Genomic DNA, 61,244 nt, shown 5'->3' on the forward strand with positions numbered 1-61,244 from the left:
GAAGAGGCCCATTCTTATGTTCCTGGTAAAAACCATCCTTGAAAACCCTTTTTTTCGCTCTGGCACTTGCTTTTTCTGACAATCTCCTGATGATCTGTTGAAGGGGCTGGGTAGGGGTCCTAATAATTTTTTTAATTGTGTAGATGGGAAAGCTGAGAAATTATGCAGAGCACCAAACTGCCTTGCATCATTGGCAAGATGTGTCAGCCCGTGTACGTTATACACAACGTAATTACCATAAACAGATTGAAAATGCTCAACAAATGTGATCAGCAACTTTTCAGCAAAATCACAGTACTGGAGGCACAGTGAGGGGCAGTATAAAATTCTAATGGCTACATGCAGAAGCATAAAATTGTGGTATTGAACATTCGGCAGATGGTCTTTCAGTGCCACTGGACCAGTGTACAGGAGAAAAGTTCTGAACTCTGTCGCTTTCCACCTATCTACCTAAACAAGTGATAAGCCCTTTCCGTGCAAAACTCTCTGGGGAGTGTCATTGCAAAGGACACAAGAGCTGCAGAAATTAGGCCTATCTGATGAGCACCTAAACGAGTAGGAAGCGGTCCCCTCATCCAAAACCCAATCAACTTTCTTATAACCCCAAGACAAACAAGGTGCATAAAATCTAATGGAAATTGGGAGACCATACCAATTCCAACCTCTGTCAACACACTGGTCCCTTTATGGTGAAACCCATCGTCTTTATTAATAAAAGACGCATCTGTCTGTAAAGGTGAATCGACTTCAGGAAAAGTCATGCGATTTTCGGCCCACGTTCCCTCCTGTGTGCATTTTTCACAGCCATGGTATGCATTGTGGGCTTTAATGTTTTTCACGAAAGCCCGTGCACTTGCATCACAAACAAAATTAGAAATTTGAATATCTACACATTTGCCAATAACATCCACACCCTCTAATTTAAGCTTTCCATATTCATTCACAAATGTTTCCAGGAACAGATTGACATTAAGCTGGTTTTTAGACCCAAGATATAATGCAATGACAGAATGGTTGCTTTGTTTTGTCTTCCTCTACCAAGCCTAGAATGGGCCAGAACTGCTGATTGCTGCTTTTGAACAAAGGTAGTCCATCAATATTTACTTGTAAATTAATGGCCTTTGGGAGAGGGTCTATCTGGTGTAATATATGCTTAATGCCCTTCTCAACTCCAAAATAATGCATGGTGCCACCAGCAATCTGCTGGACCTCATAATTAGTTGGAGTGCCTAAAAGAGTGCGGGAATCCTTTGGGAGATAGGGATGATATTTTCTCAGGATGCCCAAGAGCCCATTTAGATGGCATTGTGGTACTTGGCTGTCTATTGCCCAACCTCTGAGCTCCTCCCCAAGACACTCTGCAGACTCAACAGATTCTTCATCACTTGTGTCAGTTTCTGTCAGAGCATATGACCAAAATTCATCAATAACGTTATCGTCAACAACATTAAACTCAATTTCAGACTCTGATTCATAGGACATGGGCCAATCAGATGCAGCATCTGACCACACATCATCAGAGGGGGCGTTTTCTGCCAGCCTTAGCGGTATATTTAAATCGTCGGCTGCGTCAGATTCAGCTTCAGCATTGACGTTAACCTCACTAAGGATATCGAAAGCCCTTCGCTTTGCCTGACGTTTAAGTGTTCTGTCTGAATAAATGTTGTTTGCAGACATAGTGTGTGTATCCCTGTAAGTATGCGGCCAAACAAATAACTAACATTTAACGTTACAGTTACAGCTGATATGCCTACGGAAGCTAATGCCCATTGTTTACCTAACGTAAAATAGCTAACGGGGGTCAGGGGTCTCAAACTACCGGCCCGCGACTTAATGTCAAAATAATAATGTAATTCGGCCCTTGAGGGTATTTTTTTTAATTGCGACAAACAACAACATTGATTAAAATAGACGATAGATCCAAGTACAGTGACAAATCCCATTCTCATCCACTGCTAGACATCCAGAGCTCCTATTCAAGCCCAAATTCGCTGTACAAAGTGTTCAGGAAATACTTATTACACGCGAGAAAGACAAGACGTGCATTTGTTTGTAATGACGCCGAAGCGATGCAGGTCATAGTTTTGCATAAATTGAAGCAGAAATAGGCCTACACCAAATGTTGAAAAAACGTTCACGTTTGATAAAGTCTTGGGTAGGCTATGTTATTCACCTATTCATTCTGATTCTGAAGGAGAATATCTGCATTTTGGAGATTTATGATCGATCGTCTATTGACAGTGGTAGTCACGGTGCGTAAGTGATGGAGGTGCGTCTTTGCGTGTATACGACGGTGTCCAGGCATAGGCTACCATGCTTATTTCGACCCTCTGCCCAATATACCTGGAGTTGGCAGTGGTAATCATGATGATAGTGTCCGTAATGGACGTGATACAGACAGCAGGGGTAGTAAAAATAGGCTCTGAAGAACGACAAAGTCACCCACGATAGGAACTGATTTGACCAGGCTACTTTATTGTAGGCCTATAATAGCGGTTTGTGGTTATACTAATAGTTTACTATTGTTGGTTTACATCTTAGGCCTACTGTTTCCTAATATGACAAACAAGAAAAGTAAACCTGCTCAAATATGTGCAACATCCAGTATACTGAAAGGTGTATAATTTGAGGTGCTTGCCATCCAGTGGCAAATTAGATGGGTAAATTTTCCTCCTTCATAAACTTTTGTTTATACTCAAAGATTTTTACATTTACAGTAGGACTTTATCTCTGACCACTTTCAAGCCTTTTGAAATTTTGATGTCAAAATCCAATGGTGTTGTTTTCTTAACCCTGCCACCTAAAAGTTTGTTTAAATAAGTTATGAGAGGAAAATATTTTTTATCTGGTGTGAAACACACACATACCTGTTTTATGCTTTTTGTTTGTTTTATCATTTGTATGAATATTTATTTTATCATTATTTTATCTATAAGCTAAGGTTGCTAGCACAGGTGTCTAAAAAAGATTTTTAAAAAGTTTTATGTACTATTAGAAATAGCCATTCTTTTTTGTATTATTCTTTAACACTGACATGGCCTCCAATCAGATGACGATGGCAGAAGTGGCCCCCAGCTCATTTGAGACCCCTGCTTTACATAGTATAACAATTGTATTTGTGTTGACGTTGTTCATTAAGCATGACCATAGACCAACATTACATATGCAAACTTAAACTTGAATAGGCTTTACCAACCTTACCCCAAATTTTAAGATTTTGATATGGTCTATTGTTAAATTGCATTTAGATACAACACAACAGACAAACTGAATCTTCCGTTCGTTGTGTTCCTTAAACGTCTGTATATAAATTCATGTAATCACAACAAATACTAAGAACATACTAAGGCTGATGCTTAGAGTCCACATCAAGGCCTAAGCATTTGTTAGCAAAGCCGTTGCTACTCTATCACAAGTCATACATGTTTCTGATATGTTGCTGATTGGATTATAAACAGCCACAGCAATGAAGAGGAATGGCTGAAGGACGAAGGAAATTGTATTTTTATTATTATTCTTATTTAATTATTTATATAATTGTGTTAAATGTTCCAAATGTAAAGCACTTTGAGCTGCATTCTGTGTATGGAAGGTGCTATACAAATAAAACTAATCATTATTATTATTATTATATGTTATTGTACGTTGGGCATACGTTGTATGGGTCAGCCAAAAATAGCCAACTGTATCAACATTGGCCCAACGTTGGGCACACGTTGTATAGGTCAGCCCAACCTAGCCAACCAAATTTAACGTTGGGCCAACGTCAGAATGCTACCTGGGTATTAAGTGAGAGTCTACGCTAAGGTTGGAAATACGTTCCTATAAGTAAGACAATACATTGATGTTTGGTGGCTAGCTGGTAGTTCTGTATTTCAAGGTTTGACAGGCTAGAAGTTTGGAATTTAATACTGCATCTAATGTTTTATTTGTTTATATTACAAAAACGGTAGGTATAGCCTATCAGTGCTTGGGTGATTGGGCGGCTTGCCGGCTAGTTCAATATTCAACACTTGCGTTCCTTCCTGTACGTTGGGTCCTTCAACAGAAAACAATAAACTCAGGCGAATTATCGAACAGCAAACAACATTCTGACCAATGAAATTCTGGAAGTGCAACGGCTAATAGACCAATCAGAATATATTTTATTTATTTTGTGACGTAATCATGCAGATCTGGTAACCCGTGCAGATCAGGTACCCACACATGCAATGTGATGCAAAGTATAGAAAGGTGATGAAATATACAGAGACAGGTCAAGAAATATAGTGCAATGTAGACAGTAGTATACAGTTGATTACAGAATGTGGTTAAGAGTAATATGAATTAAATATAAATATGTGCAGTGTATTAGCAGTTATCTCATACAATAAGTAGGATAATGTATGTAGATGTAGTAGTAACATTATAATAGTAGAAATAATAATATAGATATATGCAGTGTATTAACAGAATATAATAAAACAGAATAAATATGGATATTCAATATGACAAATATATAACAGATATGTACATAACATACAGCTATGTGCAGTGTGGAAACAGTGTCATTGTAGTACAGAAACAACATTATCAGAGTAGTAAGAATAAGTTTATGTGCAGGATGAATAGTATAAAGATCAGTAGAATAACTATGTATAAATGTAATTACAGTAGGCCTATGTACATTTGTAAATAAATAGAAAACTATGGGTGAGAGGGATAAATTAATTTTATTTAATCGTAAAAGTAAATTGCATTCAATTAAATTGCAATTAAAAATCTTTCCAGTAGGCTTTAATGTCACGCAAAAAGTACAACCAAAGCTGAGCTTGATCAACTAGAACGTCTAAAGAACCAGTACTTGAGTGTAGTTTTTTGCTGGGTCCCAGGCCATGTTGGTCTGAGGGGAAATGAGAAACCGGACAGTGCTGCTAAGCAATCCCTCAATGAAGAAGTCACAGAATGTCAAATCCCTGCCCCAGACCTTAAACCTATACTGAACTTACATCTCAGATAAGTGGCAATCTGGGATTAATGTACCAACAATAAGCAAGGAATGTGAATTTTGGCACATTTTCATGATCCATTAGGTCGTTATGGGCCACACAAAATACGGTGTTGCTAAAATTACTCCTATTGTGGCTATTAGAGACATGCGTTCATGAATATCCAGCTACATTCAATGAGTTAAGTAAAATACATTCACACACACAAAAAAAACATCACTAATGTTGTGGACATTCCTTTATTCTGAGCCTTGGCCCTGGACTCTGGACTTGTAACCGGAGGGTTGCCGGTTCGAGCCCCGACCAGTGGGCCGCGGCTGAAGTGCCCTTGAGCAAGGCACCTAACCCCTCACTGCTCCCCGAGCGCCGCCGTTGTAGCAGGCAGCTCACTGCGCCGGGATTAGTGTGTGCTTCACCTCACTGTGTGTTCACTGTGTGCTGTTTGTGTTTCACTAATTCACCGATTGGGTTAAATGCAGAGACCAAATTTCCCTCACGGGATCAAAAAAGTATATATACTTATATATATAGTCTCTCAAAACAATCCCAAACAGACATAAGGTCTTTATAGAGCAAATCCATATAGATTATTTGTCAAATAAACCAGTAAAACTGAATTAGGGGATGGAATAGATAACATTCACACTCATAGCTCATATTTTTAAAATAAATCAGTGAAAAAGTATCCTGACAAACAAGCAGCATTTTAATGCCTTAGTCATATTTCATAATTTCAATGATAGCCCAGTTTGAGAGGTGCAAGACGCGTGACATTATTTATTTTTGCAGCCAATCACTGCTGTTGTTTTATTTTATTGATTTGATTTTAGTCATAGAAGCTAAATTCGAAGGCAGGCCACAGGTAAAATCCAACGAACCGCATTCACCCATAAGGCAATAGTTGAATAGAGCTTTTGAGGTATTGCCACTGCTCCAACACTGAAAGGCACTGTTAGAATGCTTGGATCAAGCCAGGTTCAGCATAGCGTATGTCACTGTCTGCTCACGTTGGTGACCGGACCAGGGCAAGCACACTTTCGCAGTTCCCGGCGGAAATGCAGTCTAGTTATTATTCCTCTGCCATTGAAGTCTATGGCAGCCCATAGAACCGTCTGGTGAAAAGTTGTGAAATTTGGCACACTGATTAGGGACAGTCCCATGATTAATTTCACCAAGTTTCATGTCGGCACCTCGAGGGCTCTAGCACCACCAACAGGCCAAAGTTGGACGTGCGTTCACGCACGTAACTTTTGACCTGTTGACCCTCGAGGTACCGTTGGAATCCTTGGACCAAGCCGAGTTCAACGCACCCTATGACGTCATTTTCCGCCATGATGGATTTTCCGCCATATTGGATTTTAGTGAAAGTGAAACAAATTTTTCACAGGTCACAAATTTTGTCCGATCGTCACCAAACTTGACATACATGATCTTCAGACCAAGCCTAACAAAATTTGTGGTGTTTTGTCTTCGGAACTTAAACCGTTCACCTGTAATATCCAATTGAAACTTGCGGCAAAGCCGCCAAACAGCAAGTGAGCTCATATCTCAGCAACCCATTCATCTATCATAACCAAACTAAGTACATGGACTCAAGACCCAATCAGGGGGACGCTCAAGAAATTTGGTGACCTTTGACCTCTAGGGGGCGCTGTAATTAAGAAACATGCCTTTTGGCCTGTAGCTGCTGTTGTGCTTAGAATTAAAACGCACTAGTGGTGTCTGGTAATACTGTTGGAGGTCCTTAAGCCGACCCAAGCCAACTTGTGATGTCATCGTAATTGATTCAGCCGCCAATCAAAAACACGTACAAGTTTTCGCAGGTCACAAATTTCAGCGGATCCTCACCAAAATTGGCAGAGACCATCTTCAGACCATGCCTTATCAGTGCATTGCTTTCTGGAACAACTGAAATTGGTGCCGAAGCCGCCAAACAGGAAGTGAGCTCATATCTCAGCAACCCTGCCATGTATCATAACCAAAGTTACTACATAGATTCATGACCCCATTAGGAGGACGCTCAAAAAAGTTGGTGACCTTTGACCTGTAGGGGGTGCTGCAATTAGCAGTTGCCTTTTGATCTGTAGTTGCTGATGTGTTTTATCAATCTTTTATTTTTTGATGTGATACTGATGACAACATGTTCCATCCAGTTCATTCTAATGCGTCGCGTTACGGGCGGGCGGGGTGGGACGGAAGGGGGTGATTAGGTGGGGGGCTGGCTGGCGGGAATACTCAGGTTTCAGCCCTAAAAGGTTATGTTTTGATTAGGTTGGTGTTGATGCTGCCTGCTGGTTCTATATTGTCACCGTAGCTACTCCGGCCTATTCTGCTTGGCCCCCTCATTGCTGCTTGCAGCTATATTTTGTTATTGATATTCTCTCTCCATTCGTTTCAATGGGAAAATAGAACACACGCACACACACACACACACACTCTTTCTCACTTACAAGCCCCATGTCCACAGTGTTGTGTGTGTTTAGAATAAGTAAAATGAATGAATGTCTTGTGCACCATCAACATGGGGGTAAAATGATATCGTCACAAGAGGTAGCCTAGGCTAAACTTCATCTGCATCGCTAACTTCAGCTAAATATGTTACGTTGATTAGAGAGGTATTTTTTGTAAAGATCACTATTAGCGATCGCCCCTAGCGGAACTGCAACAGATTGCAGGTACAATGGAGTTAATACACGAATCCGGCGAAACTACCGGAAGTAAGCCAGTGCCATTACTGAGCTGTTGCTGGGTAGCATTGCGCCAGTGCCTCCTATTGGATTTGTTGCGTCCACTGGGATAACAGCCGGCGATTTACGACTGTCTCACTACTTCTTTTATAATGTCGAGTGGGAAAACATGTTCCGTTTTCAATTGTTCCAATAGCAGCAATAAAATTACCAGTTGGAACAAAAGAAAAATGTGAGATACACAAAATACCCCGGGTCGACTGCCCCTGTCTGGTAGCCTAATGTTACCATACGGTTTGCACAGATAGCAGTTAGCTGTACCTTACCCTTTCCTTTTGAAATGTGAAAATTAGATAAACAATGGTCACAAATGAAAAACATGAATTTGTTTATTTGATATCCATTCATTTATTTATTGTTGCCAAATGGACAGATATTGTTTATAGTTTCCTCGTTGGCTAGCCTAGCTAGCATAGTTATTGCTGACGTTAGAGCTACAGTAGTTAAGTAGATTTATTACACGGCTCTTCAGAGTGCTGCAGAAAGTTCCATTCACATGAAAGGCCCGAACGTTGGGAAGGCCCAATGTTAAATCTACATAAATCACTGGCAAAGCATTTAATCACGGCTGTCAATGGCAACGGGTTTTGTGCTTCTGATTAATGTCTTTCATATCACTACGCAAGGACTGGAACTTCATTCAAACGTGAAATAGCAGACGGTTGATCAGCTGTGTTCTAAAGAATGTTTGATTCAAGTTCAGCAGCGTGTGTTGTTGCGAACTATTTGTTTCTCAGCAAATGCCACGATGAACGGTAACAAATAGGCTAGGTTATGTAGGCTAAAGTCATATCGTGGGGAGTTTATTATTTCGTTTTGGCAAGTAGCCGTATAATAAGTCAGGGGGCCTATGTGGTTTCTGTGGGATTGAAATGTTAATTTTTGGAGAGTGGTTGGACTGTCTTTAGAGGTCATTGAACATGGAGAAAAATGATGTCTCCATTTTTTTTACCTGTTTTAACCCTATTTTTGTGAAATTGTATATTTCACTATAATTAACACCATAAATGTCGCTTAAATCACTGGCTATGTTGAATAAAGTTCACAAAACAGTTATTTTCTTATTTTCAACAGTATGATTGTATGTCAGTATTATGATTGTATGTCAAACAATTAGAGATAAGATCAATAACCAATCAGTTTCACCAAATACACATACTCCATTGCTGAAAGCTAGCAAAATCACAGAATCACAGATGAGACCTCAAACAACATTTAATTCATTTACATATACACAACATATTAGATCTCACCTCCACAATTTCCTCATCAAAATCTACAACTAGTCTACTAAACCCTATTTGTACTCACCTTCTTAAGACTGGCATTCCCTTCCTGGATAATGTTTTGCTCTAGATTATAAATAATTCTATCAGGGCATGTACCGCAGTCGTTTAAGAAATCTGTTATTAAGCCCTCCCTCAAAAAACCTAGCCTTGTATCGATACTGGTCCTCCTGGACCCCAGCGCTGCCTTTGACACCATAGACCATGACATACTACTTAGGCTTGAAAATTTGATAGGCATCAAAGACTCAGCACTCGCTTGGTTTAGATCATACCTTCCTAACCGTCAACAATTTGTACAGGTCCATAATAAACCATCTACCCAGATTATGTTAAAATATGCCTCAAGGCTCAGTACTGGGGCCCCTGTTGTGCCTCAAGGCTCAGTACTGGGGCCCCTGTTGTTTAGCAGATGATGCATAACTATACCTCTCCATAAAACCTGATGAATTAACCCCGTTAGCCAAACTTGACACATGTATAAGAGATATATAGACATGGATGACGAATAATTTCCTGCTTTCAGATAAAACAGAAGTCATGGTTTTAGGTTCTAAAAAGGAGGGATATCCTATCCACATCACAGGCTACATATAGTGATCTTCCACTGACCTCATCCACAAGTGTTAAAAACCTGGGAGTTATAATTGACCAGGACCTAGCACTAAGTAATCACATAAAACAGATCACCAAAACTTAATTTTACCATTTAAGGAACATTTCAAAGATAAGGAAGTCGTTATCCTTACCAGATGCCGAGAAATTAATGTTTTGTCATCTCGAGGATAGACTATTGCAATGCTATTATGCTGGCTGTAATAATACCTGTCTAAAGAGCATACAGCTTATTCAAAATGCAGCTGCTCACACACACAAAAAATATGAACATATTTCCCCCATCCTAGCATCTTTACACTGGCTACCTGTTAAAAGTCATTGACTTCAAAATATTACTTATAGTTCTTGGTTGGTTGCCTACATTGAAAGAGGACACCAATGAAGACGCTCTTTTGTCTGCTTCTGACAGAAGAAGCACTTATCTATGCTGCCAGCAGCTGCTGCTGAACAAGTGTACAAAGTCCCTCTACTTGATGCAGTTGCAGGTGTTGCTGCAGGTTCAGAAGATGGTCTACCACATCTTTTCTGCCTGCCTGCTTCACATGAGTCCTGCCTGCTTCACATGATTTCTAGTAGCGAATCTTGCATGCTGCAGATGCTCACTGGGGCCAAGGACACACATCATATCAACACATAGGCTATGAATCTGATTGAATTAAAGTATTGGTCATCCCCGAAATGCACCAGAATACAGGAAATCACATCAAATAAATTTTAAAAAATGTCCCCCGCAACAATTAGTGGGGGGCCCCTAAATACATCTGGGCCCAGGGGCCTGAAAGTTCATAATCCTTCCAGGCTGGTAGTGTCTCTCTTTCTCTTTCTCTCTCTTACACACACACACACACACACACACACACACACACACACACACACACCTGTCTGTTTGTCTATCTGATCCTTTACCCTTTCTTTTCTTCACACTTACATAGGCTACGGAAGGCCTTTCAGACTTCAGCTGGTACTATGTAAAAGTCTATTAAACTTGATTTAACAGAGATCTCTGCACTTTGTGCTCTGAATGGGTGTAGACAAGAACTGACAGAGCAGACTAGGCCTACACTCAAGCACACTAATAGGCATGAATTGATAGTATTGATATTGAAGTATTATTTTTTTAAGCGGACAATTTTGAGAATTTTAGGCACAATTTCTTGTTAAAGAGATCAATCATCAGCCTAAAAATGTTTTATAATGTTGTATTGTTATGTGGCCCACTTTTGCACACTACCTTGTAGAATATCTTTGCTTTTTGGCACCAAACCCTATGCTATAATACCAGCAATGTGAGGTTTATGGACAAAACACCAAATCTGACCTTTTCTGAATTTGACCTTTGATTTGGGTCCTTCAAAACCTTCAAAAAAATGGAGACATGTTTTTTTTTTACTCTTAAGAACCCCTAGAACAAGGATATAATACTCTCCAAAAATTAACATGTGAATCCTACAAGCCCCCCAAATTAGACACATACTGTAGGCCCCCCTACTATCTAAGCAATTTTCATAAATAATCTGTAAGATCGCTTGTACCTTCATCTGTGACCGGAGGCCACTGTTTAACATAATCAACCCAACAAGCCATACTGCCTGGCTGTAGCTGTCATTGAGGGTGCGTTATCACAGAGGTTTGTTTACATACCAGTAACAGCTCAGTAATGGCGTCGCCACAAGATGGCAGCCTCCACAGAACACTCGTCGGATTCGTGTAAATAGGGAGTAAACTGGCTCTCCGTAAACGGGCTCTGGTAAAGGATCCTCTTCAGGTGCTTTTTAAAAGCAATGTCAACGATCAGGAAACTGATTTACCGACTTCAAGTAGCCTAAGCTAGTGTACAAAGCCCGGAAAGCATAAACATAGGCTACTTACCTTCAAAACAGCGTCAATATTCGCATTTCAGTAGGCTAGTGTAGGCTATCCTATGTCAAAAGCTCGCGGTAGCCTACACTCCCATTCAAACAAGTGTGCAAAACTTATAAAATAGCATTTTTGAATTTAAAAATATAAATATATATAATAGATTTATAGCATTTTTTATAGTAAAAAATTTATATAAAATCAAAGAGTGAGTTTTTGGAAAAAATAAGTTTTGGTAGGGCAGTTAGATGAGTGCAGCAGATGTGTTTTGAGATGGGTGGGTCAAAAGGGAAAGGCACATAATAGATTTATAGCATTTTTGAATAGTACAAAATTAATATAAAATCAAAGAGTGAGTTTTTGGAAAAAATAAGCTTTGTGTACTATGTAGGGAAGTTAGATGAGTGCAGCAGATGTGTTTTGAGATGGGTGGGTCGAAAGGGGAAGGCACATAATAGATTTATAGCATTTTGTAATAGTAAAATTATATAAAATCAAAGATAATAGATTGAAATCTTTTATGAGCATAAAAATTTCATAAAATCAAAACATGGGTTTTTTGACAAAAGAAGCTTTGTGTAATATAGGCAGGCCTTGTTTAAACATATTAAAGTTGGTTTGACACAAACTCTACCCTTGTAGTCAGTGCTAAATAGATTTTTCGAATGTGTCGAATATCCAACATCCAATATAAAACCAACTTTACCACAGTGAAGTTTGCATCATGCTGAACGAACAGTTAGGGGCTCGTCATCACTTTTGCCGTCACGTTGTAGTTCGTTTGTAGTCCATGTGGCCTTTCATGTCCAACAGTTTTAATGTGAACTTGGAAATGTGCTGTTTTTGTCACTTGAAAGCTGCATATCTTTCTTTCACAAGCGTCTTACACTATATTTTAAGCAAATATAGTTGTTTATTTAGGATTAGTGAGGGTATGTTTTAACCTTTGTTGTGGCATCCATGTTTGTCACACATTCCGACGGCAAAGCACATGAACACTCGCTGTGGGAAAAACAAAGTAATCACAGGGGCGGTCCTTGTCATTCCCAGGTGCCATGAATGCACCATGAGTGCCCTGGTTGACACAACTGAGTTTTTGTTTATGAATTTGTCCGTTTCCTTTTTATGTTTGCTACTGGGAGGCCATTTGTGAACCACTGCTGATACCAAGTGTGACAGCGTTTGGCCCATTTTTATTGTTTGTGCTACTGTGTTATTTCTTTTTCCACAGATGGAGGCCCTCCATAGTGCTGCAGTCTCATTTCGAGTGTTGGTATATCCAATGACCCATCACTAGCCGGAGGACTTTTTATAGCTGTGGATCTCTAGTGCCAGGGCCATCAAGGTCCTTGGCCAGTGCTGTGTTTTGTGTTAACCTGTTTAGGTGTGTGTGTGTGTGTGGTCCCCTTAACCCTGTGTCACTTTCCTCTGTTTCCCAGAAGCTGAGGCCCAAGGTGGAGGTGCAGCTTCCCTTTTGGTGGCGGAATACCCTGTGTCTTTGTGTGTCGTGCCTTCTTTTCATGATTGCGCACCTGTGAGTGGGTGACCCCCTGGAGGCTTGCTGGACTCTCACTGGTAAGCCTCAGCCCTGCCTGTCCTCCTCCCCTTCCAGTGTATGCACGTCCATGTGTGTGTTGGTGTAACGTATATGTTTGTCCATCATTGTTAATAAAAGTTTGTTTTCCTTTATGGAACCATGTCTCCTGCAGTTCAGTTCACAAACCTGAGTGCCTTATTGGGTTAAGGTTACTGATGTGTGAGTTATATCTTTGGGTGCAAGTCCCATCGTGGCGTAGTCAGCAAATATACTGTACAGTGCAATCGGAAAGTATTCAGACCCTTTCAAGTTTTCCACATTTTGTTATGTTTCAGGCTCATCTTAAAATGTATTCAGTTATTTTTTTTCTCTCATCAATCTACACACAATACTCCAACAAAAAAATCAGGTGTTTGGAGTGTTTTGTCAATTTATAAAAAATAAAAGTCTGATATATTCCATTTACATAAGTATTCAGACCCTTTGTTATGACACTTGCAATTGAGCACTGGTGCATCCTACTTTTATCAATGGTCTTTAAGATGCTTCTACGACTTGATTAGAGTCCACCTGTGCCTAAATGAATTCATTGCCCAATATTAGGACAGGTAGACATCTCTTTATATATATACGTCAGAGTGAAAACCAAGCCACAAGGTCAAGATAATTGTCCGTAGACCTGTGAGACAGGGTGGTGTGAAGACACAGATCTAGGGGAAGGATACAAAAACAATTCTGCAGCATTGAAAGTGCCCAAGAGTATGGTAGCCTCAATCATTCTCAAATGTAAAAGTATGGAACAACTTCAGGGAACAGTCTTCCTAGATCTGGCCGCTCAGCCAAACTGAGTAATCCGGAACGAAGGGCCTTGGTCAGACAGGTAACCAAGGACCCAGTGGTCACTATGAATGAGATCCAGAGTTCCTTTGAGAGGATGAGAGAAGCATAAAGAAGGACAAACATCAATGCAGCACTCCACCAATTAGGCCTTTATGGTAGAGTAGAGAGATCGAAGCCATTTTTTTCCAGGAGTTTGCCAAAAAGCACCTGAACGACTCTCAGACCACGACAAGTAAAATCATTTAGTCAGATGAAACAAAGACTGAATTATTTGGCCACAATTCCCAACACTGTGTGTGGAACGAACCAGGCACTAAGCTGCACTGATGTTTGTCCTTCTTAATGCTTCTCTCATCTTACCAGAGCTCAATTGCAAGTGTCAATCGCAAAGGGTCTGAATACTTAAGTAAATGGAATATTTCAGACTTTTATTTTTTATAAATTTACAAAACACTTGATTTTTTGTGGAGTGTTGGAGCATTGTGTCTAGATTGATGAGAAAAAAAACGAATTGAACCCATTTCAAGGTAAGTCTGAAATATAACAAAGTGTGGAAAACTTGAAAGGGTCTGAATACTTTTCGGTTGCACTGTCTCTGGGCCTAATGCCCCTAACAACTATACCACTTGCCACATGTAGACACCCAGGAAAAAGTAAAATTTAGTGGAATTTATATTTAACTTATGTTTATATTTAATTTATGTTTATAGTTCTATCATTGCCTTTACAGTTCAACCATGAACATATCTGACTATGAACTCTCACATTACTATGAACTTCATGGGACTTTAAAGTTTACAGGTAATAAGTAAACATGGTTGATGACTGCAATTCAACAAAAACATAGTTAGAAACACATAAAATCTTTTCAGTTTTAAAAAATCCTCAGTGTATTACAGAATTTGAACTATGAAGGCAACCATTTGTGCACACAAACACTTAAGCTTGTCAAAGATCATGTTTTTAAAATTTTGGAAAATGTAAAAATAAGAGCATATTTGTTAGCTATTATTAAAATGTGACCTGTTAATGTATCTGTAACGTGTGACTCAAATACTAACTCAGATTTGGCAGTAATGCTACCACAGAAGATGCATCGTAGTTAGCTATGCTTTTGGGAAACACACCCCAGTATGCCAGATGACGAGATGCACCAATTGGTCTTTGGTAGGCCCAAGCTAGGATTTTATTTTGGTTACACCAACAGAATTTATACTAATTTATAAATAAGAATTTGTCATTTGCAAAGTAATTAGTTTGCACTGCAGTAACGTCACATGGACTGTAAAAACAAGTGTTTAAAGTTTGACCTCACTGATTAGGCGTAATATTTATTCCCAGTCTTCGCGAGAGGAATGCCTACGCCTAGATCACGGAACTGGTGCAACGATCAGGTTGAACTTAGAATGCAGAGTTAAGACCGACTTAGCTTAAGACCATTGGTGTAACCGACCTGTTTTCTTATGGACTCCTGTAGCAACATGAAAGGCACATTTTCTCTATCTCTTTATCTGGAGCTTTCTCTCTCCACTCTTTAACTGTGTGCAATTGCTAAAAAAAAAAAAAAAACACTTAACATAAAAAACTGGAACTTGAACTATGAATATTGATCCCAGACACCTTAGCAACCTTTTCAAGTACCTTAGCAGCATCCTAGCACTAGTCTTTCCTTCAGGAAATGCATCTCTAGCTTCATCATTATTCTTTTTATTGTCGGTTTCCTTGTTCTGTATGTGTCCCATAACATATACTTCACATCAGTAAACTGTAATAAGTTCTTTATTCCCTTCTTTTTTACCATACTGAAATTGCAAAGTAATGTGTGGACAGGTTAGGGAATTAACTTTATTATCAGTTTGTTACAATGACACCACATGACATGCTATAGAAACTTAAAAATGGCACACATTTAAGACATGAAATATTTTAAAATCAATAACTCAGGTAATCTTTATGATTTAATAAAATGAGTTCCTCTTGCTCCTTAAAGTCTCATCGTTTTTCCTTGTTAAAATGATGATTGTTTCATAAAGGTTATTGAAAACACATTTATTCTGTTCATCCTAGAAGTGTTTAAGATAGATGTGTGTGTAGATAACATAAGTCGGTAATAAGTCGGTGGAGATGTCACTAAGCTGTGTCCATGTAAGATGGAAGCTCTTCCTCTGGCAGCAAATCCTCTTTATCATCCAGAGGGGAGAGATGGGTCAGCTTGAATTTGCGGACAGACATGGAAATCAGGCCTGCCAGAAGCAATGCAGATATGACTGCTACTGTGGCCACTAGAAAGAAGGCTGTGGGATGGGGCACACACATATTAGAAAATAACACAAATCCTCATGCCATACCTGTCAACATATTCCCATTTTTCCCAGGTTTCTCCCCTATTTCAAGGTCATCTCCCAGCCCCCTCCCGTTTTGTTATTTCTCCCGGAAAACTCCCGTAATATCATTGATGCATTCAGGTTGCCAGATTGTGTATGAAATACACCCTACACATACACGATCACTTAGTTTCAATTTCAACCGTTTTGTCATAGGCTAAAACCTGGCAACCCAAAACCCAAATAAGGAAGCGGGTGCCAACTGCGCAGCCTGAGTCTCGTCGTAAGCAAGCGGGCTAGATGAATGGCCTACTCCAGAACTAGCTGTTGTGAAATTGTTGGGAATTTAATTGATTAACACATCACATAAACTGTTATTGAGTGTTGTTGATACACTGAACTTGTTCCCTCGGAACCAAATCTGACAGCAAGCAGCTTTGGAGTTTTGGAAGTAGGCTGCAGGCAGGCAGCTGGTGGATACATAACCACCAGCATGCGTAAGGTAATGGTAAGGTAAAAGCAACGACCGAAATGCAGTGTTGAAACACGTGTGTGAAACGTATTAAATATGCAAACACAGATCCGGTATAAACAATGGCTCGTTTGAAAGGTGAGACTTTAAGCTCTCAGTGGGTGCAAACCGTGTATTTCTACACACTTCTGTTTCTGAGAAAACGCAAGCTAAACAGTGGCTAGTTTTCATAAAAAAAATTTTTTCTAGAAATGGAGATATAACATCTTTCATAAAATATGAAGTGTTGCCGTGTTGCCTGTAAAGTTTCCGGGAAGTGACCAGGCGAGACTGCCACCTAGTGATAGACCCACGAAAATGGCCTGGTTTTGAGCGGACGTGCATGAGTCACTGATTCGACCCAAAGCGGCAACCGAGTTATGATAACGCACAATCTGGAAATTTTTTCATGAGTTTTCGATAGTCATATATTTCATTTCCATTCATCACAGAGTAACCAAAATCACATATAAGCAGGCGCGCGGGAACCTATTTTTGACCAGGGGTGCTGAATAACAAAAATAATGGATGTCCAATGATATCCCCCTTCCCTGGACATGTTTAGGATTTTGACTGATAAATACGTCATTTTAGAGCGGTGTGCGGGTGATAGCGAGAAGTTTTAGAAAAGTCCTGGGCAGCATGTATTCTTTCACACTACTACAACAACAAAGCCCAATTTACACATTTAGGTGTTTATTTCATTACATTTTGCCTGTATATTTCTCCTAAATTCACCAAAAGTTAGTCTTCTAACGTTTCATGCTCTACCGTGACCGTGCTACAAAACATAACATGTGTAGTACCGTTGGAAAGCTCTGTTTTTCCTGCATGATGTTGTGCTATCCAAATATGGACACTTCCTTTGTAACCGCAACCAATCGCGAAAGTTCAAAGGCGAGTCTAGGCTGAGAACGGAATCTCTTGTCTGTGTTCCAAGGCTGTTTTCTCAAATTGAGTTTCTCATTTTCCAGTAGAAACATCTCAGCCTATGTATATGTACACCAAACTTTCCAGATATACACTTAGCAGTGTTCTGAAGATATTTACAGAGGGATTTGTTAATAAATCATTCCTGGCCTGATTTATGTGACATTTTAATCAAAAATATATGGCAAAAATCGATTTTTTAAGGCTATGGACAGTATATTCTGATTTCCTAGGTAATGAAAGCAGATATCCTGAAATCCCTCTAATTTTATTTTTATCTTGTATGCAAACAAAATGAAAAAATAATTTTGTACCTGGCTTTATCAAATGTTCAGATCTATCTACCAAAAGTATATGCAAATGTGTGCATATTTAATGAGATAATGCCTAATTTGCATAATTAGACATTCAAATTTCAAAAACTTCTAATACATTTTTTGTTCATACTTGTGTAAGTAATCAACTGAGGAAGTTTCATGGTGATGTCTTATTTTTAATTTTTTCCCTATTCACCTGTAATGTCTCGCCTTAAATATAGGCAAATAATTTCTGAATAGCCTAAAGTGTGTCGTCTCCACAGCAAGTATGTGTCCTAATAATTTCTATCTTAGCGACTAGGATAGTGAAATGATTTCACTAGCTATGCATTTATTATTTTTGCAAAACTGTAAAACACAATTAAAGTTTCTTTCAGCTTATCCATGGCTTTTTTGAACGTGTAAATCGAATAGAATATGTAGGCCTATATCAACCGTAGGCCTACACACTTTGCCATCACATAGATGAAACCACGCTACGGTTCTTACAGTAACTGACTCACGTTCACGTTGATCTCTATAACTTAATTTTTAGTAGCCTATATTCGAACCTATCCATAACCCTTTTTTGCTATTTGACTCATCATTTCACATACAAAAATATAAATAATGTCAGACAGCGAATTAGTAATTATTTAAATATATATATAATATTTAAAAAAGAAATCTATATAATATTTTTAAAAAATCTCTCCTGCCAGCAGGGGGTGCTGCAGCACCCTCAGCATCCCCCTTCCCGCGCCTTTGCATATAAGGTGTGTTGGAGTGTCTAGTTTCGTAATTTAAAAAAAAAAAATCTAAAAACGTAATATTAAGACAATGTGGTAGACACATGGAATCAAAAAAATAAGCCTTTTTATATTTTTTTTTTTACATTTTTATGAAAAATGGCATGTCCACAATTATTCATACCCTTTTCAAATAATTCACTGGAAACATCTTTATTTGCAATCAAAGCTCTCAAAATGGTTCACTCAACCCTTGTGGAGTAAGGCTACTGCAGGAGAAAAGAGGAAAATGGTAGTGGAGGAAATGCATAGACAGGAGGAGGCTGTAAGATGTACTAAGGCAGTGTCGCAGGCAAAACAAAGGGCAGTGGGTGAACTGGGAAGGGGGTGGAAAAAGACGGATTAAATGGAAAGATCTATATGGGGCATGGAAGCTGGTAAGATCAGATTTATGTTAGGTGCTACATATGATGTGCTCCCATCTCCCAAGAATTTAAGTCAATGGTTTGGTGAGTATGATAAATGCATACTTTGCTCGTGTGTGGGCAGTCTCCACCATATCCTATCAGGATGCAAGGTAAGTCTCACCCAGGGGCGGTATCAATGCGGCGTCATAACCAGGTATTGAAATGTGTGGCAGCGCAATAGAGGATAAAAGGAGAGAAGTCAATTCATTAGCAGCTAGTAAAGGGTAAGGCAAATTAACTTAGTAATGCCAGGGGATAAACCCTAGTCCCGCTGGGCCAGGAGTAAAACCGCCAGTTGAAAAATGGGGCGGGCTGGGAAATGAAGGTTGATCTTGGCCAGCAGATGGCGGTACCTCCACATATAGTGAGTACTAAGCTACGACCATCGTAATTCTATGGTCGGATTCAGAGAAGATAGTTTACTTCATTGAACTCACTGTTCCTTGGGAAGACAGAGTGGAAGTGGCCAATGAGCTGAAGAGAGCTAAATACACTGAAATAGCAGACCCAATAGGCGGCATTGGACCATTAAACCACACAATGATCCAAAACATACAGCTAAACCAGGCAAGAAATGGTTAACCGAGAACAATACCAACATTTTAGAGTGGCCCAGCCATAGTTCAGACCTCAATCCGTCAAAAAAGTGAGCACAAGGCCAGAGGGATGGCAAATAATCGCTCTCGACTCAAAACCCAGATTGCTGTTAAAAAGGTGCAGTCTAGAATCATTGTGGAGACATGGAGAGACTTGGTAGGTATAATAAGAACCATTTTGAGAGTTAATGCAAATAAAGATGTTTCCATTGATTATTTAAAAAGGGTATGAATAGATAGATAGATAGATATATATACTTTATTATCCCCTTGGGGAAATTTGTCTTGGACTTCTCAGAAGTTCTGACCCAATACAGACATAGACATAAAAGGCTAATAACAGACAGTATAATTAAGTAAATAAAGTAATAAAAACAAATAAAACCTCTTGCTGAACCTGATGACTGAGGGCGCTTATTTGCGGTGTTTGTTAAGGAGTGTTATTGATATGGGGATAAAGGAGTTTCTGAATCTATTCAGCCTGCAGTGGGGGACTCTGAAACGCCTGCCTGATGGCAGCAACTCATATTGTGCATGCAGGACATGAGAGGGATCAGAAAGAATTCTGTCTGCTTGCTTTAACACACATTGATCGAAAATAGACTGAGGGTTGTTATACCGCTTCAGACCAATGACTTTCATGGCTGTGTGGACTAGATAGTTCAGCTTTAATTTTAATGCAACAGAAAGGTTCCCAAACCAAGTGGTTATGCCATATCTAATAATGCTTTCCAAAACTGCCTGATAGAACAATATCATAATTTTTTGGTCAACTCCATACAAACGCAACCGCCGCAGGAAGTGGACTCTTTGATGCAGGCGGGAACATAACAAGTCAACGTGAGTGTTCCATGTTAGGGAGCTATCTATATAAACACCAAGATATTTGTATGATTGTACCTGTTTGATTGGTTGCTGGTGTATAGTTACTGGGTTGTGATTACCGACTGACTTTGGGTCAAAAATGATTTCCTCAGTCTTTTTAACATTTAGAATAAGGTGGTTGGAGTCACTGAGAATAATTTTGGACACGCCATTTTTCATAATAAAAAACTTTGTCAACACTGTCAAGTCAAGTCAACTTTATTTCTATAGCACATTTAAAAACAACTGAGTTGAACCAAAGTGCTTACAAACAAACAAACTGTCAAGTAAAGTGTTACCATATATATATATATATATATATATATATATATATATATATATATATATAAAAAAAAAGTGTTTTCTATGTGCTTCAATTGCCCTCTATACAGTATAGGCCAGACTTTTAATTCCTTTCAAACAAAACCTTTCCACTTCCGTCTCTGTAGCATCATTAACCTTCTGTGACAAGAATTGACTTGGAGAAGGTAAATAGGCTATGACATGTTCCTCCAGGTGTTGTTACTAGCATTACACAACTTTTCCCAGTCTTTTGTTGTCTCAATCCCAACTTTTTTAAAAAGTCATTAAATTCGAAATGAGCTGATATTTTGTTTTGCATATTTTTTGGCCTTTTTATGCCTTTAATGACAGGACACTGGAGAATGACAGGAAGCGAGTGGGAGACAGAGTTGGGGTGCCAGACGCGCCACGGCCATCTCTCAGTTCAAACATTTGATATTTTGTTTAGAAAAAAAAAAAACCTAATAAACATCAAAAAATCTTACCTGGAGTCCAGCGATCACGGGTTGAACCACGCTCCTGGAAATGGCCTGGAGCAGATAAAACATATCACTGAGGCAGTTGATATAAGTCATGACAACAAACAGGGTAAAATACTACCCTATACTCCATACCAGAGGTTCTCACATTATATTGCGCCAGGGACCCCTTACAAGGCAGAATAATTCCCAAGGACCCCCTCATAATTGCATAACAAATTTAAGCATAGCTTAAATTTAATTTAAGCTTATTACCATTTGTAGTGTTAGATGCTTTTTGGATTCTAAAATAAAATACCATGTTAATAACACCATAGGCCTTGGTTTAAAAGGAAACATTTTATTTCATTTTGACATAACATGACTGACGGTCTAGCTACGACCGCACATGACTGGTGAACTGTCAGCACTCGTCCTCTACACATCAGCTGATATTTGTGCACACACACACACACACACACACACACTCGTACATGGGCCATTGCTATGTGGCTAGCACTTTTAAGATGTGTAAGAAACAACACAACACGGAGCTATTAGCAATGGTGGCACATTTATTGTTTGTCTGAATTAGAGACATAAGTTTGAATGTTTGTCAACCGATAGCTACCGATTCGCGTTCATGGAGTCCTCTCGTTCCAGGTTCCAGCTTCTGAAGGTCCGGTGGCAAAGGAGGGCCGACTGGATCGCATGGACTGTTTATTGTTTCCGGGCGGTATTGGACCGTTCCATTAGGTTAATTGATTGTGGGGTATTTTGTGACGGAACTTATCAAGCCGCATCGATGATTAGTCTTTCCACATGTAACCAAGTTTATTATTTAACAATGTATTTAGCTCATTCTGCTAGTGACAAATGATATATATTTATGCTTGTGTCCCAGGGTCTGTCTTGTCTATTGTGTGTTAATTGATTGTTTAGTGTTTACCTGTCTATGTTAAATGGTGCTGGCCGCCAGGTATATGTTCCCCCTCTGTCTAGTCTGATGTTAGTCTTGTCTGGCCTATGTGATGTGTAGGGTACTGTGAGTACTAGGACTGTTACAATGCTGCTGTATTTTGATTATAAGCTAAAGCAGATTTTTCATACTGGTTCAATATTGCAATTTTGGAAGATTATTATTAAACATTTTCTGCTTGGTTGTTCGAGCCAAGCCGAATAATAAATTACTGTCCATCTTCACTACTGCCTCTGCTTCTTTGGCCACACCCACATTTGTTAATGGTAACTTCCGCTCGGTTCCATTACAATGACAATATGTAGACTTTTTAAGGAATGTGTGTCAAATGAACTGTATACCAAGACAGTGTACTTCATAAATACATATTGTTGGTGGAGTGTGTGTGTGTACATTACTCATGTAAACAACTTATTCCAGCTGCCATAACCCAATTAAGGTTATGTTCTGAATACTAAAAACCAGAATAACCCCTCATATGCCTCTTTTAACCTGAACATTGTGCAGGGCTCCAGACTAGCTTGTTGTATTGGCTGCACTAGTGCGCCTAACTTTTTTATTTAGGTGCACCAGCACAACATTTAGGTGCACCCAAATTTATCATGCTGCCTTTAACGCCACAATTTCAAGGTCACCTTTTTAAATCGCTCTCCATTTGCCAGAACATGGATCAGGAATGACAGCATTGATTTGGGGACCCTCCGCACACACACACACAGAAAAGGATCGTTTGTCATATGTTCCTATTTCATATTTTGGAATTCATAAACATTATATATTTTGTTAATAATGTATAATATGTTATGATCTGCATAATTACTAATAGCTAAAAATATTTAGTAATTGAAATACTTCATATTGATTACACTTGTCTGTAATGTCATTACAGAGGTGGTGTGTAGGTCTAATTGAGTGCCTGTCACTTTTAAGAAGAACGTGAAAGTAATTAGCTTTCATTCTCACGGTTTTAGAGGAAAATAGTTGCGCATAGTCCAAAGATATATGGATGCAATTCATTATGTTTTCTATGTCATTAGATAAAATAAATGTTCAAATAAATGTTCAAAGTTGAATCTAATCTAATCTAATATGCATTGTGCTGGATGTCAACAGGAAAGCAGCCAATAGATACATGACGGATTAGCTAGGCTAGGCTACCTTATAGTATGCAATAACATTACTTGCAAGCCCATGTCTACCTTCTTAATATTTTGCCGTCACTTCCTCTGTTCTTGTGTTTCTTTTCTTGTTTTGGCCGTATAATAAGCGGGGTAATGTACTGTCTGCCAGTCATTATCAGAAAATAAGTCCCTTGAGGATGAGGGTTCTGTTCGCCCTATCGGGACTTATTTTCTGATAATGACAAGCGGGCAATACATCATCCCTTACATAATAGCTGATGTGACCATCAATAATGGCATTAAATTAGAAAGCTAAAACTGAACAAGCAAGCGTTTACCAGAGCAAGCTGCCACTTTTTTAATTTATACTAGAAATATCTTGTTCTTGTATTAAGTGTTGTTTTGTATAGATTAATAAAGACTTGCTTCCATGGAATTGATATGCCTATTTTTTCCCAACTATCAAATATATGGAATTGGTATATCTATTTTAAATCGTAGTCCTTTCTGTTTTACACATTGGTGTCGCTTCATTCAGAAATTACAGTCTAGCCCAGGAATGTGACATGCAATGTATAATGACTTCTCCAAAAAACGAAGCAGACTGGAGTTGACTAATAGACGAATGTAATCAAATAATCGAATGTCTAAAAATCCAATTAATTCTCACCTTCCTGCCCTTGACATGTCTTCATACAATACTCCTCAGAAGTGAAGCGGTTAGCATTGCCACCACAGCCACCATAGATGAATTGGCGGCAGGACCTGGTTTTGGAGTCATAGTAAAACATTGGAAAGGCAGCACGGCATCTTCCTGGATCCGAAGGTATCAAGCAGTGATCTTTAGCCAGAAACAGGAAATACAAGAATATTTAATTTCATAGAATTTGATTATTTCACGTTTACATTTGAACAATTCTTAGTCAAATTAAATCGGCCAGTTTTGAAGACTGTAGCATGACCACTATATTGGCTACTATTGTATGCATTGCATCCTACCAGCAGGGTCCTTGGGCTTAATATCAACAGACTTCTTTGGGTTAGGGATATCCTTGGCTGCACAAAAGAAAGCACTTGTTAAGAAATAGACATAAATGCACTAGGAACATAGAAGGGCCATTGGGAAGTGTGATTTTCAGTATGTTAAGACGGCAAACTACATTTTTGCAAATGTATGTGAAATATGTGAAAAATGTGTATGAAACAATGTATTGCACAGCTCTTCAAAATGATATCACTGAATTCAATGCATTTGCATAATGAAATTGCATTTGACCCATCCGTGAGTAGGTATATACACACACACACAATCGTTGCAATGTGTTCTTTGTTGACACATCCTTGTAGACACACACACACACTGGAAGCAAAAATAGACACTCACCAATTACACCTCCGCAAGTTGACTCACATTCTTCTTGAGACACAAAGTTGTTGGAGTTGCCCTGACACCCACCATAAATGAAGCTCTTACAGCTCCGTGTGTTGATGTCATAGTAGAAACGAAGGTGGGCAGCCTTACAGGGACCTACCAGCTGTGGGGATGTGCAGCACTCTGAGCAGAGAAAAACACCAGGTTACAAGATGTTTCGAACCCTGACCAAATCAACCAACTTTGGTCAGTGGTAGGTAGTCTAGTTACCATACCATTCAGAGCCAGACCGAAAAATTGGTGTGCCGATTGCTGATCTATTATGGTTGCCGTTTATAACGTCTGATAAATATCTTAAAAATTAAGTAAAGGAAAGCCGAATACCAGTATTGATCCTTCATCTAAATTTCCTTTGTTGTTACATGGTTTTTCCACCAGAGGGCACTTTCACCAAACCAGGCTTGTATGGCTTGGCAAATATCAAGGGAGACCCCGCAAGACCACGCAGTTTGCCATAGTATTTTGTCGTGTTTAGTTGTATAATGAACGCACCATTTTCATAGCCATCCATGTGTGTTTACTTCTGGCTCCTTGGCTATTAATTTGGTAACTATAATGGGCTATTTGACGTCTTTAGAACACTAAACATATTGGACGTGTCAAATGTTGACTTACTCCAGTCTAGATTTTTTAATTACTCCTATGATGTATTGCTATTGTCTATGTGTTTGGGTTAAGGTGCCCTGCTACACGTATTTCATTACTTTGTGGTAATGTCTGAAGTTCTCCCATGTACTCTAACATTTTTTGTGGAAAAAATGCCTTGTTTACCTTGTTTCAAGCCATTCTAACGTGGTATAGAAAGCCTGCAGGAAGACTCAGCTCCATTTGCGCCACTTCTCATTAATATTCAACAAGCTAAGCTGCTTGACTCAGATTGGCTAACAGCTAGTCGGTTTCGTCCATAACATGACCGCTGTTATCAACTATGGGGCAGCTGTGGCCTACTGGTTAGGGCTTCGGACTTGTAACCGGAGGGTTGCTGGTTCGAACCCCGACCAGAAGGAACGGCTGAAGGGCCCTTGGGCAAGGCACCCAACCCCTCACTGCTCCCTGCGGGCCGCTGTAGCAGCCAGCTCACTGCGTCGGGATTAGTGTGTGCTTCACCTCACTGTGTGTTCACTGTGTGCTGAGTGTGTTTCACTAATTCACGGATTGGGATAACTGCAGAGACCAAATTTCCCTAACAGGATCAAAAGAGTATATATATACTTATACTTAACTAATTTTAGCTTCATGGCATGAATTCATAGCATTGTCCAAATGGGCATAAAACCTGCTAGGCTAGCGAGTGCATTAAACCTGTATAACATACAGTAGCACTTCCTTGAGTTGACAATAGAGATTTACTTACGGACTGGGCACTGGTCGTAGACTGCCGTGATGGTAGCCTATTGCTCCAGCTTTGGCATTGTTCCCAAAAATAAACTGAAGCCATTTGATCCTCAACTCTGGGTTCTTGGGCAACATGCATTGAAGTTCTATTTGTGCATAGCGCACAAGCTTGTTGAAATTAAGCCAAGCCATCCTTGCATACGAAAACAGTCACTGAGCTAGACTATTTCTGTGGGCGCGGTCTCGACTGGGCAAGCTCATGAATAGTAATGAGCTCATTCAATTCCACCTCAGACTAAGCAGCTATTGTAATTGGCCTGATTTCTCCGCTTATTTCTTTTCAGTGGCTAGAGCTGACCGAAGAGGTAGCAGTTCATTTTCACATTCACAACATAACAAACACATATGGACCTAACATATTTTAAAAAAATACAAATAAAAACGGTTGTGTGGCAGGGCACCTTTAATAATAATAAAAAATATTTTATATAGCACTTTTCAAGCACAAAGTGCTCTACAGACAAACAAACAAACAAAACAAAGTAAAAAACAAAACAATAGTAATGATAACAATAATAGTAACAATAATAATAGTAATAATAATAATAATAATAATAATAATAATAAAATAAAATAGTACTACCAAACTATCAAACACAAACTTAACTAAATATAAAAAAAGAAAGTATACAGTATAGTACCTAAGACAAAATAAACAAACAGAAATGATAATAATGATAATAAATTAGCAGAGACATGAGTGGAATCATTCACTACTTAAAGGAAAGCAATTGTATATAAGTGGGTCTTTAGACTAGATTTGAAAACAGCCACTGATGGTGCAGATTTGATGTTATAAGGGAGGCTGTTCCAAAGCTTGGGTGCTCTAACTGCAAATGATCGGTCACCCTTAGTTGACAGAACAACTAAGGGCTCTATCTTCAGTCCCAGCGCAATTGACTTTGTATACTCGCGCGTTTGTCTTTCCTATTTTGCAGTCAGCGCATATTGGAATTTTCCCTCCACAGGTACACGCCTGTAAATTAGGGAATTCGATTGCGCCCACAGGGACGGTTCAGCAAAAAGACAGGGCGGTTCAGCATAAAACGCTTCACTGTTGATATTTTGCAGTTTCAGAAAACAATTCCGCCACAGACCAGGAACTCCCTGGTCTAAAGTCTGTGGCGAAAATGTAGATGCCATTTTAAGGGCGCATGCATGACCACAGGCCTGCATGAATGAATGCGTTGCACACCAATCTACAGACAACCCCGTGCACAGACGGAAACATTCAAAGCCTTGATAATATTTGTCCATTTCCCGGTTTTGTTCGTGCATTGGTGACCTAAAAATTTAGTAGCCTATATAGTACAACATCTACAGTACATGCAATATCTTTACAACAACGCCTAATTACGACCTATTAATCTGGACAACTTTATACAGCCCTATAAAGGCTAAAGTTACTTTTAGTTTTGTTCCAATTTACCGTTGTGTATGGCTTTAAACATCGCGTGCGCTTTAACATCAGCATAAGCATTATTCCAGCTGCGCTAAGGTTTTAAGCACCATAATTTTGCCTACCTTGTTGTATCCCATCTGAAATAACTCCAAGCTTTGCCATGTTCCCTCCATCCTTTCGTTATTTTCAAAAACTGTTTTATATCTATGATGGCTTTGAAGTCTTGAGTTAGTGAATTAGCTTAAATCAGCTTTTCATGTGCTGTTAACCAGCAACAGATGGTACAAGAAAGCAGCAAGTATGGTTACAATTTCTGTACAATTTCTGTAGTTGCTGCATCCATTCATTGTTATTCTCTCTCCTGCTCAAATAAATGTTGTGCGTGAATTAAGTTGATGATAACGTTTTTACAAACTCTGCTTTACAGAAAATATTGTAAATAGCCTACTGTCACGCAGTTAATGGGATACTGTGCAGAGTTGAAACTTAGGTCAACATTGTACATTGCAAATGCAGTGAATGCAATGCAAATGCGAGAACTCTGGATTTCCAGGGTAAACGAGAGATGCAATGATGATTTAAACAGGTAAATAAGGCGTTGGAGTAATCAAGTCTAGATGAGACAAATGCATGTAAACCACGGTTTGAACTCGAAATTAATGTAGCGTAGGCCTAATAAAACAACTTTTTGCCTGCTCATTGCTATTAACTAAAGTAGACCTATCCCACTCAATTTACCTCCTAATAGATGGATATCTATCAATTAAACCTACACATGAGCCCATATGCTATTTCCCTTGCATTTAGATAACATTTGCGTTTCTTTGTTGCCTAGCCCGTCAGGTTAGTCCGAGGCTAGTCCAAATCCATCGAGTGAGACAAAGTAAGTGTTCAAAATAAAACTTCATCTTTATTTACAACCAAGATACAGAATTCTTTCGCACAGACCACTTGGAGGTGCAATATCGGAGTTTTGGTTGATTTGACCATCAGTTAATGTCAAAACAGGCATTTTACTTTGGATAGACATTAGCAATTAGGGATCGACCGATATGTTTTTTTCAGGGCCGATACCGATATCAATTATTACCAAAACAGGAGGCCGATAACCGATATGTAAAACCGATATGTCAGTTGTCAAAAAGGGGGGTAGGTAGTGAAGTCGATATGCTGCAAAAAATTAATTCAAAAGCATTTAATTATGCAAACTTTTCTTTCTTCTTTTTATACACAATTGTCTATCAACTTGCATCACTTGCAAGTGTAAATCCTGTATATCATGTTAATCCAAGAGCTAAGTGATAGCAATTATTTTCATAGACTAGGCCTACACAATGGGCCATGTGCTTGTTAAGGGACCGGTCACAAAGAGGATGCTTTGCCATCGTGTGTGTGAGTGCACGAGAGAGGGAGAGGAAGAGGTGCATGCGTGATGGCAAGTGTTACGGTTGAATAGTTTAACAAAACAGTTTTAAAATAGTTCTTAGGCTATTTAAGTATGCAATTTGTGTCCATGTGTATGCTACAAGCTACACTAAATCGCTCAGGACGCGATTTAGTTCAGGCGGATTAAATTACGACTGGCCCTGGGTGCATGTTGTCTTTTCTGACAGTCCGTTTCAAAAAGGAGCAATAAGACTGACGTTCGCTATCGCATAATTTAGGACTTGTCCGTACTATGTCCGTCGTGGTGTCCCGTTATTCACAATTAACGAACGAGGCGGAGGCAGAGAACTCCCGACACGCAGCACCCGAGTTTGTTTGTAGGCTAACTAGTAAACAGCATCAGTAACGTGCATCAATCGGGAATTCGCTAAATGAAGGAAGTGGGTGCTTTACTTATTGATCCGGATCAAAGAGACAATAGCTTACAAAGTGGTGTTTTTGTAACTTCAGTGTAGATGATTGTGATTCATTGCAACTTCAGCAATGTAGGCTACCTTCCTTACCTTCGAAGTCTACAGTCTGCCTCAGTGAGAATCCTAAACTTTGTCTGTGTTCAGTCTTCGATCCTGATTGGCTGCATTCGTGCTAACTAACAAATCAGACGGTGTAGTGGGCGGGACAATGCTCTTGCCCACAGAGTATCAAATGCAGGGAGTGAGAGACGCTTTACAGACAAAGTAGCACGTTTCATTCTTTATCCATTTCAATATCGGCTTATCGGTGGAAAAAATGACCGATACCAATTATTATAAAAATGCTAAATATCGGCCCTAATAATCAGCCAGGCCGATAATTGGTCGATCCCTATTAGCAATATCATAAAAGCAAAATCATAGGAGTGATTAACGTCAACTAAACTGGAGTTAGTCAACATTTGACACCTTGATATGTTTAGTGTTCAAATAGCCCGCTATACAGTGGGCATCGCTTTCAAATGGCCACTTCAGTTGCGCATTACGGGGCGTGAAGCTTTAGTACCACTTTCAGCCACTGTGCGTCGCTCTGCCACTGTACATCGCACTGCCTGCCGCCCCTTCTGAAAAAGCTCGATTTACCTCGATTTAGGCTACTTGGGTATGGCTTAAGTCTTGACTACACGGTGGTAACGGAAATCGAAATTTGCTGTCTACATTATTGTCAGTGTTGTGTTAACGCAACTACGCAAATCAAAACAGTGGTGTGATAATTAAGCCAGTAGAGAAATAACTGTTCAGAATTAATCTGTAGCCTTGGGTAGGCTTCTGCGACGTTTTTAACAGGCTACGCTATAGAGGCAACTATGACCCACGTTTTGGTTTCGTAAATTAATTTGCCCTACTTCTTGACTGCAATGTAGTCAATTGACTGCTTGACATGTCATTTTTATTTTTCTGTACAATAAACAAATACATCTGCTTTATGCCGCAGAATTACATTCATATTTGGAACTTACATAGTCCAATGCATCGCTACACTACGTTAGTGTTTCCCAAAAGCATAGTAGCAACGAATGTTCGCAACCACTATCGTAAAGTTGTGTAGTTACAACTACATCTCTCGACCTGTGGTAGAATGCTAGTAGAAGCATAGTTCCAGGGATCTTCATGTCAAAGACGTCACTGACGCCAGTTATTTGTTTGCAAATTAATAATTATAAATATATTTAGGTTTCTAATTGATATTTACACTTCTAACCACCATACATCCATATTTTAAAATGCCCAAGGCAGAAAATACATAAATTAAGTCAATTTGCAGCCATGTGCACGTAAGTAAAAAAGCCACACACCTGCAGATAATAAGGTGGTGCGCACTTTTTGACGAGTCAGCTGAGAATATGTAGCCTTTGATTTTCATGGGGGGGGGGTCCTTGTTAGTTTACGCAAACCAAGCCAAGAAGGCTGATTCTGATTTTGATAATATGATCTGCACAAAAGATAAACTTAGGTAAACAACGATGTCAATATTGTTGTCAAAATCTTAACCCAGATTCGAACTCTTGGACAGGGGACTGGTAACTGCTGTGCAACGGCGGCTGTCATCTGCCGGCCTTAACGCAATGCGCCACAGAAGAATGTGCAGGTACCCGTTCACGTGCTACTAAACGTCATTAACCACCTTAGTCCAGACTACTGAAGTTTGGGAACTATTATGGTCCAAACTTACAGTACTATGTAAGTACGACAGTTTTGGTAAACAGTCGTAACTTACATGTTGGTTAGTTGAAGGATGCATCCTGTTAGTAAATAGCTAACCTCCGTAGTTATACGGGAAACGCACCCCAGATCAGCTTGTAGGCCATTAGCAATCTGTTTATTTTATTTTATGAAGCCTACACAGTAGATCACATGCCACATTCTCACTTTCAATAGACAGATGCAATTGCCATTGGTCAAGTATTGAGTATAAAGCAATTAAGATAGTACCCTATACAAAAAGTACTTCATACTATTACTATACTGTTAAAACGAATAGCATTTTGCAACTTGACAAACCACTGGATTAAATATCGTAGGCACAGGAGAAAACTTGTACATCCATTGGCCCATGGGGAGATCACATGCCAGTTGCCTCTCCCTTCAGTGCTATGACTCGTTCGGCTGTGAGCTTGTTTCGCCAAAAAAGAAAAACTATTGCAGATATCAATGCGTCTTTGTTCATGGGTTTGGCCTCACAGCAGAGGCTTAGACAACTATGACCCACGCTTTGGTTTCAGAATTTGCCCTACTTATTGACTGCAATGTAGTCAATTGACTGCTTGACAGGTTATTTTTATTTTTCTGTACAATAAACAAATACATCTGCTTTATGCCGCAGAACTACCCACTTGGCCAGCCTATAGAACGGGCATATTTTGGAGAGAATAGAGAATGTACGCACGCAAAAATCTGTAGGCTATTTGTGGCTGGTTACCAGCAAACAATGTTTAATGCATTAACTCAAGACGTCAAACATGTTCTAAACAATACAAACAGAAAGGATGCAGCAGGCAGCAAATGTAGAAGAGTCATTTCCAGTGGAAGAACAAAATGCTGAATGAAGCCCAAAGGTATGAAGGCAGATCTGGCAAGTTGTTATTTTTTGAAGACGTAAATGGTTGGGCTATAGGCCTAGTTTGCAAGGAGACATAAAGCGTGAGCATGCCACATATCCACAGCTGTGGTAGCGGGGGGTAGGATTACTGTTAGCGCAGGATTTATATAAAATTCTTCAACAGAAGGCCTCCCTCGAATGCAGGCTTGCCCAAAAAAAGGCCTGTGGTTTGCGCAGCCTACAGTAAGTAGGTCTTAGGGAGTTAGGAGTCCTCTAGACTTCTTTTCAGCTGTCTCAGAAGTGGAAAGTTGCGTTCGTTGGGGGCAGTGCCGGATTAACAATTCATAGACCCTCGGGAACAAATGTCTGATGCCCCCTCTGCCCCCCAGCCAACGTGAATCGGGCGGTCAGTTAATAAGCCTATCGTGAAGATTTGTATTGCCATCTAAGGCACGGGCGCATCTGTGAGGCCAAGCCTCACCAAGTAGCCCGTTTGTTTACAACTAACATTACATTTAATTAAACTGCTTATAGGCTATGCCGAAATAGTTTCAACATTTTGAATATCAGTGTCGGGTGAATTAGGAAATGCCTTATGGCTGAAAGCTGCTTGGGATCCCCCGTCAAGCAATAACCATACAAAAAGTTAAAAACAGATGACATGATGCGCGTCACTGACATAATGCGCAAATAATATGGCCTAGATATTCCAATACATTCGAATACATGTTTATTTTAGAAGGGATATTCGAACGTCATTTTGAGCAATTTTGACAGCCCTAGTCCACTGTAGGCTATGCCAGTTGTGTATTAACACCTTCCACCTAACCCCGGTGAGTGGGGGTCGCTATAATGCGTGTGAAATAGCACCAGAGTAGCCTATGCGAAATCGCTCCGGTAGCCAGAGTAGCCTTAAAATCGCTCCGGTGTTGTGTGCCTTCTGGTTTCTCCACCTGATTTCCTTGCGCGTGCATGCGCTGCAGCAGTTGTCAGACATTCACAAACAAGTTGTTTTAGGCGGTTTGAAGTCGCCATTTCATACGCCATGAGCCGGGCTACATTACAGCCACTTTCGGATAAAAGACATGTAAAAAATAATGTTTTGAAAACTAGCATTAAACTAGATTCGATCCCGCAAAAGCAACACACGCGTGACTCTCTCCATCCTGATTCCCTACTCTTTGAGCCAACTAATATGTTACGCAAATCAATTAACTATTGTATGCTACCATTAATTAATAACGTAGGCAACACCCAGGTAACATTGTCCAGGCTATCTGAAACAAGGGGTTGCCTCTCATCTACAACAACTGGTTACCTTGGGCTGCTACAGTAGTCACTGCACTGTGCACAGTAGGCCTATGCTACCACTCTTTGTGGTTGATCAACTAAAAATAAAAGATGTATTTGGTGATGACGTTATTGTAGGCCTAGTAGACCTAAATTCTGAGAAATTAAATGGTAATGAGAAACGATCTACATAGCGCACCAGACCCTTTGATGTCTTCAAGGGTTGAATGAAGGGAGTTTGCAAAAATTTGTGTATTTTTCAAGTCAATAAACATTCTTAATTTTCGAATGTCTTTGTCAGGGAACATCTCACTTTTAAAAACCATAGGCCTGGTAGTCGCTCAGACAAGGAGTTATAAGATAAAGGCAATACCATTTGTGTCACCTAATGCAGTTCAGTGAATTAGCAAGATACCATCAGAAGGCAACAATCATAAAGCACAGTCTTGTATGTCTCTCCCCTAAAAAGCTGTCTGCGTGTTGTAGGCTAGATTTGCGTGAGTTCTTTCTATCTGCTTACTTTTGTGAGTTGCGACCACCTAGGCTATGTTATAGACGTTCTATGAGGTACCAGTGTTTAGTTGTGTCACAAAACAATACGCTTTGTCAGACTACTTTTAAAATGATATTCAGGGCTATATACATTTTAAACATTCGGGGCTGAAGACCCGACAAAGCCTTGCGTTGGGAAGTGTCAGGAATTTTCATACGAGAGACGCTCTCATTGGTGGTTAGTATATGAAGTAGGGAATTGACAGCAACATATCCAATCACATTATGAGAAATGCTGAATTTAACATAAACTGCGATGTTTGATTTTAAATGAATGTAAATTTAGCCGGGACTGTAAGCTGTCACACGTGGGTGCTCGATGTTTTCAGTGGTTGCCTGAGAGACGGAGCACCCATGGTATCGGCGCCTATGACAAGCGTATCTCGCGGTTGCATCCATTACAAACAAACATGCAATGTGAACGTCTGGGATTGGGGAGAGCACTAAATACTCTTTTGAATAAGCACGAAGTCAAGCCTTTAAATGAAAAACACTCTTTAATAATCAAAGAAATAAACGCTAATGAAGTAAACTTGTGACCATCAAAAATAGTTTATCGCCAGTAACTCCGTGATAACAAGACGTAACAGGAAGGCATTTGGCTGAGCAACGGAGGTTAATATGCTCTATATTTTGTCCAAATGATGTCTGTCCATCATCGTTGCACTCGGAGAAAACCAGAATGTCCTGCGTTTCTTTACGGCTGCAAACGGGATTCACTCTCCGTTAACCAAATATTTCTTTATTAGGGCAGGGCAGGCAATTCTGGCTATTAAATTTCTGGCTATTAAATTATTTCTAAACCAGTGTGCTAAAGTCTGTAGTGAAGTCTGTGTAGGGTTTTCCAGCTCCATTTCTTTTTACGAGACACCCTGCTCACTTGAGACCTCTGCCGGTTGTTGCAGCGTCGTTGCAGCGTCACTGGAAAAATACAAATTAAAGTCGCGTGATGCCGCGTGATCCCGCGCACGGACCGCGAGGGAAGCTGGCCAAGTCGAAGCACTGCCCACTGTAGTTACCAAATTCATAGCCAAGGAGCCAGAAGTGAACACGCATGGATGGCTATAAAAACTGTGCTTTCATTATACAACTAAACACGACAAAATACGTTCATAACCCTTGAGCCAGCTCCTTACTATGTGATCTCAATGGCATTGCAGTGTTTGGTTGCACCTCCAACAGCATGGCGTACCTGGTTATCGCCTGGTTACCGCCCAAAAATGCTCTAAATGCCCGTACGTTTGTGTGAAACCGCTTGTATGGTCAGGTGCAATCATTCTGTCGGGAGGTTGCGGTGAAAACATGGCATGATCGTCACTGATTTGGGCATTTTTCTAACAAAGTAAATGGAATGAGCAATGTGGAGACAAGTTATGAAAACTGTCAACTCTGTTCAGTGGGTGCGTTTTCTCCTGGTGTAAACCTATCGTGGTAACGTAACTACCTTAACATCAATGTCCATTGGACTGACACCAATTTGATTTGTCGTAAACAAATCTTTTTTTTAACTTTTTATAGAGTTACCACAATGCCAACTGTGGTTGTATAGAGTAACCTATGGTTACTCTGTACAAAACATTGATCTCAATGCTCCGCTCACTAGGTCTGTTCACCTTACGGCTCCATAAATAGATTATGAGTCGTCATTTTTTTCCGGTTTTATGGGATTGTATAGTAATGCAAGTTGAAAAAGGACATCCAAACGACATGTGTGGAATTAACGCAACACTGATACAAAGAATAATGGCTTTTAATCTTGATTATGCTTTTTTGTAATTATGTTAAATTAGATTAAATTCTCTCCTCCCAGCTCTCCCCTATTTTAAGCAAATGGTTACTCTTTAGCAAGCCATAATGAAACAGTGCTCCACCACATCTGTGGATTAAGCCAAACAGTCGTAAACTCAACGTAAGCATGATAAACAAGGTTGTTTATCGTTCTCGGCACTGCCAGCATTGTGTATAATATGATTGTCACTTAGAGGAGACTCGTAGATAACTAACGTTAGCACTGTTAGCTAACCACTGCTAACATGCTGGCATCGCATGGATAAATAATCCATGGCCACCAGATGGTGCCATTGCACTGCACTTTGGGCCTAAATAGGCGTGACCCCGGTCGACTACAGGGATCCTACATCTTAGATTAGGCTTGGACCCATAAAACCTGAGGTGTATTTCACAAAATTTAGATAAGGGATTAAGCTAGGATTTTTTGGTCATCCTGGATGAATTTAGCCTTAACTTGGTTTCACAAAAGTGAAGGCACATAAGTTGCCATGGGGATATATTCTCTGCCTGGTCCCGACCAGGCTAACAGCCAAGTAAGGGATAATGTATAGAACACCGGTCATTATTGGGAAAATAAATTATTTTCCCATTATTACATGGCTCTTCATAATGCTGAAAAATGCTCCATTCACTTGAATGGGCCTTCCCAACGTTCGGTGGTTTGCTATTTTTCGATAACAGACCGTTGCTAAGTATAACAGACCGCTGTCAAGGAAAATGGGTTTTGTGCTTCTAATTCACGTCTTTCACATCACTACGCAAGGACTGGAACTTCATTCAAAAGTAAAAGCAGACGGTTGATCGAAAATAATTAACGCTAGAACTTTGGGAAATCCCATTCAAGTCAATGGAGCGTTCTACTTGCATTGTGAAGAGCCGTTTAATAAAAGCTAAGCTAATTCTAATGGTAATTATGTTGTCTTATTGGTTCAGCTAGCTGTCATTCAAATCAGACCTCCATGTGATTTTTTAAAGAGCTTCATTTCATGTATATACTATTTGCTACATATTAACTCGCAAAACACAAGATTGTCTGCCTAATACCATATCATTTTAATTATGGTAGCCTTATAATTATTAACATACTTTGTTGTTTGCTTCCTTTGTTGATAGACGTTTGATGAATAGCCTTCAGTAGCTGATTGGAAGTGGAGGGGCAATTTTTCGAAGGTTTTCAACTAATTCGGTGATAAAGACAATATAAATACTGTAGCCTATAGGCTCTTTGCAAGCGCTTTCACACAAACGCGTCATGCACAGACCTGCAGTACGTCACCGTCCATTTGGAGGTGCAAACAACCGGATTTTTGGTTATTTAACCATCAGGCAATTACTGGATAGACAATAGCAATACATCATAGGAGTGATTAACGTCAAAAGATCTAGACTGGAGTAACTCAACATTTGACACCTCCGGTTTAGTGTTCTAAAGACGTCAAATCACGTTATCGTTACCAAATTGATAGCCAATGAGCCAGAAGTGAACACGCATGTATGGCTGTAAAAACTGTGCCTTCATCTTACAACTAAACACGAGAAAAAAATTGTATAACCCTTGAGCCAGCTCCTTATGTGATCTCAATGGCAATGCAGCGTTGGTTCGCACCTCCAAAAGCATGGCGTAGGCCTACCTGGTTACCTCCCAAAAACGCCCACAAATGTTTGTGTGAAAGAATGCAATCTCATGGGTGCATACCTACTTATTCAGTTGGTCTGCCACACCTAGGCTACTCCTGCTGTTTTACAAAAATAGCCATGATTCCCCATTCAAAAAAGGAAAACTTTACTTCATTGTTATACAAAAGCGGTTGTTTACTTTGTGTGAATGACGCGTCTTTTAACTGTGTTCTTTGGGGGAGAAACGAGAACGCGCACGGATCCTGAATTACTTACAAATGGCTTGTCCTGGTCGCTCCTACTCATCCTGGATTGGCGTTAGTGAAACGAGTTGAGCTAGGATGACCAGACAATGCTATGTCAAACCTCGCTTTATCACTTATCTTGGATGTCTTAATTTTGCCTTTGTGAAATAGGCCCGCCCTACCCCTCTACTTGACGGGATTTGAGTTACTCAGCTAATGGACCAGCAAAAAGGCTAGCAAGGCTTCTATAAAACACTCTCCTTTAACCAACAGTGTAGGCATATGCAATATAAACTGTAACTTCAATCCCAATTGGCCAATGCTAATGGTAGCCCTATAAGAGAAAACAGATTGATTTTCATGTAGACTAGAAACTGAAAAAAACAATCTGAATAGCCTACGCTTAATTCGTCAAACGAGGTCTTAACGTGTTTTACCAAACACTCTAAGATAGGGTGCAATTTAGCAACACCACAGTGAGCTTACCTGTACAGGTGTGAAGACGTGCGTAGCCTTCAGTTGGTTGAGCAGGTGACACTGACATTTTCCTGAAAACTTGGAACTGCGAACTGGGTCGGAGAACGCAGACATCCTTTCCATCGTTTACACAGCTCACGAGGAAACATTCAGCTGTCCCATCAGCTGGAGTCCCAAGTATGGCAAGCTGGCAATCTCCCCTACGACAGCATGCCGACTGGCAACCAATGCTGTCGGAAATATTCGGCAGGTGGGCAATGTAGCTAGCGCCATCATCGAAAGACTGCGGGTCTAAACCCAACTCAGCATTCAGATTCCATTTGCATGCTTCCTCTCTGGCATACCCAGAGCAAATATAGCAAATCGACAGGTACACACCAATTGTGATCCAAAAATGTGCCATTCCCTATAGCAGGATATAGGATTTTAGCGTTTTGTCCTACGGTAGCTTGAAGTGCACAACTGAGTTTTGGCCCTAGACACCGGAAACAATAGGGCATGAAACGACTTGGATTAGTAACAGGTGCATTCTTCCTGCTCAACCGGTCGAGCTAGTAACAGGTGCATTCTTCCTGCTCAACCGGTCGAGCTTCCTGATTCTATCTAACGTGACGTCAATGTTCCATTTATTGAGTCAACAACATTTTTCTTTAGCCTATTCAGTTTAAACGTACCAACCAAATAAAACACGGTAGCCTAAACAGTAGCCTACAGGAAAGTTCACAATTAAAAATTCACTATAACAAAGTTTAGATAAAATAGGCCTACCATAAATAGCCTTTTTTATCCATAACCAACATTATTATACCTTTTGCCTCAAGATGAACCTAGCCTATTATTCCAAATTGGAAAACAGTGCTTATTGTAGCCAGGGTGACTGTTTGAATTTGCTCTGCAGAGGGGTAGGCCTATTTCACAAAACCTAGATAAGGGATTAAGCTGGAATTTTTTGGTTATCCTGGATGAATTTAGCCTTGACTGGTTTCACAAAAGTATAGTATAAGTATATATACTTTTTTGATCCCGTGAGGGAAATTTGGTCTCTGCATTTAACCCAATCGGTGAATTAGTGAAACACAAACAGCACACAGTGAACACACAGTGAGGTGAAGCACACACTAATCCCAGCGCGGTGAGCTGCCTGCTTCAACGGCGGCTCGGGGGAGCAGTGAGGGGTTAGGTGCCTTGCTCAAGGGCACTTCAGCCGCGGCCCACTGGTCAGGGCTCGAACCGGCAACCCTCCGGTTACAAGTCCAGAGTGCTAACCAGTAGGCCACGGCTGCCCCAAAAGAGATGGCACATAAGCTAACCTATGAATCTCGATTAGTGGGTTAGCGAGGTATGTTGCGCTCAAGCAGGGTATATATGCTTTCACACAAAAGTGGCTCTGTTTTAGTATCGCTGTATCACCATGGTATCTTATGCTGTCAGCCAAACCTGGTCGGGAGCAGGTTATGTGCTAGCTCAAATCTTGTAAAACTACCACCCACTGACCAATCAATTATCTTGAAAAACAAAGTTATCTCATGTGTAGGACTCTGTCATATATGTGGAGCTCCGCCTCTAGGCTAAACATCGAACATTGGGGTTGGGTGCGCACTAATAAAGAATGCCTAATTATGTATTCCGCGGTATGTACAAAGACTGCTCATGAAAGCGCACATCTATTCTGTGCCTAAATACTTCCGCCTTGTAAAAGCAGGTGTTAATCCAAATTGCAGTTCAATGCATCAATAAGAGAACCTTTCAAAGACAACAGAATCGCTATTTAGGGCACCAGTGGGGTATACTACGAAGCATGTTAGACATATCTAGGCTATGTAGACATATCGAGGCTTCATAGCAGTTATGTGATATATTTGTCAAACTAGGCTTTCAGCTCAGATCTGTGCACGTTCTCGGTGTTGGGATAACGTTGGCCAATCGTGAAACGTGGAGACGCACAAGACCGCTTATATTAAAAAACAATTACTTCCGCATTTATGAGCGATAGTGTAATCTACACTGTAACACTGCGGTCATTTTTAGTGTCTAGCCTATAACATCAAATAAATCAATTGTCATCAGATGTTGTATGGCATGCATGTCCATACTGGCATATTTGTCCCAACACTGTGGAAGACATCATGTCTTACCCCCGTCCCTAAGAAGCCACACCCAAGTGAGCTTAATGACTACAGGCCTGTCGCTCTAACATCACACGTGATGAAGACAATGGAGCGACTGGTCTTGTGCATACTCAGACCCCAAGTACGCCATGCACTCGACCCGCTACAGTTTGCATACCAGGAGAAAGTGGGCGTTGACGATGCCATCACTTATCTCCTACACAGGACACATTCTCACCTAGACAAGGGGAAAAGTGCCGTGAGAATCATGTTCTTTGATTTCTCAAGTGCTTTTAACACCATCCAACCCCTCAGGCTGGGAGACAAGCTCTTGCAGATGGGTGTGGACGCTCACCTGGTATCCTGGATTACAGATTACCTGACCGAGCGGCCACAGTTTGTCAGATTGAAGAACTGTCTCTCAGACACTGTGATCAGCAGTACCGGAGCTCCACAGGGAACTGTGCTCTCTCCAGTCCTGTTCACCCTGTACACATCTGACTTCTGCTACAATACTGAGTCATGCCACATGCAGAAGTTTTTGGATGATACTGCAACCGTGGGGTGTGTCAGGGATGGGCAGGGGCCTGTACTACGAAGGGAGCTTAACCTACCCAGATATAACCCAGGGTTACTTTGTTAAACCGGGGTTGACAAAACCTGCTTATCTTAAAGGACAAGTTCGGTATTTTACACTTAAAGCCCTGTTTTCAGATAGTTTATGGTTAAATAGAACGTTTAAGATTGAAATTTGGACACATGCTGCTGTCCTGAGAATTTCCCCTCCCTCCTCCAGAACGCTGCATAGGTGCACTGGAACAATCCTTCCTAAAACGCATTAAACTTTCGTTTACAAAGACGTGAAACTTACCGAGTGGTCAGGGGTGTTCACTGATATGCTCACACAAAAATCGCTGCAAAAAATTCTTTCCAACAGGTTTTATCGTAGTTTTTGTCCAACTCCATTGACTTGTATTGGATGTGCAGTGAGGTACGGTATTACTCCACTGCCGGAAACGGATATGGGGTTGTTTGTATTCTTTCTGTAGTCTTATGCAGTCGCGGTATCGTAGGCTACTACGCTATCCAAATTATTGTCACGTCCAACCATGGCTAATGCTAAAATGTCTTGGAACTTGCACGATGTGAATGATAGCCTACGTGAATCATTAGTTTTCATCATGAAAGTTCCACAGCCAAAAAATAGTAAACGTACAAAATCATGTAGCCAAATTATTCATGTAGGCTAGGGTTAGTGTTAGGCTTATGATGTGAACATGACAGGTTATGGACATAACAAATAAGTTCTTACCCCAAATTCTTCCAACTCTGTCGTCCCAGGAGGTAACCCAGGTAGCAAACAGACGTGTTATACACGTTTTTTTTCGGTGCTCTGTTGGTGTCAGACACGTTCAGAATTGGTTCAGAATAACGTTCATTTTGGGTAAAAGTGTAGGTTCCCGATTACGCTTTTTACACGTTCCAGAATAGTTCATATTAAGTGTCCAGTACGTTTTGTGCACGTTGCAAAAGGGTGTTAAAACACAATGTTGTGAAAAACACGTTCAATGGACGTGCAAATTAGATTTTTATTATGTGTACTGCACGTTGAGTTTGACACTTAAATTAAACGTGCGTGCTCATATATAGCGGGGCTTTAAATTTTATTTTGGCCTAGGCCTATGCTTTATAATAGCATTTATGTGGCCAGTTATTTTAACTTCGATGGAAAAGTCATAACCAATGAATAATTGTTAATATAGCTATTTATTTATTTAAAATAGCATCAGCGACTGTGATGGGCTTGGGCTTGATGTCGGGCTTCCGTGGTGCCGCTCCAGGTCAGCCAATGCTTGGCCTGCTGAAGTTCCTCTCTGAAACAATACAAACAAAAAAACATCACGAACACAGAACTTTCCAGAAATAGTTATTGATCTGGTCCTTATTCACAAAGAATTGTAAGGCAAAAAAATAGCTCCTAACTGCCGAATTTACGAGAAACTCCTAACAATAATGGGCGTGTCACTCGTAAATTTGGGGCTCCTCATTTTTTGTGACTAAGTAATTCACGAATCATTTTAACCCTAAAAGTAGCATCCAAGTCTGGGCAGCTTAACGCACCTATTCATAAAAAATCCTAAACCGTTTTTTGGCATTTAACGTCGCGATGTTCTCAATTGCGAGGAAATAATTGTGCATTGTTACTGGGGACAATCATATAAACTAAATGTAAGGGCCCTGTCCACCGCGGAGGCGCTTTTAGGTTAAGCGCCAGAGGTTTTGCTTAGTCTTGGCGGCGTCCAAAGCGAATCCTGTAAATGCACTGCCGAAACCGCACTTTTTCTGAAACCTGGTCCCAGAGTGGAGAAATCTGAAACCGTAGCCCGTTTGAGTTAGTTTAGACAGCGAAACCGCACATCCTGCTTAGCATTATCGATGATGTCATGCATACACACCTCAGCTGCCCTGGACTTGCACTTATAGTATTGCCTAACAATACTAGTTTTCATACATGACATTACCTCTGATTACACTCCGTTAAGACAAATATCACAACTGATGCTGCGCCCTCAGCGATAGCTTATGACTTGGTGGACTGAACACTGTTTTTTTCCTGGTGTTTTTTTTTATGCATTCTAGCTACTGTCAGTGGCGAGAGAACTTAAGTTATTAGGAAAGTCGCGGTTGTAAGTTTAGGCTACATTAATTTGTCGCGTAGTGCCAGTGTCATTCATTTATTTTACATGTCTTACAACATATATACATGCATTCACAGTCGAGTGAAATCAGATATAAGCATACAAAGGCGCTTAGAACTTTACATTAAACCGATGGTAGCACACTGAATCTGCAGAATCTGCGATTTGATGCAGGCAAAAGTATTGACTGTTACTAGCTTGAAGGTTTTATAGCAATATTATAAATGTGGCGACAGAATAGCCTAGAATTTGGGTAAGCCTTGCGTTTAGTAGCCTAATTGTGGTGATGGCCAAAACTAATGTGAATCACGGACTATCCTACAACCAAAGAAAGTAAAGGTGATTAGTAGGCCTACCTGCGTTAGCCAAATAAAGGACGGGACTGCATCCTTCACAAACCGTAAAATAAAGTTTATTAGTTTTACAGTTGGCTACAGTTGACAGTTCACCATCAGTCCACACAAACAATTCTGGTTTCCTTGCACTAGCCATTTTGCCGTAGCCTATTCTGTCTGTTTTAAAAGCGCAAGTTTTGCAAGTTTTGGTGAATTTTTGTAAAGACACAGTGCCACCTATAGGCCTGGGGTGTGAAGTAACGTGTTGCGTCGTGTTGAGATGGATCCGTTTGGACGCAAATATTCTTGATACGGTTCCAGGGAAGACGGAGGAAAAAAAGATCGGTTTGGTACGTGTGGACTAGGCCTCTCATTGTAGCCTAAAGAAATTATGTTTTTCTCCTTTTTGTGAATATTTGCATACAGATTAATTTAAGACATGTTGCAAAGATAGGCTACTGCTTCAATTCGTAGTGTATTTCATTATGCTATTTAGCCCTAGGCCTACTCTTTATTCGTTTTTAGACTTTTATTGATCATCTTCCATCCTTCACAGTAGCGCACGCATTCTCCTGTCACTCATCATCGTAGGGGAGGTTTTTGCATGGGTTTTTTTTGCCATCATTCCCGCGTTATAATCATCAGCCAATTAAAGTGGTCACTTCAGTCAAACTTGCGCATGAGTAATGACGTCAACCGTAACTACGGAGCATCTAGGAATTATCATTTTTCTGTACTAAGAGTAGGCCTGAGAGGCTTTATGAAAAGCTTTTGAGAGAAAACTCCTGTTAGAACCAATGTGTGGCCGTATTCAGTTTTTCTCATCTTGAAAGTTGAATTCAACGGTAACGGAACGGTAGGAAGTTAATCATCATCTTATCTCAGATGAAAATATCATGTTAAATTATTGTTAAGCTGCATGCAGTAGTTCTTTAACATGGGACAGTAGTTCTTTAAAATATGTACAGTCTTGTACCTTTGCCTTCTTTTGTATTTTCTGTTTTTCTGTTTTTTTTTTTTTTCTCGAAGTGAAATGTTGTATGAGTATGAGTCACGTTGTAGCTGATTAGAAACCTAATTTTGCTATCTAGCTCAGTGCGCTAGGTGCTAGGCTGGATCTACCACTGATTTGAGGTTATTATTCCTAATTTCAGTACCCCGGGCTCTGTTCGAAACGGGAAAACTGCTGCTTTATATTTAACTGGAGTGCAAGTGCAGTGCAAGGCGGTTCGAAACCGAAAAAAAAAACAATATTTTTGCTGCCTTTTAAGATATCTTAGATTTTACCGAATAGCGGTCAATTTTGAAGGCAGCATGGCAGCATGCTTCTCCCTCCTACCAATAATCCTTTGCGGCAACGTCTGAAACAGCTGTGAAAAGTACACAAAGATGGCTGCTGATGACATCGGTAAACGGCTGCAGAAACTAAATGTAATTTGTGTGACTTTATTTTGCTTAGGTTTGTACACTTGATATGAGAAATTAACTATTTAAGCTACTATAGTGCCTAAACTAGCGTCTGGTCTGATATATCTGCCGCCCGTCATAAAACAAATTGATACCGTTAACCTGCTAGCTAACGTCAGCTAATTTAGTTTAACGTTAGGCCAAAGATCCTTAATATACAAAGATAAAGCAGCACAGGCTTCTACAATGGAATGGAATTGTACACAGTTCCTGCCTCCTAAAAAGGCGTGGTCAGAATGCGCTGACGCTACCTCGTTGATAAAGCGTCAAAGATTTTTCATTTTCGCTCTCTCTCTTGCTGTGACCAACTGGAGCTGGCCTGGGTGACTGAATTTGGTACATCGTCGTGGCAAGATGCGGTCTGATTTCCAGGTAAGTGGCAGTTTGAAATGTGGCAAGGTATTTGTGATTAGTCTGTGTCTGTGTAACGAGTTATCTATGTAGTAAAATGTCTGCGTAGTTTAGGTAATAACATTATTATTATCTCGTGTCGCCGTCATGAATGTTAGCTCATTGAGGAGTAACGTTAGTTGACGTTAGCTAACCATCTGATACCTATAGCAGAGCTAGCTGAGGCACTAGCTACCAGATTAATTTGGTAGTTAGGCTACAAAGATAATTTACGAACCTGATATTTGCTCTACCTAAATTGGCATCACTATAGCTTGTGGATCAGATCTACTGCAAGTGACATTGATTTAGCAGTTTTGAAATGTGTTTAGCTGCTAGTAAAAAATGAGTACCGTATGTACACAGTTGTTGGTGCACTGAATTTTATTATCAGCTTAAGCGTAGTGAAACATTTAGTTTTACGCCATATTCTCTGTCTGTCCTCGATGGCCTTTGATTTTCTCTACTGATCTCTGCCCGATCCTGCACATTACATATTTTTTTTGTATTAAGTTTGTCTCTGATGGCAAATGTGTAGTCAGGGTGGCTCAACGATTGTGTTGAATAACGTTACATCAGTTCTGAGTAGTTTTTCTCGGATGGTCTTGCACAGACCCCTTATCAAGCAGCACTAAAATGAGCGTCATGTTTGCTAATTCTCTCCCCAGTTGTTGGACGAGCAGAAGGACGCTATGGATGGTGAGGATGAACCCGCGATGACTGGGAGGAATGAACTTGAACCTGTGTTATTCAGAGGATAAGTCAATGCTATGTACATAGACTGTGTTCTGTAACTGTCCGCTCTTGTGGCCATTCAAATGTATAGGGCAATTCCACGCAAAACTGTAACATCCATAACACCAACACAATGCCATGGTATTTAGTTGGCATTATGGATGTGACAGTTTTGCTAAAACTGGAGTAGGGTATTTGAATGGACATTTATACCGTGAATTTAAGACATCAAAAAGCCTGTTCATGGCCTCAAAGAAGTCAGTCGTAGTATTTGCCTAACTTGGCAGCCTCTCCAGATGTATCATAGTCTTCAGTCCTATTGTGTTATCACAGCATTTATAGTAGGAAGGATCATATTAAGCAAAGCAATGTGCAGGTGTAGTAACTTAATTTCAAGAACATAAGAACATAATTGTAATTCATGATGTTTTTTTATTTTACTTTGTGTGGTGTTGTCTCTGTTTTAGGTGCTGTAAATGCTGGCCATATGACTTCAACCTTCATCCAACCAAACAAAGAGATCCTGCTTTCCTACACTCCATTCAGGATGTTAGTTAATTCAAAGACAATAACAGTATTTAGTTTTGTAAATGCTTAACTACCACTCAATGCAGGACACATCTACTGGCAGTTGATGGAGGGTTTAGAGGCAGTTGTGCTATTCTTTTCCTTGTGGGTAGACTGCAGAATGTGGCTATGTATGCAGGTGTTAAATTGTGGGATTTGTTGAAAATGTGAATTTCAAATAAAACCCTACCATTCAAAGTTAGCCTCACACACTTTATACCCTCCTTTCCTCAGGTTTTACTTGTTTGGATCCAGGATGGACAAATTAGGCACTCCTTATATTAACAAGCTACCTCTTTCTTCTACTAGTTCAATAATATGGTATCTGAAAGAGAAATGCCAGTGTTCATCATATTTTTTTAGCCTTATGTCAATGAAAAAAAATAAGTGGTGTAGGCCTATTGTATTTCCATTGTAATTTGCGTGGGTAGTAGGCCTAAAAGATATGGCCGTGTGGCGGCTGTGGGATACATCGATTGGCTACTTTATCAAACATCAGAGGTAAGGCTAATTGAGAAAGCAGACGTCTGGTTAGGTGTGCTAGTTAGCAACTTGTTAACCAGGGGCACGTTTCCCATAACCATAGTTGCTAACTAAGTTAGCTACTTTGTTGGTTGCAATGCAAACTATGGTTTTGGAAAACGCCCCTAACTGTCCAGATATTATGTGATATGACCTACTTGTTAAACAATAATATGCAATACTATAGTACAGTGGTTCTCAAATGGGGGCATTGAGATTTTAAAATATACAAATAATTAGCAATAAATGTAGTCATGGATTATTACAATTTAAAATGTTTGAATTTTGTATGTGTTTATTAGTTCCAAAGTTTAATAAATTAGACACTGATGGCACAGTGCTCTGTTTTAAATCCTTTTTTTTCTCAACTAAAATGCTTTGCTGGTTAGGGGAAGGCTACTTGGCTGAAAAAATATTTCACAGGGGGTACATCACTGAAAAAAGGCTGAGAAACCACTGCCCTAGTTTATGTGTATGGCCGTCTGCTATACAGCCTATTTGAGCATAATCCAGACATCAAAAATGATGCTGATCAGTCAATATGACGGTATGTACATGTCTACGTCCTTAGGGAAAGAAAGACAGAAAGGTGTCTGTTTATGCACCCAAAGTTTAGGCATTTTAAGCGATTGAGTGATCAACATCGAAGTGGTAAGCAACGGTAACTTATTCCAGAGAACCTTCGGCTACTTAGTAGATCGCGTGCCAGTGGGTTACAGAAACAGACAGACAAGTGGCAAACAAAGTCGTTTTTCTCCTTAACTGTTCATCTGAAAAAAAGCCATGTCGGTTGTCAGAATGTAAGGAACACATGTGAATTACAGAAAATGCATTAAAATGTCAATCTCGAGCTGTATAATTAAGGGCTGGGGCATAATCCGAGAAAAAAGGATTTCTTCCATAGGGGCCACAGTGTAAAGAATCTCTCGCTAGTCTCCTAAAAAGGCGTGGCGCTAGTGAACCATACGTCATAGGGGAACAGGAAGAACCCTTCTGTGAATCGTCTCGCTTTATCAACAGTCTCTGGTTAGGCTTTTGCTAACGTCATACCGTAGTGTTAACTAAAAGACTGTAGAGTGCTACGCTCATTTCTTAAAAGTTGCATTTAATCTAATGTCATGTATAGTAAGACAGCTCTTTATTTAGGGAGGGAGGCAGCTGTCTTCCGTTTCGAACAGAGCCCCTGTTTTGACGAGTGCATGAAGTATTATATTAACTTTTACCAACCTTGCCTGAGCCACCCTTTTTGAAAGGGGCGTGTTTCAGGAATTCGGCCACCTCTCTCTCCACATCTGCAATTTTTGCGTTTTTATGGCATGTGATGTTGGCCTCTGGAAACACAGCACAAAGTCTGATTAGTAGATGAAAGCAGGAACCCACAACCCCAGTGACTGTCTGCCCAGCTTCTTCTACAACAACATCTGAGAAACAGAGTGCAAGTCAGGTATGTACATTTTACGTAAAACTTGACTCATAGTATAATGCATAGTCCCCTATCACCTTGGATCACTAACATCACGTCCTGTGTAATTGAAATCAGATTGTTTACAGATAGATTAGTTGTAGTGGAACGAGTTTGGAAGGCTGCGGCATAGTTCCTCTAATAGCTTAAGGTGTTAGTGAAGGTCCTTTTTGGTAGAAAAAATATATACTGATTATAGGTGAATAGGTGAACAGCTTAGGGTTCTAAGGATGTGTGTGTGGAACTTACAATGGCCAGAATAAATCCTTATGAATAAAGGTAGTGAAAATGCCCTAAAAACAGCTTAGGGTTCTAAGGATTAATTCATAGGCTTAATCATGAATGATCAAAGCCAAGGCCGAAACATGTTGACATTTTTAATGATCATTCATGATTAAGCCTATGAATTAATCCTTAGAACCCTAAGCTGTTTTTAGGGCATTTTCACTACCTTTATTCATAAGGATTTATTCTGGCCATTGTAAGTTCCACACACACATATTATATATTGTTTTTTTTTCAGCAGTGTCTAGGCTATCCAGATCTGCCATCATAGTACTAGCATTGATTTTATTTTGATTTTATTTTCAACATGTATCTCACCACAGCAAGCTCATAGCTCTACATGCATTTCATGTGTGTGTAGGGCAGACTGTCCTGAATCGGGCAATATAATTGGGGCTGAGCAATTTACAGAAATGTGTGGTGTGTGATTTCCGGAAATAAAATAAATACTATTTTTTATTTAGTGATAAAAAAATGACCTTTCTGCGCTCCATATCTGTGACACGAACTGATCTGACCTGACTTGACCCGAGGTTGCGTGTTAGCCTGCGTGCCTATGGTGTATGCACTCAAAATGATTCTCAACTTTTTACTGCATTGCCATGAACAAAGTAAAGGCAAAAAAGGTTTGCACTTACTTACTACTACCTGCATAACTGGCAGGTCGACAAAGCATGTTTTATTTCTTCCCCTCATGCTGTAACCTGACCACAGCTCTGTGGTCCCAAGACGGCTCATCATACGCCTCACTGTCTTGCCCATGGTATTGGAGCCGTCTAGGGACAGGAAGGATATCTGTGAGAGAAAACACATTTTATTGTGGTTTTGCCATATCATATTCATTTGAAGTAGTCAGATGTGAACATTGAACTGTTGACTAAATAGTGCAAAGCGTAACACACCAGCTGTTTTCTGAAGTGCTCCTCTCCTCTGACACGGTCGCAGAGGGCATTAAGCTCAGCTTGATTGCTGCTGGGTCTGGGCAATGGCTCTACTTCTGTGTTTTGGGCAGGGACAGCTGAACACACCAGCCTTTTGAGTTCCTGCTGCACCTCGTCCATGTGCTCCAATTTTGCCAGTACTCTTGTCTGGAATGCTTTTCGTTAAAGAAAGGAAAGGAAAACATAAGTTGATTAGGGTGTGAAAGTGATATTTTGTTTACCAGTAGGATATGAGTTATATGACTTTGTATTTGTTTGTGCTTATGTGTACATTACAAAAAAAGTGTTTTGTGGGCCTGCATGTTTTGGATTGCCTAACTCACAGGTCATCATTGTTAATAGCTTTTTTATGTCCTCCCTAGGATCATTCCCCATGTCCGGGCTTAGAAGACAAGAGTGCAGCAGCAGGTAAATGTTACACTATGTGTTAGTAAATAGGTTATAGAGTTAATTTGATATTAATATGGAGTAGGTTACTTGAAATGGTGGGTGATGTCCCACTGGGGGCATGTGATGCCGATCGCTTGTCTGGAGTGAGACATTAATAGGAAACCCATTAAGACATGTAAGAGGCAATTAGCTGGCATCTGCCTACCATCTACCTCTATCTAAGTACTAGACTACTCACCAGCTTCATAGAGAGGACAGTTGGGCAGTGGAGTCAGTAGAGTGGTGGTAGCAGCGTGGTGACTCGGACCAGCCTGGGGTTCTTCCTCAATGTCTGTTACTGCAAAACAAAATACTGTCTCTCAAAAGTGGAAAATCTCCCAATTTAAAACACATTATACAACAATTAGGTTCTATGGAACTATTTTATTTGTTTCTGATTGGCCGAGAGACGTTCCAATATCCCTGGACATTTCAACTCAGACTTTGCACAGCTAATAATAAATCACTCCATGATACAATGTGAAGTTGTGAAGTTTGAATGAACTGGCACGTTGCATCCAAGCTGAAATACAGACGCTCAGAACATAGTAGCATATGACGAAGGTGGATTTTAGTTAGTTGGATGGCATGTAGGCTAAGTAAAATAGTGATCAAAGCTAAAACCATGTCCTAACCGGACGTGATGAGGGCAAACATTAGCGATAAAATCCGTTTAATGACACTGTTTTGAATTACTGACTTAAGAACAAATGCTAAGTCATGTGAGTACGGACATTTATGTGACAGTCTCATAAAAGACCGAATAGTCGTGGGAATAAGGGATGACCAACTAAGAGCCAAGTTGTTGAGAACAATGGATTTAGATCTGCCCAAGGCTGTGTCTATATGTCGCGCTGCGGAGGCGAGCCGCATGCAAATGGACAAATTGCAATCTACACAAGCCGAGTGCGTTGTCAATGAAGTCAAAAGAGAGCGCGCAGAAAAATCTCAAACGTCATCCGTCACGTCACGCAGGCAAAACATGATACAGGACTGTAAATACTGTGGCAGAGACCACCAGAGGGGGAAGTGTCCCGCCTACGGAGAAAAATGCAAAAAATGCGGAAAAATGAACCACTTTGCAAGGCCAGGTCAAAATATACAGGAGAAGTATGCAGACGTGTTTGATGGACTGGGGTTTTGAAGGAGAACAGCACATCAAGATCAGACCGGACGCACAACCCATCATCCATGCTCCAAGGAAGGTCCCTGTAGCTTTGAGAAACAAAGTAAAGGCAGAACTGAGAAGAATGGAAAACCTAGACGTCATTAAAAAAGTAACAGAACCCAGCAGTATGGTCACTGTATGGAAACCAGAAAAACAAAAGATCCGGATATGCATGGATATCAAGGACTTGAACGCCGCTATTGAAAGGGAACACTACCCCATGAGGACCATTGAAGAAGTGATGGCTCGGATGGCCGGAGCTAAGGTGTTCAGCACATTAGATGCTCAATGTGAATACTGACAGGTCAAGTTGGATAAAGAAAGTTCAGCGCTGTGCACTTTTAACACCCCCTTTCGGTCGCTACGCATACAAAAGGCTACCCTTCGGAATAAATACAGCTGGAGAAATATTTCAAAGATTCATGACTGAAATGTTCGAGGACATGGAGGGAGTAGAGGTAATCGTTGATGACATCCTCGTATGGGGGGAAAAAACGAAGAGCAGCACAACCAAAGGCTGAAAAGGGTGTTGGAGCGAGTGAGAGAAAAGAACATAAAACTCAACTCAGAAAAATGCACATTCACTGCACAAGAAGTCAAATACATGGGGCACATTCTAACAGCTGAAGGACTTAAGCCAGACCCCAAGAAAGTAGAGGCAGTCAGGAAAATGCAAAAACCCACTAACAAGACTGAGTTACAGATATATTTAGGGATGGTAACATATTTAGGGAAGTTCATACCGCAGCTATCCACTGTAACTGCCCCACTCCGGATCCTGTTAGAGCAGACCACAGAATGGAGCTGGATGGAGGAACAAGACAAGAGCTTTGAGAAGCTGCAAGAGATGGTCACAGAAGCTCCAGTACTAAAATACTATGACGCATCAAAACCAGTGAAACTGAGCGTGGACGCCTCTAGTTGTGGAATAGGAGCTGTGCTTTTTCAAGATGAGTGTCTCATAGCTTACGCATCAAAAGCCTTTACGGACACACAAAAAAAGATATGCACGAATAGAAAAGGAGCTGGCTGCCATCATGTTTGGATGTGACAAGTTCTACCAGTATCTGTTCGGACGGGCGTTCGAAGTTGAAACAGACCACAAACCTTTGGAAAGCATAATGAAAAAACCCTTGGCCGAGACCCCACTAAGACTTCAGAAAATGCTCCTCAGGCTTCAGAAATACAACATGACTGAAATACAAAAAAGGAAAGGAACTTTACGTGGCTGATGCCCTGAGCAGGAACTTTTTAAAGGACACAGATGAAAATGAAAATAAGGATGATGTACAAGTGTGTGCAGTGATGTGCTTACCCATAGCACCCGCCAGACTCCAGGAAATACTCACAGAAACCGAGAAGGATCCAACCCTCACAGTAGTAAAAAAGTTCATCCTCCAGGGCTGGACATATAAAAGATCAGAAACACCGGACGAGGCCAAAGTGTACTGGGACTACAAGAGTGAAATGACAGTAGAAGATGGGCTGATATTCAAAGGCACAGTGAGGGTAAGGGACGGCAAGCAGTGGAGACCAGCTAAAGTAGTAAAACCAACACCCGAGCCACGGTCATACCTAGTGGAAGCAGACGGACAGCAGTACAGGCGAAATAGAAGGGAGCTCATCAAAACAGAGGAAGACACCCCTGCATGTACAGAGGGAAAAGGAGAGAACACAGAGAGAAAAGAGAAAACCCAAACCCAAAGAAAGACTGAACTTGTACTGAAAGACTGAACCTGAACTGAATTACAGATACCCGAGAACAGTTTTAACGTTTGTTATTCCCTTACAGGTTACCTGTGAACGTTCTTACTTAAATGATGCCTTCCTGAATGTTAACGTTGGCAACGTGAATGGCAACGTTATTCCCTACAGAGTTACAGAGAGCATCCTTACGTAAATGCTGCTATTTTAAGTTCAACTTTACGCAGTACTGTTGCCCTAAATTCTGTTAAATCACTTTAGAAAAGGGGAGATGTAATGATATGATAGATCTCCAGGACACAAGAGGGCGCTGTTGTATAATCAATGTTCACAAACTAGTAGCTGCTGTATGGGATGTTATCGTTTTCATTAAAGCATTATGGCCTAGCGCTCAATGGAGTAAGTCGGTCTCATTACAGCAACCATCATTAAGAACTAGTTTGTCCTGCAAATTTTGATATTAGTTGATATGTGGCGGAAAGAAGTAGTTCTACAAACAAGACACTACATTATAATAGGAAATTCACACAAAACAAGCGGTAGAATTGTTGTATAAAAGCAATATAGCACGAGTGAGAGTGGGGTTGGTAATGGATATTCCCACGGCTGTTGTTGCCTGCGCCACTCGGCCTCCGGCCCGCGTGGCTACGGGCTCTGGCAACACCCGTGGGAATATCCATTACCAACCCCACTCTCACTCGTGCTATATTGCTTAAGTAATCAAGTCTAAACTATGTAATTCACTCACTGCTGCTATCAGAGTTGTCCTCTCTAAATCGAGCAGGCACAACATGGGGCCTGCTCTGGCTCTGAGCCTCCGCTCCACTCAGTACATTTTGTTGGGTCTCCGCCCTCTTGACCCAACGCAAGGCCTTGTCATAATCATCTGAAATGCAACATTCAAGATTTATTAATTAGAGCAGAGACTGAGCGCCAGTCTCCTCGTCCAACATCAGTGTGTGACCTCACAAATGCGCTTTTGTAAGAATGGTCAAAATATGCGAATCAAGGCAGGTGACCCAATACTTTTGTCAATATAGTGTATACCGTATAACTGTGGCTGGAATGATACATGACTTACTGGTTGTGGAGTGTGGCACAAGCTTGACGTGGTGCTTTTCCCACCTGTCCTTGTCAGGGATAATTCCCTTTTTGGCCTTTTTTGATGCCCCTGAGCGAGGCCAATAGCAAAGATGTCCCTATCAAGGGGCAAGTACAAGTTAGGCCTAATCACTTTGTTCATCTTGTAGGTTATGCAAAATGCACAATGAAATCTCAGCAGGTGTTTATTTTGACAAAATTATTTTTACCTTAGTAGTTTTAACAATCCATGACTTGGCCACCACAGCCACTGTCACTGGATTTTCTTTAAAAAATTCCACAACGTGAAAGATGGTCATCTGTGAAAAGAGCAAAGCAGTATTACAAATGCAGTATAATATGTTATCATAACATTAATTCATTGGATTAAGCTGTTGTATTTACTGTGTATTTTATATGAAAACATGTTATGTTAGAGAAGAGAGGCTAGCATTTGTCATTTGTAATTTGGTATCAGTTCTTACAGGATGTAGAAGTTCATCGAGGTTTGTCATTTGTGCGGTACAGTCTTCCATATTTTGAAACATGATTGCTTGCTTGTTGAACATTTTACAATTAATGAAATACGTTTCATTATTGGAGACATGATCTAATAGGGCTTCAGTCTTTAAAAGGTGTCACATTTCATGCAAAATCCTCATGAAAGAGTCCTCCTTATTCTGAACCATAATTGCTTGTTTTTCCAGTTGACATGTTGGAATGACTTGTGTGTGGGTGTCAATTTTTTTGTTGCAGAACACTCCAATGATCCTGGAGTCACACGGCACATTGAATAGAGCCTCAAGCCTGTTGTATACTCTGCACTGTACCTCATCCTGGCTGACTCTTTCCAGTACTTCCACAAACACCTTCCCTGCCTGAAATATGTTGTTTGGCCTCCGGAAAGACCTTTGGGTGAGGACATTTGCTCCAGGACTTTCACATTTCATATCAGTCTCTGACAGTCTTCTTACTATTTGTGACAGTGGGCGGTTTCCAGAGCGGACCATTTTTTTAATTTTTTGGTTGAAGTTCTCAAATGGAAATGCTGAGCACTTATCAAGGCCAGTGAATGTTTTTGCGTCATCTGCTAAATGTAGCATACTGTGGACATTGTAGACTATGAATTCTGGACCATAGATTTGTTTGGCTGTTTGCACAAAGTATGACAAAAGCTCTTTTGCATAGAGGTGGTGGTGTTGGACTAAGCTGGGACACACGAGAATCGCTAGAGCGACAGAAAATGTTAAAAAATGCTCGTACACATCCGTTCTCAAAATTCCTTTCAAAATTATTTTTCCGGTGTATAGCATAAACTGCCTCAATTCAGTCGCTTTCCAACGCTCAAGCTCATCCAGGCTCCTTGGTTTTCGTTGAAAAAGGGTAGGCATTGACTTCCTCAAACCTAACAGACGATTGTTAATGGCAGTGATTTGAGCTCTGCTTATGCGTGTCTGTCTGTTCCCATTTAGCCATGTTATGAGGAGCTTTTTCATGACCCCAAGACAAGCCTGATGCATATAGTCAACTGGGAATGAATTTATCATGTCAATGGCAAGAGACGCAAAGGGCGAAAGGGTTTGATGGTGTTCTGTTTGAGTATGCGCCCTGAATGACTCGTCTGTGCGCATCTCTACTCCCTCTACCTGCTGATATGTAACTCTTCCAAGCCAGACTCCCTTTTGTGTACACTTGTCACACCCGTAATACCCAGAATATTGTTTTGTCCCCTTTACCATGGCCTTTGCAGGTGCATCACATACAATGCACTGTAGGTGGACAGCAACATGTTTGCCATTATGGACAATCCCCTCGCTGAGTAGACCACGCAGTTCATTAGTTGTCTCTGTGATAAAGTCTAGGTCTGACGGTTTTGAGGTGCCACATGTTAGTGCCACAGGGAATACTGATGGTGGGACTTGGTCAGTGGCTGCCAGAATTGACCAAATGCAAGTTTTTGAACTTTTGAAGAGGGGTAACCCGTCTATGTTTAAGGACAGGTTCAAAATATGTGTGTCGGCTGGAAGAGGGTGCTTTGGTAGTGTCTTCTTAAGCATAGTCTCTACACCCAAGTACACATAGTCCATGCCAGATTTGGTTGTCTGCTGAACTGTTTTTTGTGTGCCAAGGAGCGTTCTTGCACTTGATGGTAACTGTGCAAGATTGTGTCTGTTTACAATTCTCAGCAGACTATCTACAGCCGAATGTGTGATGTTGTGATCAACTGCCCAATTAGCCAGATCTTCTTTTAGTGGATGATGTTCAGTGATGGGAGACATGCTTCCTGAGTCTGTCAGATCGGTCACATCCATGTCTACCGATGACACCTGCCATTCAGTCTCATCAGTGAGGAGTGGCAAGGTGGGTGTATTGGGTGTAGACTGGTGGCTGACAGTAGTGATTGTATCTTGTTTAACTGGTCTACAGAACTTCAAAGACTTTCTTCGTGCTGCTATCCATTTTCTGTCATAATTCCTCTTTCTGTTTCTATCCATTGTTCTCTGAAATAAGTACAGTGAACCTAGTTATTTATATGTAAATGTAACGGAGTTGTAGACCTTAGATAATAATAAAGAATTCTTTCAAAATTTCGATAGTACCATGTTATTGTCATCTCTATTTTTATATACACTGTTTTTTACATACTGGGCACTTCATCTTCATCTCACCAAACGAACTGAGAAGGACACTGGATCTAATGTCCACACACAAAGGGATACAAAATTCATAGCCTACATTTTGACAATGTAAGTAAAGTATATGAGTCAATATCACCATAAGGTGCCTTTGAGACTTCCCCATCCCCCCCAAAAAAAGCTGAGATTTTCCATTGAACTTCATATTCATTGTATTAAGTATATGTTATGCTGTTAGAAATACATATTGGTCAAGCTCCCACACTTTTTATAAATTAACTGCAAGCAGACAATTTACATGCAAACAGCAAAATATGTCCACCCTGTCATGGACAATTTCAAAACAGAGTAAATACATTGTAATTACATAGTGATTATAAAATGTACATTTTCAGAAAACTATTTAGTCCCTTTCTCAACAATACATTTTAGTTAATGGGAAAAGTATTTGGATAATAATGAAATTATGGCAAACTATTTGTTTCTCTATAAAATCTCAAGAGAGTTGCACTTTCTTTTCTAAATAAAATCTAACAACAAAGATATCTGGTCAATTTGTCAAACAATACTATTTGGCCCTCATTTGCTTATAAAGGAATCACACAAAAGATTTTGCTAACTTGTGGAAATAATTTGTTTATTTTCATAGAACATGAAAATAACAGGGTGGACAGAGACATGACAGGGTGGACCCTGGGCATGACAGGGTGGACATGTTGTGGAATGTCATTGAATGGCCCCATAAATGCAAGGAACAATGCAAGAAAATTGTGTAAAAAATGCCTTTTCCCATGTAGGGGGAAATTACCAGTTGAACAGACTAGTTTTGATCCACTCTACCTGCATGCAGCCACTGAAAAGATGCCCAAAATGAGACATTAATGTGGCCTTCTAGCGTTAAACTCTGCACAGTGAAAGTCAAACATTCAACTGTAGAACAAGAAGAAAACATTTTTTAAGTGGAGAACAGTTGATTTGAAAAAACAGAATATTTCAGAAAGATCACTTGGACGCATCTCCAAACAGTCTCTCCCTTTCTGAAGAGACATGGCTCGCTCAGTTCTGCAGTTGCTGTTCCACATACTTCCACGCAGACGCTTCAATCTGTAAAGAGCTTTTTGTTCAGAGCCTGTGGTTCTGGTATTAGGCAGTACCTGCCAGTCATGGTACCAACAGATGTCGTCCCGAAGACCTGGCCATTTGAACTGGTTTATGCCATGGCGTTGCATACACTTAACTTTCACACTATGCCCTTCTGCATCCATGATGATACCTGGGTATGCTTCATTGTCATAATTAACAACGCACCACTCTCCAATGTGCTTTACCTCAATCATTTCTGGTCTCCTAGGATTATCTGGTGTCTTTCCACATGCTGGGGACTTGTCAGATGAAACAGGAACATTAGCTAGAGTGACCTCTTGAAGATTAAAGCAGGGGCAGTCCAAAACACCTTTCTCCCTTTTACATAGACATGAAATGTCTCTGTATTTCATTTGGCCGGGTGTCAGACTGATAGCTTGGTGGATTCTCATAGTGCCTTTTACGGCAGCTATTGCAGGTATCTCAGGCTTTGATTCAATATCCCTCTCTGGGATGAAGAACAGCTCGACAGATGTGTCCAGGCTTTTCAGCTTGTTATACAAGCTCTGGGCATCAGGAATGTCTCCTCCATGGGCTACAATCCGGTCTGCTGACCTCTTGAGGGCCCCACCTACACCGTCTGGTGCCCCCTTCCCATGATTAGCCTCAAAGAAATTCCATGTTATTTCTTTGAAGCCATACTTGTAGGGTTCTGTTGAGAAATTTCCCTTTTGTCGATACTGTGTTGCAGGCCCATCGCTGAAAAAATGAAGTGTGCTGACTTGAGGGTGTCGTTCTCTCACTACCTTCAGAACTGGATCAAGGTGGGCCCAGATGGCCACAGGGTCATGTCTTCTGGAGGGTGATATGGAGCAGAAGGTGTGTGGCGCTTGTTCACCAGTGGTGTAGAGCACTCCAGTGTGCAGACTGGCCTGCTTGTGTGAGCCTCCAAAATGCACAGATTGTATTTCTTCGCTGTACTTACATGAGTAATTTTCGCTAAAATCTATATGCAAGAGGGACTCATTGGGCTTCAGACTCCTCCTGAGCTCCCTGTAGGCATCAAATTGCCATTTAATGTTGAAGACATGGCTCCTAAAATGAACAAGCCTCTCCTGGAAATCTGTGTTAAGCTCATGCTCTGTTTTTGTTATCTCCCTTTTCACTGTTATTGTTGACACCTTCTCATCCTTCTTGATCTTCTCTGTCATCCACTGAAATAAACTAATGTTCTCTTCCCCAGGGGTTTTCAGCATCGGGTGACAAGTTAGGAGGCATTCACTGCACTCACCATAAGCACAGACCTTGGCTTTCGGGTCACACATGGTTGCTTCAGACATTTCCTCAATGTTTCTTGAGGACAGTAACCCTTGGCTCTGCAAGGCATTGGCAATGAATTGCAAGTTCTCATGCTTTTTGCAGAGACATGTGTCACGGTCAGAGGTAGAGGGGGTTACCACCCAAAAGGGTCTGAGACGGCAAAAGGAGGTGTATGACATGTGGCCAATGTGCTCAGAGAGAAACCTCCTATGCAAGTTCTTCATTGTGTCAGTAAGCAACCTCTTTTGCATTTTATTCTTCAGCCGTGTGACTGTTTGTTTGCGGCCAGTTGTCATTCGACTAACATCATCTCGAAGAAAAAAAAATGTAACCTTCTTCCTAATGTCATTTCGACTGACGCACCTCCTCCCACGGTAGGTCAGATCCACAGGATACTTTGCTATCTTCTTAGAGTAGCCAAAAGCAGTCTGGGCATGCTTTTGGAGCTTATACTTCTTTAGAATGTTTCCACTGACCACTTTTGCTATCAGCTGCTTCTCTCTGTTTGTTTTTGCATGTTCATATTTTCTTCTAATATTTTCAATCAGGGATGTATGGAAAAGAAGAGCTCTTTTGATGGGTGAATTCACTTTTTGACGTGCCAACAAAGCATTGACTTTTGTACGTGGTGATTTGGACGGACTTTCTTTCTTGGCCCGATGGTACCTCTTCTTATATTTCTCAGTTTTACTTTTCTCTTTTTTGAGCTGTGCCTCTAATATTTCAATCTGTTTTTTCAGTTTTCTCTTCGCACTCCTTCGAATGCTTTCCCCTTGATGCCGTTGCCTGAAACACAAAATATTTGTAAGGATTTTTTTATACGATTTTAGCAAGTTAGTTATCAATATGAAGAGTTCAGATGCAAAAACCCTCTAAATCCATCTGACCACTTTTCTTTTAAATGAGCATTTAAAATCAGGCTCCTATAGGTTTTTGCCTATAAATCAATGTCAGACCAGGAAACAGTGGTATTTAGTGGGTTTTGAAGTTAAATTATTTGAACTGACAACATGAACTGTGTGTGTGTGTGTGTGAGAGAGAGTGGGTGTAAATGTGTGGGTGTGAGTGTTTCTGTGTGTGTACATGCATGTGTGTGCAAACATTGGTGGTTTTCCTGCACATGTGGCAACATGACAACATGAACTGACAACAGGAACTGTGTGTGTGTGTGTGAGTGCGTGTACATGTGTGTGTGTGTGTGTGTGTTGTGTGTGTGTGTGGGTGGGTGTGTTTCTGTATGTGTGTGAATGCCTATGTGTGCGAACATTGGTGGTTCACACGTACATGTGGCAACATGACAACATGAACTGACAACATGTACTGAGTGTGTGTGTGTGTCTGTGAGTGGGTGTACATGTGTGTACTGTATGTGTGTCTGTTTGTGTGTGTGTGTGTGTGTGCATGCATGTGTGTGGGAACATTGGTGGTAAGTTGTAGGAGTGTGTGTAAGGAGATGTCTTTTTGTCTCCTGGATGAAAATTATACTCTTTCCCATTCATTTCCTATGGCGGTCATTTTGACCGTAAAACAAAAAGTGTTTCTACGCTGAATAAATCACTCAAAATTCAAAGAAAGTAGTCAAAATAAATTTGATGTGTTCAAAAGCCTTTTGTGAAGGATATCATAAGATCTTGAGGCAGTCTGATGAAAAATGCTATATTTATGGTACAGGGAATGGTTAAATCGGTCATTTTTGACCGGAACAGTGTTAGAAGGTTAACATATACTATGTGTGGAGAGCATCCATTCACCATCTTTATCTCATTTTTGACGTAAGTAGCATTTAGAGGCTTTTGCATCTGAACCCTTCATATGTCATTTTATGTGGACATAAACAGTTGATAATTGTCCTTCAAATAAATCTAAACTTTCTAATAAGTCTCATCAGCTAAACTTCCAATGATCTAACCTGGAGGGCCCTGGCTCACGCTGATTTTCAGGAGTTTCAGCAGGGGAGTTGGGTGGTGTCTCTGACTGTAGCAAAGCACTAGCCCTGTTTCTGGCTCTGGCTTGACTTTTTGCCTCTTTCCATTTCTTTCTTTTTGCCCTCTTCTCTCTCTCACTGAGCTCATTGACACCCTTCTTCTTTCCAGTCTCTGTCTTTTTTCCATTTGACCCTTTCTTTCTCAAGGTACTTTCTTCTTCTGTCTGGGTCAGCATCACGACGTTCCCGATATCTCCTT

At 40.4% G+C, this 61,244-nt stretch overlaps 2 protein-coding genes across 2 annotated transcripts; both read right to left on the minus strand.

Moving 5' to 3' along the window:
- Window positions 1-15,704: 15,704 nt before the first annotated feature.
- Window positions 15,705-38,693, minus strand: spint2 (serine peptidase inhibitor, Kunitz type, 2). Its single transcript, XM_048265513.1, has 6 exons — window positions 38,140-38,693; window positions 24,856-25,026; window positions 24,471-24,527; window positions 24,142-24,312; window positions 21,399-21,443; window positions 15,705-16,167 (listed from the first exon to the last, which is right to left on the minus strand). The coding sequence occupies exons 1-6, from the start codon at window positions 38,531-38,533 to the stop codon at window positions 16,004-16,006; spliced, it is 1,002 nt and encodes a 333-aa protein (XP_048121470.1). The 5' UTR covers window positions 38,534-38,693; the 3' UTR covers window positions 15,705-16,003.
- A 3,320-nt stretch (window positions 38,694-42,013) lies between these two features.
- Window positions 42,014-54,635, minus strand: LOC125308550. Its single transcript, XM_048265113.1, has 10 exons — window positions 54,508-54,635; window positions 54,253-54,342; window positions 54,024-54,141; window positions 53,691-53,828; window positions 50,270-50,368; window positions 50,119-50,169; window positions 49,603-49,796; window positions 49,339-49,495; window positions 48,181-48,284; window positions 42,014-42,112 (listed from the first exon to the last, which is right to left on the minus strand). The coding sequence occupies exons 1-10, from the start codon at window positions 54,589-54,591 to the stop codon at window positions 42,014-42,016; spliced, it is 1,134 nt and encodes a 377-aa protein (XP_048121070.1). The 5' UTR covers window positions 54,592-54,635.
- Window positions 54,636-61,244: the final 6,609 nt, after the last annotated feature.

Source organism: Alosa alosa, chromosome 15 (genome assembly GCF_017589495.1).
Source record: "Alosa alosa isolate M-15738 ecotype Scorff River chromosome 15, AALO_Geno_1.1, whole genome shotgun sequence".
NCBI lineage: Eukaryota > Metazoa > Chordata > Actinopteri > Clupeiformes > Clupeidae > Alosa > Alosa alosa.

Excerpts from the sequence above, each read along its gene's own strand:
- spint2 (XM_048265513.1), bottom strand. The coding sequence starts at position 38,533 with ATGGCACATTTTTGGATCACAATTGGTGTGTACCTGTCGATTTGCTAT. Across the intron at positions 24,313-24,470 it reads TAAGCCCAAGGACCCTGCTG|ATCACTGCTTGATACCTTCG; the intron begins GTAGGATGCAAT and ends TTCTGGCTAAAG. Across the intron at positions 16,168-21,398 it reads CCGTGATCGCTGGACTCCAG|CCTTCTTTCTAGTGGCCACA; the intron begins GTAAGATTTTTT and ends CCCATCCCACAG.
- LOC125308550 (XM_048265113.1), bottom strand. The coding sequence starts at position 54,591 with ATGTTCAACAAGCAAGCAATCATGTTTCAAAATATGGAAGACTGTACC. Across the intron at positions 50,369-53,690 it reads GGACAACTCTGATAGCAGCA|TAACAGACATTGAGGAAGAA; the intron begins GTGAGTGAATTA and ends TTTGTTTTGCAG. Across the intron at positions 42,113-48,180 it reads AAAAGGGTGGCTCAGGCAAG|AGAGGAACTTCAGCAGGCCA; the intron begins GTTGGTAAAAGT and ends GTATTGTTTCAG.